Raw genomic sequence first — 72089 nt, forward strand, 5'->3', positions numbered from 1 at the left:
GTGGAGTATCACAACGCCTTGCATTAGGCATTGTGGGTGATGTCTCAGCATCACTCACAATGCCTCAAGCTACTCCCTAATAATGCTACTTCATGGTGCTGGTACGGTGTTGTTAGTTTTGAAAAGTTAACGCAAGGTTATAAATCATGAAGTTTGTGGCAATAAGCCGAATAGTTGGTCAACTTTGAGATTCCACAAGCTACCAACAAAACCAACTACTGTTGCAAATATCACTGTTCGCTTATGCAAATAAGCCAACACGCAGCGTGTATTTGTGGAAACAGAGAAAATGACCCATTAGACAACTAATAATTAACAACTAAAAACAAAAACGTTGGTTGTTAAAATCCGTCTGTAGGATATATTTTTTCACTGCTTATTTTTTCCCAAGGAGATACAGCAAATATACCATTAAAAGGTTCTCCGATTTGGCGAGCAGGAATGCTGGTGGAAAAGAAGCAAGATGCTTGGATAAGCCTGATGCTGTGTTTAATGTAACTGTCAGGAACAGATTTTTGAGCGCTTTGAGTTTATACACCGTAAGTAAGGGATTTCCAAACAGTTACTCATGCGCTACCAGTATCTCCTAAACACTTATCAAGTAGCCCTCCAAAGGTTTCATTCATTTATTATCTCCTATACTGACACAATTCGAAAATAGGGTTTAGCAGTACTCCAGAGTGCTTGGGAGTGTGACCAATCACAGCATAGTGGGCGTACCCTGAGGTGGGCCATGGGTGGAATAAATAAAAACAGAGCATTTTGGAAATTAAAGGAAATACAGCTTAAATAGGTGCAGATTCTGGAAGATGTTGAAAGCCTTTTTGTCCCTGTTAACTTTGTGAGTCGTGCGGCCTATTCTTGTACTGAAAATCACTAAAGAAGTCTATTGCATAGATATTCCATCCTCAACTGACATGGGCTTGAAATGAACTGCATTACATCAAGGGAAGTTTCCGTGCTTATTCCCAGTGCAGTGGTGCCCATTACAAGGTCATTTGGGATCTAATACAGGCAAACAGTGAGCATATAATTACTGTAAACATCCTCTGCAAAATACAATCGAACTATTAAATGTCCAATATTTACCTAATTATCTACTTCACTAAACTCAGTCCCATTGTTATTCCCTTTGGTGCAGTCTTGATATGTTCTTTAGCAGGTCAAATATTCTACCACTTTGTATTGTTTATATTTCAAATATAAAGAAACAGAAGAACATTAGATAATTGGAATTAGTTACAACGATGACTGTCTCGCATACAGTGGAGCAAACTACTTTTAATTAGGGCTGTCAAAAATTAAGCGTTAACTGTGGTAATTAATTTATTTCACTTACATGTTTTTTTTTTTTTGTGTAATTAACACCTGCACACCAGGGCAAGCCCGCCTATCTGTTATGACGGCAGATTGAGTTCTCCACTGTGCTAGAAAGCAGAGAATGCTTTGAGGGACACTACGAACACCACAAAAACTGTTTTACATTGTGTTTGTGTGTGAGTGTGCATGTGTGTAATTATGTATGCTGGCAAATACGAGAAAACACATAAATATATATTTACCTTAAATAATGTGATGTATTTAAATGCAAGCCCTCATTGTTGATAATTCGTGATGAATATGCATCCACCAAAAGAATTGCAGCCATCTTCATCACATACACAACAATGGACAGCCAACAGCATGCATTAATATGTCAGAAAGTAAAGCTCAGCGATAAGCCAAACTACACTGCTGATTGGAGATCAACTTCATGTCAAAAACATTCAAACTATCCTTTTAAGAACTAAGTTATCCTATGAATGGGATATTTGAATGGGATATATTTTTTACGGTGTTGTGCCTTTGCCAATCAATTCCAATTTTGACAAGGGAGGGAAGATGTTCAGTGCCTGGGTGCAATTCAGGGCACTCACAAAATGTATGTACGTATGAAGTGGGCCGAAGCCAAGTATGAGTGTGCCCTACTCTGGCCACCAATCACCCCGCCTCTCGCCCGAATCAGCCGGGATAAGCTCCAGATGAGGATAAATGGTATAGAAAATGGATGGATGGATGGATGGATGGAGTGTGACCTTCTATAAATTACTGTATGTAGAAGCCTCACTCATGACTGATTATAATGTAACTAACCAGAAATCTAAATCTCTGTCATCAGTGATGGTGTAGTAGTGGATCAAGCAGACTTTGGCCGAGACGTGGGGACACCTTGGAGTGTCAATCACATCAATCACATTCACACCTATGGGCAAATTAGAGTCTGTAATTAACCTAACATGCTTGTGTTTGGAATGTCAAATCTGGAGCACCCAGGGAAAACCCTCACAAAAGCATGGGGTGAAGTGAATGCTATATAAACGAAAGAACTGTCGCATGTAGTAAGTTTGCTTCTAAAATAAAATACAGAATGCAAGATTCTGTGACTCTACCCTACTGTACGTAGAATCCTGTTTCCTTTTTCTGTGCATTTATAACACCAGAAAACGAGTTAATATGAGTTATATTAATATTATTTACAAAAAATAAACACAGTCCTAACACGGTGAAATATTCCACAAGTGTTCAGCAGAGCCAGAAGGAGGCAGGCGTACCCTGGCATGCCTATATGAGGAAGGCTCACTGTGACATCACAGGGAACCAGTGTTAGAAAAAACAAAGTGTTCAAAGCCATCCCAAACCTCTTTCAGGGATCACCAAATGTGCAAAACTTGTAATTGAAACTTTGGTATCATTCAAAACTAGAAAAGTAGAAAATGCATTGTAGGTCCCCTTTAAACTAAACATAAAACTATTCTCAAATAAAGTGACTGTGCATAATGTGTTTCCATTATCAAAGGCTCTTAATCAAATGTGTGTACAACACTCTCTTCAACTCCCTGCTGTACACAGAATGCTGCCTGACCATTTATTTTTCCTGAATAATCAAACAAGCATTTTATTTTAACACCCAAGTGGAAAGGTTAAATCGTTGACCTTAAGTTTATCCGTTATTTTGAATGCTGATTTGACTTTGGAGTGGACACTAGAGGTGTGCCTCTATTTGTAGCAAAATGGCTAGTTTAAACAAGAAGCCATACTACTGTAGAATCGTGTTTTAATCCACTTGGCAACTAAACAGCAACGCTTCGCTGCTTCCACTACAAACAAATGCTGCTGTTGCAAGCTGTGTCACTTCCACTGCATAGCAATTGTCAAGTGGTGCTGCCGTTGCACTTCCACTGCAGCTTTAGTTCTGAGCGCAATTTGGGGAACAACTCATCCCAGGATATTCATTGTCTCCCTGGTGTTCCCTTTAATGGCAATTGATTTTGACACACATATTCATTGGAGCGGCCACATGGTGGACTCGTGGTTAGCATGTTGGTCACACAGTCAAGAGATATGGAAGATCTGGATTAAAGTCCACACTGGGCATCTCTGTGTGGAGATGTATGTTCTCCCCTCCACATTTTCTGCTTTCCCCTCCGCTCATATTGGGCTCATATCGACAAATGTCTGTATGTGTCCTTCAATTGGGTGGTGACCAGTTCAGGGTGTATCCCACCTCTCACCCTGGGTAGACCCCAGCATACCCCCGCAACCGTAGCTAGGAAAGCGGCATAAAAGATGGATGGATATTCACTGGAGCATCATGGGACACTCTCATAACTGCATTTATGACTATACAATATGGTGTCATTTTAAAATCAATCCACATTTTCAAAGCAAGTAGACTTCACCCTTTCTAGGGGTTTAGTTAATTTCTAGTTATTTGTAAATGGGGTCAGTCAACTAAAAAAACATGAACTTCAGTATATGGACTGTACACTGCAATGCATGGTAAATAGTCTTCTTGATTGAATTTGATCAAGCATGAAAATTTTGTGTGTGTGGCAGTGTGGTATTCCAGATGTTAGGCTCAGCAAGTGTTGCATTTATGATTACTTATCAACGGGTAAGGGTGTGTTAGGTAGTACATGTTTGGTTCATCTCAACAGTAAGTGCTGGGAAATCATTTGTAACGCTGTTAGACCAAAGTGATAACATTTTAGGCAATCCTTTGTTCTGTAGCCACATCTGGCTCTTTCATCCCTCTATTGTAGCGCCTGTGGATTTTGACAAAAAGGATGAATAAATTATACATGATTGTATTTTTGGTTATTTATTTTAGAGATTGAGGTGATGTAGCCAGGCGATTGAAGAAAGTAATGGACAATGGTAATGCATATTGAAATACACTGAAATACACATTGACTAAGTCATAACAATATAAAGGGAAATAAATATGTGTTAATTTTTTCACGTAAGGATTCCGAATGATGGGTAAAGTACAGTTCCACTTTAAACATTGCTTTTATTTAATCAACTGTTGTCAACAATATTTAAATAATAAATAAAACCAAAGTTTGAAAAACGTGCAACTGCTCACAATAGTTACATTTCATCACATTAATGTGATGTGAAAACATTATCATGCGTGGCGTATATTCATATTCTTCACAGTGGGTTTGCCGTGTCTCATGAAACAGCTGTTTCTTTATTTGATGACTGGCATGTGAGAATTGCATCTGCAGTTTCTTCTGTCAGATTTTTTCACAGCAGGATGCAAACTAAACCTGTTCTTAACAACCTAGATATAAGACGTTTCACACATACCCACTTTCCCTAAAAGTATCTACATAACTTTCCTGTTATGGCTGCAATTATTTTTTACTATGAGCATTACAGATGACTTTTACTGAAATAATATCTCACAAGATGCAAACACCTTCTTGAGAACCCAGGTTAATGTTTCTTACCACCATTAACTAATAAAGCATGGTGATAAAACGTCCAGTTTTCCCAGGACATCCTGTTTTCACGTCCCGTCCTGGTTGTCATGGGCTATTTTTTTTAATGGGACATTAAACTGAGCGGCATTAGAGCACTCTGCTGCATGCGCTGCAAGTTTTTCAAGAAAAGAGGTTACTTCAAGACATCTCTCAATGGTAAGTAGCTGTAGCATTTTAACGTTTTCTACAGCATCAGTAACGTCAAATATGGCTACTTATTGTGGTGGGAAACGGCTATGAGCAAGCACGCTCCCTGTATGCAAGCGTTCCATGTAAGGCCCATATAAGGAAGTCCCCCCTCTGTGACATCACAAAGGAGCGTTTTGAGCCATTCCAGATTCATTCAGTGTTCACTTCCAAATGCACAAACTTCATTATCTGAAACTTTGGCATAATTTAACACGATAATAAAACATTCTCACTCCATGTATAGGTCAGGAAAAAAAAGAAAAAAACATAATAGGTCCACTTTAATGTTGAATACACTATGTGAGTGTACAGCTGGAGGAATCACCCACTGCGGGAGGAGCCGGTGCCATAGCCGGGCAATGTACACAATGTACTTTTAAACTTGCGAGACACACAAGTATCATCCACTCCTCCTCTGTGTGCCCGTGCAACCTGGCTGGGTGCATGGTTTTCCTGTGTGCACGCTGGGAAAACCCCACAGGCTTAAATTCTGTCTGTGGGTTTGAAAATCCTTGCAGGCTCCATGCGTGTCTCTTGCCAATTTCCCAATTTTTGCACATAGCCAGCACATTGGAGTTCCGTTTTTTGGAATAATTGTTGTGCCGTTTTTTTAGCATTGTTCATCTGTAATTTGTGTCCTTGGTTACAAATAGTATTTTGTAAAGCAACAATTTTCTCTCCATACAGTGGTGGCATACCTTAATTGTATTGAAATTATAAGGCATCGGTACGTAAACATCGAGTATCATTTGAATATCTTATTGCCGGGTCTGTTTTCCTTGATCAAAATATTGTTAATATAATAAAGGAAAGGAAAATTACACCAATTAATACTAATCAAATAAAGGACAATGATTAAAGATTTATTTAGTCTGTATAAAGTTGTTTTGACATTTTCCACAATAATTCTGTGCTGTTAACTCACATCCTGTATATCTAAGTGCTTTTTAGCTCAACAAAATAAAGCTCATTCGCGGAGATAAACACATCCTGACAGTGAAAGGGAGGCATGCAGATCACAAAGACGTACAACCAACAAACACTACAGTGTCAAAGTACTGAGAAAGGCTGTCAGGGTTTTAGGCTAATTAAAACACTTAGCTTCACTGTGTTCCCTGATCACTCCTCACAGAGACCCATGAGTGGCATCAATGAGCACGCACAGACTTAAGTGAATGTTTACTTCCCCTAATGACTATCTGCCTCACTGCAGAGTAAATGCAACTGCCAACGTCCTCTCTGCCTCTCACTGAGGTTACACTCACTCACATCGAGATGAGACCTCAGCCCGGGGTCTGTGTACCAGCTGTTCGTCGGCATTAGACAATTTGCAAGGCTATTATTATTTTGCTGTGTGTAATGATTACTGGGTAGCATGGAGCCTCAGAGGCACACGGTTTTTCTCAACAGCAGGACAAACACAAGTCGCCTTCCACACCTTGTTTCTTTTTATTTGCAGCATTATTTTCTGACCGGATATTACCATACTATCCAGATAAGGTGGATGTATTGCTCATATATCCATATTTCTTTATACTTATACAGTATGTCAATATACAATCTATGCTGGATAGATTACCACTCAGTAGTGTTTCCTAAGCTACTACCCTTGTGCCTGTTAGAACTACTATAGTAGGAATGTACACTGATACACTGATACATGCATGTTCTCCCCGTGCATGCGTGGGTTTTCTCCGGGTACTCCGGTTTCCTCCCACATGCCAAAAACATGCTAGGTTAATTGGCGCCTCCAATACCCTCCCCATAGGTATGAATGTGAGTGTGAATGGTTGTTTGTCTATATGTGCCCTGTGATTGGCTGGCGACCAGTCCAGGGTGTACCCCGCCTCTCGCCCAAAGACAGCTGGGATAGGCTCCAGCACCCCCGCGACCCTCGTGAGGAAAAATGAATGAATGAATGATGTCATAATTCCTCAAATCGGTCGTTATCGTGCACCCCTACTAAATAGCTGTTAAAGGGGACCCATTATACAAATTTTTGGAGTTCTGGACTCCTATAGAGCAGCTACACACAATACTCACACAGAAAGTTTTCTAGATCTTCCAGAATTTGCACCTATTCCAATTGTATTTCCTTGGATTTCCAAAATGGTCTTAATTTAGTCCACCTACGTCCCACCTCCAGGTCCCACTCAGCCACTCAGATTGTAAAGCTAAAAGCTTGTACAGCTTGTACCAGGATACACATAAGGATGTCACTGGCTACATAGAGGCAGTGACAATGACCTGGTGGTAGGAAAAAAAAAACTCTGGGATGGCTCTGAATGCTTGGTTTCAAACGTTTTTCAGGGCTCACTTCCAAATATGCAAATGTAATCATCTGAAACTTTGGCAGGTTGATAACAACATGATAATACAACATTCTAACAACATTTATGGGTCCCCTTTAAAATGGCATTTCTCAGCTGAACTATTGTCTTGCTGTACAGTAGAAACTGACTTCATAATTAGTTGTCATGGTAACTACTCAGTTTCACCATTGATTAATTCCAATTAATTTGATTTCCACCAACGGGTTAGCCAGTTGAGGATCATGGGTGAGTTGGAGCCTATCCCAGTTGACTTTGGGAAAAGACACTGGGGTGGCATAGACTGTTCAGTTGGACAAATAATATAAAAAATATACTGAATTGGTTATTTCTATGAAATTGAAAATGAAAATATCACTCCTGAACTACTGGAGTTATGCAAGTATCTTCATAACTTTTGAAAATACAAAAGCAAAACCTGCTAACTCAAACAATTGAGTGAATAGATACTGGTTAGTGGAAAAGGGCATGGAGTAGGAACTTGTCCTTCAAAAGACATCATGGATCTGTGGGGGTCAAACGAAAAAACACCCAATCCCAAGACAGAGGATAAAACTGTGACAAATCAACTCCTTCTCACTCCACTCTCTGCAAGTCGCTGTGCCATAGGATTTCGTCTCTGAGTTTGGGAGGCAGTGAATCTCGTGGCTCAGTGGTGTTCATTTCTATAATCCAATCCCTGTATAAAACCTCCCTTTGAACATCTACAGAAAAGCTGAAAGACAGCACATCTCCCTTCTTTCTTTTGCCTGCTCTCTGCTGCTCTGATCCACGCACAGTGTCCGATGCACAAGCACCCGGATAGAGCAGGGATAAAGCAGATCTAATTAAGTTTGCTTATGGTGAGAGTGATGATTATTCTACTGGAAGAATGAAATCCTGGGACGAGAGCAAAAATGATAACAAGAATGACTGCAAGTTTCTATATACAGCCCCTTCATCATGATCATCAGCAAAATCAAAATTAAAGCTTGTATCCCCAACAAATTAAACATGGTCAGGATTCATTTACACTAATGATAATATCAGTTCTACATTTAGTAGATTAAGTCATTATCTCGCAGGAAAGAAAATGGATGGAAGTCATCATCCAGTGTGTGGGTTTGGAATTCTCGTTATCTCTCCAAGGATGCCGTGTTTTCATTAGTATACCTAGTTTGTTAGTTAGCAGACTTATGCAAAACCCCCTCATAGCAAAACTGTGTTCGAAGATGCACATAATGGAAACAGTGGGAGTTGTGTGACCTGGTGAATAACTATTAGTATATTTATAATGTTACTTCGATTGGGCACAGGGACAAAGAAAAACTTTTGCATGACAGTTGGGATTAGATTGCACAGGAATTGATTGTGAGATGGACCGTCAGAGGAAGACCTCAATCTACAAGTTGACAAGATGGCGGAGAGCGGGTACTGTGGATTAGCTGAATCACCAATCTAGGTGATTTAGAGAAAATCTAAATACCAACAAATTAGAGGTTTTTACTGGAGTTACCTGGGTACAATTACAACTTTTGACAATAGAAAAGCAAAATTTGCTGTTGTTCAGCAGCTCCACCTTCATTATTGCATTGATGACTATTGACTGTTTTCTGAAATTTCCCAATATTGTCAATAATAATACCCCAATGCTTCATTCTTTCTATGTTACCTTTGACAAACTGACTAATTGTCAATTTTAAATGATAGGTTGAATTACTATTTATTACAATTATTACTGACAAATAGTAGTTATGGATGGTTGGACATGCTCTCATCACTTGCGACACAATTAGGGTTTAAGCCTTAAATATGCATCTCACACTAATTAAACACATTTAAAATAGAAAATGCAAAGGTACTCAACACTAATAGCTGATGAAGATGATAGATGAACAGATGGAATCCAAGTCACTGTGTAGCCAGGCACAGCACACAACTATGGCGAGTTCAAGGTCGGCCAAACAACGTACAAAATCTTATATTTTGTATTCCTGTTCGGAAGTTCGATTTGAAAGAGGTAAGAGACATTGTTTTGAATGTGATCAGTCTTCTTCTACTACTGCTTCATTGCGATGCATACGCTTTGATGTTGCCCCCTGCAGAGCAGAGGAAGTCCTGCATAAACGAGCACTTCACTAGACTAAATGGTTGATATTATTTGGGTGAGCCAAAGGAAAAGCTTTGGTGGGCCACATCCCCCCCACGGGCCACCAACTGGGGGGCCCCCCAGGGAGCAATAATAAGTCTTTAACTGATTTACATGATACTGTATGAAGGGGTGGGTCATGTGCCAAAGCTCATTAAGATTTGGTGCAGATCCAGATAAAAGTGCTGCTCAGTGATCCCCCCACATCTTGTTAACCTTGCGATTTTTCTTTGACATTTTCCTTACTTTCGCACTGAATAATGCATGGATCTTAATGACACAATTCAGGCATGCAAAAGGTGTGCATCTGAGAAGATTCACAATTTGGTACAGATCCAAATATGGATTTTTCTAATGCTTTTATTCTATAACATTTTTGCTAAATACATTTTGAAATTAAACTCCAGAAACACAATATAAGCCAGGCTGACTGAGATAGTATTTTTGTCTTAGTTACTTGTTAATTTAATTTTACAACTACAGAAATAAGAAATAACCACGAAAGCACCCTTAGTAAATGCGCCTGCTCTTCTCTCACTCAATTCCCTCTGTTTTACGTTCGAACCAACCAGGAGTGTTCCCGCTGCTGGAATAAATTAAAGAATGTAGCTGTGTGTTAAAGGAGGGAGGGAGAGGGCTCCGTTAATGCCATTCACACACTCAGTGCGCGGACAGTGCGGTCAGTCTCAGCATCTCTCCGTGAGAGCCCTAAGGTGCTGAAATCCCACTTACAAGGTGGGGGTGCCGGTGGTGAACTGATTCCTGAAATTTAATGAATCCCATTTACAAGAAAAGCGTTTCGTTTTTAGATCTACCTTGATAGTGTGAATCTTATGCGCTTCTGGGTGATCGTATCCACCACTCCTTCTCTTCGCCGCACACCACCGGAACATTTCAGCTGGATGTAAAGAAGAAGAAAGAGAAGAAGAAAACACCGGGAAGCGGACGGGTATTGTTCAGTTGAACTATCCCAGCGGCGTGCTTCTTCTATATTTTGGTGACTAAAATGCGTTAAAAAAGTACTTTTATAATGTCGCAGTGACTGCGCTTCGAATCATCCACAACTTCACTTTCAATCAGAGGATTTTATGGAGACCAATTCCGTCAAGTCACGGACCACTGCGCTTCCACAATAAGGTAATAGACTTGTCTTTAATTCAAGAACTGAAATAAAAACATTAATACCGTACAATCACTTCTGATGTGAGACGACATTCTATATTGATTGTGATATACTGTATACGCTTATTGTTTTCTTACCTACTGTGTTAGTTATCGTTTTTTTCAATTTCATCTCGAATTTGTCTGAGCTTTTCCCCCCTTTTAGTAACACATAACACATATAAACACATGGACCACAATGAGTGAGGAAAATTCTGCTCAAGAGCAACTTAGAAGTACCATTAACCAGTCCTAATCTATACATCATGGTCCGCACAGCCTCAAACCTGTGATAACTACCTATACTTACAACAATACAATCAAATCTTGTACTTGTCCTGCAATATTTTCACTGCATTCCACATCAAATGGAGTTCAGCTCAGCCTCCCCCCCCCCCATTTACTTGTAAAATCTAAAAATGTATCTTTTATCTCTGACTCAACTCTTCTTATTTCCTTTAGGACTTGACTGCAGTGCAAGGAGAATGAGGAGTCACCGGGGAAGGTGGAAGCAGCATGAGTGGCCTCTGTATCACTGTTAGACTGACGGCCCTCATGTTTCTATGGAAGTGGTTAACATTAAGCCTGCTATTGAGCTTGTTGTTGGTATGGGCCACGGCTGCGGAGCCTGCTGTGGCTGGCTCGACTGGCTCTACAAGGACCCTGGGCTGGCTACTGACGGGCAAGGGCCCCTTTCACCACTCGCAGGACTTTATTGATTTTACAGAGCGCTACCAGCAAGGATACACCACCAAGTATAAGATATACAGGTAGGATTAATTTGACCTTTGAATTATGACTGACATTGGGTTTCTGAAAGAGACAGCTTGCACTGTAGACTTTAGTATGGGTTTGATTTAAAGCTCACTTATGGTTTTCCATGGTTTTCCATAATGGGCTTTTTTATTTCTATAAAAGATAACGCTTAAGTAGGTGGCAAATCAGGATGTACGGACCAGATTACTTTGTGATTTACTGGAAACAAATCAAATCCGTGTTTTGTCTTGATGTAAGCTTCTCTTAGAGGTAACAATCTTCCTCTTAATTTATGGGGCACCAAAATCATGTGGTTAGCATATAGACTACACTGCATCAGTCAGGAGTGGAGATACTACAGAAGGGTTTTGAGCAAAGCTTATATCTGACTGAGCCTGCTGATGTGTGACAGAGAATACAGGATGGCTTCAGATGCGTTTGTTGTCAAGCACAGTGGGTGTGTGTGCATAGAAGTAGCAAGGAATTGTTGGAAAGCTTCATTTTTTTTACATCTCTCTGCAGGTTGCAGAGTTATCATGGATAAAGTCAGTGTTTCAAAATTCTTCATTATAGGAACATACACAATGATACATGTGGATTTACAGCATGTATACCAGTTTATTTGTCAGAAATATTTGTACTTAATATTTTGGTCACATCAAGCTGGTAGGCGGGGCCGCACGTTGAAGGAGTGGTTAAGCATGTAGGCTACACAGTCAGGAGATCAGGAAGTCCTGTTCCCCGCTTGGGCATCTCTGTGGGGAGTTTGCAAGTTCTCTCTGTGCGTGTGTGGGTTTTCTCCTGGTACTCCTCCCACATCCAAAAGCATACATGTTAGGTTAATTGGCGACTCCAAATTTTCCATAGGTATGAATTTACAGTAAGTGTGAATGTTTGTTAGTCTATATGTGCCCTGTGATTGGCTGGTGACCAGTCCAGGGTGTACCCCGCCTCTCGCCCACATTTTGGGATAGGCTCCAGCATCCCCACTATGCCGAGTGAGGATAAGCAGCATAGAAATTGTATAACTGGAAGCTGGAAGGCATCCATTACTCACTGATTTTAGTTTTAAGCAAGAAAGTGCCAATAATGGTGTTGTTTATTCAGTATTTTCCTCATGGCTGGTGTATTCTGTAGAATAAATGTTGAAGGATTCTGGAGCGGTTGGTCCCCTGACCAATCACAACACAGTCGGTGTGTCAGTGACGAGGGAGTTCTCTTAATGGTTAAAATGACCAAAATACATCTAAATATTGTAAGTATTACATGTTGTCATAAATGTGCTGTTGCTACATGGTCACAGCATGTAGGTATATAAAACCATGAAACCTTATTGGAGGTGTTTTAAAGGAGACTTATTGTGCTTTTTCCCCCTTTTCTGACCTACAAATGTAGTTATAATGCTGTATACTTATGTTAAACGATGCCAACGTTTCAGATAATGAGGTTTGCACATTTGGAAGTGAGCCCTGAAAAAAGTATGCAATAGCTCAAAACGCTCAGTTTCAAAGGGCATGGTAAAACTGCCGCTTTGTTCATAAATGGGAAGCACGTTTTGGCGGGAAGCACACGAAAGGAAATATAGCTGGAATAGGTGCAGATTCTGCAAAATCTAAAAACGTTTTTTGTGCAGGTTATTGTGTGTAGCTGCTCTGTAGGAGCAACTCAATACAATGGGTTGAAAAAATGAACATAATAAGGTCCCCTTTTTAGGCAAAATTTTTGCTGTTTTTATATCTTGAGAATGCATGCAAATGTGTTCAGGTTCCACATAAGTGTGAATGATGAGCAAATAAAGTGCAGTTTTTTCTTTAAAAGCAGAGTCACATAATATGGCAAAAGGTGTATTTTTTTTAATGTTTTTTATGAAGTAAACTATAACAGCAAATGCATTTGCGCATATATATTTGTATGTCTTTCTTTAGAAGCATATTAATTTCTAAGACAGACTGAAAGCTGTCAGAGTGTTGCCTGGTAGGCATACCAATGTGTCTGTTTGTGACAGTGCGGGCATGGTTCCTGAATGCTTTGTGGAGAGAGCAGTGCCGTCACAGCACGCACACTTTTACATTAGTTGAAGCACTAACACCACCTGGACACAGGTTTGACTGACGGTGGCATTCAGCAGCTGACAGCGGTGACAATGTAAGGCAAAGAAAGAGAATGCCCCACCCTTGGCTACCCACTATCTTTGTTTCATTTGGAGACATATTTATTGTGTCCTTATCTTCTATTTAAATGAATTGCACGTCCTTTTAATATATGCAGTGTTTCCCTTACTATTATATTCAAAGGCTCAAGTTTATTTTATTCGTGATTTAAAACATACTTTTGTTAAGTCGTGCAACGGTGACGTGGTTCTGGGTTTGAATGTCTGCTTGAACCTCTCTCTGTGGGGTTTGCCTGTGCTTTTACAATGCGTACTGTACTTTTCAGAGTGTATAAACACCCATGCTGTAAGTGTGGATGTCAGTATGAATGGTTGACTTTATGTTTTGACTGCCAACCAATGCAGGATGTTAGCCTTAAGTGATTTATAATATGTTCCATTTCATATGTGACCCTGAACAGGATAAGTCTCAGAAAATGAAACAGAAAACTCAAACACAAATCACTACAAAGGTGTATATACATTTGGCCTTTCATTTATACTGTTTGTTGTTTGAGCAGTTGGAGAAGTGAGTTAGCTGAGAGCAAAAAAATGTCCAAAATATTGCAGTTGTTGCACAATCTTTCCCCTTTTCAGAACAACTCACAAATTTGTCAGACAACCCAGACTCCATGTCTATTAGGCATTTTTTTCCATATAAGCTCTTCAAACCCTGACTAGCCCTTGCCCCCTCTTTCCTACACTCCCTTGTCAAATCATCTCAAACCAATTGCTCTTCTTGGCTCATAAATATTCTCAAGAGATCAGTTGGCCTTTGCTGTCACTGGGGCAGAGGCGGGTGAGTTGGGAATGATATGAAGGCCGGGAACAGTTAGCTGGATAAGGGCACTTGGAGGGAAACACTTGATCTCCCCCTGCCGGTGGGTTGCTACTACCCACAAAACAGGTTGCAGTGAATTATTGCCATACATTATTAAATAATATGTATCTAGAGAAATTTCAAACCCAACCCAGTCATCACTTTCTACCAAAAGATGTTGTTTTGTTCATAGACTATGGAATATGTTTATGAAGAGAATGCATATTTTCAAAATGCAAAACAGATTTGTAAAGTGGCTTTTACTCTGTAAGTTGTGATCAACTGTGGTGATACATTAATGGACTCGTTGACAAACAAAGAGTGGGAAGCACTTACAGGAACCAATTTCATTGCTGTGCATGCAGAAAATGTCAGGCAAGGCAATTAACGTCATTTCTCCACTGACTGCTCGTCCTGTTCTCACTGACTGCATGAATTTTATAAAAAAAGATTTTCTGCATTTCAGGTGTGAATCAGTGGGAAAATGAGCAAAAAGCACATCTTTTTTCTATTTTTGTTCTGGCTGTGGTGTATGAATAGTTTCTACAAATTCCTGTGTTGCTGTGTGACATCCATGTACATCACCATATTAGTCAAAATGTCAGCTCCTCCTCCATTCCATGGGCCATAACTTTTATATCACGCCTCATCTGCCACGTTATATCCTTTAATTTCTATTGTTCCCCCACTGTATTTTAAATTTTGCTAGCCATAAATATTTCTTGTAAATGTGCCATAATTTATATATGGTTTTTTTTTTTTCATTTCATTTTTAATGACCACAGGAAGAAGAAGGTTTAAACACATCATTTGTGTGTTATTATTATTGTTGTTGTTGTTCTGGATAAGAATAAGATTAAATGATGAATAAAAAAAAAATCAACGCAGTCTATATTTTAAATACATGATTGAGGAGTGCACAGTTTTTTAATTGTAAATATAAAACCAATATCAAACTTACACATTTTTTTCAGTTACTGAATTGGCTCTGATATATCACGGCTGTTAATCGATGATTCAAATCAAATCGATATCAGTGATTCATTGTCGACAATGGATTTCTGTACTCTATTAATCGTTTTTTAAAATAAAACGATTAATGTGAATATGCTCTGACTTCAGACTCCCAAGTGTGAATATTTTCTTGGTCTTCCAAGAAAGCAGACCTATTATCTTTGTGTTTGAGGCAAAACAACATATTCACACACATCAGCTTTGACGTTAGAATGCAAAAATCTACATTTTTGCCTCTTTGCCTGATATGTACCGGACCAAGCCACTAGCTTTTTGTTTTGGTTCACATTAAGTTGGTCCGCTATAGCTAAATTAATTACTCAATTTATCAAAACAAGCTTCAGATTATTCAACAAAGAAAGTAATTGTATGGTGCAGCGATATATTAGTCTGCTCCATTCAACTCAAAGGTCGTATTTACAAATGATATCTATTTATTGCATTCATGTAGTTTTATTTTTTATAAGCATTGGCAAGGACGTTTTTGAAAAAAATTATTGTGTGAGAATGTGAATAGTTGTCTGTCTCTGTTTGTGGTCAGTAATTGACTGGCGACCAGCGCCTTTTGCCTAACGTCAGCTGAGATGGTTTCCAGCTCCCTGTGACCCTGAACAACTTAAGCAGCATAGAAAATGATGACTGTAACTGTAATAGTTTAGTTTGTTTTGAGTACGTGCAACAAATTTATAATAAGGCAGTCATCTAATGCCACATCTTTTTTCAATCCTTTACAATTATTTTTTTTTTCTCAAAAATGTACAGCAGCACCCCATATTGAACGGAAAACACAGAATTGCAGCCATTTTTGCAAATTCATTAAAGAAGAAACAGTGAAATGTATCACATGGACACATGTAAGCGTTGGTGCTAATATAGCCTACTTGGGAATGATGCAACAAGTTTGATTTGGGGGATCCTCTGACAATCTTTCTTGCTTGAATTGGGTTTAAGTCAGGGCTCTGGCTGAAACATTGAAGAACATTCACATAGTTCTTCCCTAGTCATTCCTTTCATATTTTAGCTTTGTGCTTAGTGGGCATGCAGTCTGCCTTGTTCGGGACAATCCACCTTATGAACCAGTGGTTCTTTTATGCATTTTACAGAGTGTGTGCTTGGGTGTGTTATTAGATATTACACTAGTTCGTCACCTGTAGTGAAAAGCGTATGTAGCGTATAGTATAATATACGGACCACAGTGGATTTGTTGTAGCATCTTTAAGGTACACATCAAAGTGACCCCCACATCCTTTATTTTTTCTGTATGCTATAGCAATATTTTGTTAATTGGAATTTCATTTCCATGCTCCTTTTAAACACAATTTAATGATAATAAATAATGGGAATTTTGGGAGAAAAAAAAAAGTTCTCCTCATGCACAAAAAAAAGTATACCATATATACCATAGCCCAAATACTAAAGTGCGGACCATATCGTGGATTACATGTGCCGTTGCATCGCTAGTGCCAAGGATCAGTGTCTTGTTGGAAGGTCAACCTTTGGCCCAGTTTGATTTCCTGAGTACTCTAGAAATGGTTTTCTTCCTGGACTTCTGTTATCTTTCCTTCTATTGCAACCAGTCGTCCTGACCCTGCAGCTGAAAAACACCCCCACAGCATGATGCTTTTGCCACCATAGTACTGTGAAGGGGACCTATTATGCTCATATTCCAATCCTTTGTATTGAGTTGTGGACTCCTACAGCGCACAGAAAACCTTTTAGATTTTGCAGAATCTGCACCTATTCCAGCTATATTTTCTTGCATTTCTGATTCCCGCCAAAACAATCTGTTTTAATTTATTTGGCCACTCCGCTGTGATTGGTCACATGCCCAAAGTGTTTCCTAACTATGAACAAACCCCACTTTCTACTCTAGTGTGTATAGGAGTTGATTATAATTGAATAAAGTCTTTGGAGAGTTAATTGAAAAGCATTTAGGAGCTACTGGCAGCTCATGATCTACTGGCAGACCCCTGACTTAGCGTGGATGAACTCAGAGTGGTAAGGTAGAGCTCAGGAGAAGCCGTACATGTGGCAACCTTGCCTGCCCAAGGGATAGTGCTTATTGTCAGACACGCTTTGTCAGAGCCACCTTTGGTGCGGTGGAGCTTAGACGTAAGGACGCCGCGTGGACGCACAGCGGTAGATGATCCACCCAGTTCAGGTCATCACAAATTTCTTCCGTCTAAGTATTATGGAGGCCAGTGTGCTCGTAGGAACCTTAAGTCCAGCAGAAATTACTCTTTCTGAACTCTTCAGGCAGTTCCTTCGACTGAATGATTCTCATTTGCTCTGACATGGACTGTGATCTGTAAGGTCTTGGATAGACAGCCTTTCCTAATCAAGTGCAATCAATTTAATTAAATATAGTTGGACTCCAATGAATATGTGGAATCATCTCAAGGATGATCAGAAGAAATGGATGCCAGCTGAGTTAAATATGCAAGGGCCAGAATACTTACAGCTGTGTGATATTTCAGTTTTTCTCTTGCAAAAATGTCTACAATTCTGTGTTTACCAAAATGCTGTGTGGACGTTGAGGGTAAAAAACAGGTTCAGCAGATGGCTACATTTTAACAATGACTGAAAAATGTAAGGGGGTCTGAATACCGTGGATACCCATTGTATCTCATATAACATTTATTCCTGGGAGTATTCAATGTACTGGGACTCTTCTGTGACATTTTGTTTTGGTTGCTCTTTGATTTGTTGTAAGTTAGCCTGTTTTTTTTTTTTTTGCGGCTAGTTGTAGCAATACCAATTCCCAAATTATTTATTTCCAACATATCAATTTTTTTTTTAGGTTTGGGCGTCAACAAGCAAACTTTTAATAGTGATAAAATAATTCACATCTTCAATAATAGCGTAGAGCACAGGCAGGACACGTCCATTTTCTCTTAATTTTAACAAACCTAAATATGGATGTCTCATATTCTAACACATAACAAGTGTCTTTTGTGCAAGGTTCCTCATAAAATACTCCTTTACTGCTTTACTAAGCTTCTAAAAATTGCCCCCAAGTGATTTTATGATTCTCAAGTTTATTAGTCTGTCTGGGCAAGTATTGCACATAAAGGTGATTTCGAGGAAGCTTTATTTGGAGTTACATAGCTTTGGTTTTATTTCGATTCTAAACACATCTGTGAAAAACTCCCCCGACATATGTGTATTTTCTAACCAATTTGACAAGGTCCCACATGGTGACTTTCACCAGCATGAGCACAAGTGTAGTGAGAGATGATACTTCTTAGTCCGGTGCTTTTGTACGTCTGAATGCCCATGTGACTTGTCAAACCAGACAGTTGCGGTTGAGGAATAAGCCGGTCTTCTGTCCTTCAGTCAGAGGTTGAACGTGTGTCTCGAGGACAAAAACGGAGCAAAGTCGTTCCCTGATCACCAGCAGCAATGACAATTTCACGTGGACTTCATCCAGCAGATAGCTTATTACTTGTGACAAGTGTGTGATGGAGGAATGATCCGAGCCAGAGGTTCATGGAAGCAGAAATTTTTTTTTCAAAGATTTGGTTGTGTATTGAAGACATGATATAACGTTTCAGAAGCTTCATAGAAATAATTGTTTAAAAATGTGTGAATATTTTAACAATGTTATTGCTGAGGTTGTTTGTCAACCAAACTATATTGATATTAGGTTAAAAATTCGATGCAAATGTACATATGGTATTTGTACACTGCAACATGATATGTTTTTAGTGTTAAATCTATAAGGCATCCTCAAGAGGAAGCAGTGTTCTCATCAAGAGTACTGTTATGGTTGTTGACTGCTCCTCCGTTATTTTGTTTGTGTCTTTGAACTTTGCAGATGTTTGCAGAAAATATATTAACACCAAGTTCATGCTTCATTAGGTATTGTCTAATTTGCTGTATTTTTTGTTTGTGTTTGAAGACACATCACTTGTCAGCATTATTATGACAAATTGCAGTACAAAAGGGATCAGTAGGTTTGCTGTCAGCACACCTCCTTTATACCATGCTCTCTCCTTCTCCCTGACTCGTGTCATTTTCCATTGTGGAAGGTGTAGTAGTGGCACTCATGGAAATAACAAATCAATACTGCAATTTCCTTTTTAATAAAACTCAGCTTGTAGTTTAGTGGTTTTGTCACACTATGTGGGATTTCACTGTGTTATACAAAATTGGATTGTTTTTAAAATCGGCAAATAGATAAAACAAGGTAAATATGTCATCCTGCTTTAAATTAAACATTGTGATGCTGCTCTGTGCTGTTATAGAAACATGCATCACACAGCATACTTATGGACAAAGCAAACGGTTATAAAGACACATTTTTTTCTGGCATTTCTCAAAATTCTTGGCATGAGCAATTCTGTTTTATATTAGCTTCCTTACCAATAATATTGTCCAAAAATGCATTACTGATTCTGATAGCAGCAGCTTCTTTTACTCTAATACCATTTCATAAATAAACACTTTTTGTGCGAAATAAGACAAATACAGTTGTGGCTTTGCGGCTTCACTCTATCGCGTTTCTTTTCAAATACAAAATAATCACAATTACAAAAAAAAGTCTCTAATAGAACAGTGGCTACTGTTAGGATTTTTTTTCATTATAACACAAAAATTAATATAATGTGGTTGGGTCTATTATGGTGTGCACCCTTCAAACACAGTCAAGTCATTAAAATAGCACAGAGCTCAGACACGGAGATGACGCTTCTTGCTGGCCTAAACTAAACACTTCTCCAATAGCCATATAAGTATGGACGAAATGTACAATAAAAGCAAAGTCAATGTTAACTAGGGACCTATTATGCCTTTTCCACTTTTCTAACTTATAAAAGTAGCTAGAATGTTGTATTCTCTTCTTAAACGATGCCAAAGTTTCAGAAAATGAGATTTGCACATTTGGAAGTGAGCCCTGTAAGAATTTTGGGATGGCTCAAAACGCTCATTTTCAAAAGGCGTGGTAAAACTTCCTCTTCGTAATGTGACAGTGGAGTGGACTTCCTTATATGATTCATGGTTAGGAAGCTCTTTCGGTGGAGTGGGGCCGTGGGTGGAAGCACAAATCAAAGAATACATCTGGAATAGGTGCAGATGCTGCAAAATCTAAATAGTTTTCTGTGCGGGTTGTTAGCTGCTCTTTAGGAGACCACAACTCAATACAAAGGGTCGAAAAATGAGCATAATAGGTCCCATTGAAGTTTTTAGTTTTTGATCAGTTCAATCAATCAGTTTCTATTGCAAGTGTGTGCACGATGATGATGTGCTTTCAGCATGCATGCACAATGACATCGGCCAACATAAGCTTTGCACTATGTCGCTGAAGAGAGGCCAGATCTCTTCCTGAATACTCTTGAGGATCCCTTGAGCAAGACAGTGAACCCCAACTGGTTTGGAGCTCAACTCGGTCACCATGCTCAATCCAAGCATCTCTCCTTTGTCATCATGACAGAATGTTTGATTCCTTTCTGTGACATTGTAGTGAACCATTTTAGGAGTACATTGTCGGCCACCACACATTAGTTAGGTAAGTGGCTGTTAGGAAGTTGTGAATTGATAGCTTGTGTTAACCTTGGACTCTCATGAGTTCCCTTTGGGCGGTCTGACTTACATGCATGTTAGGTCAATTTGAGGTGTGAATGCAAATTATCTGGTGTGTTTCTAAGCATCCAGCCCTGTCGACTGGAAATTGCCTCTGACAAATAATTAGGTACGTTCACTCAGATGTCCTTGGCAGTCAGATGTACAGTGGGAATTCTTCTAAAGAGACATGTCGTTTTGTGTTTTTATGTTATACCTGTGTGTGATCTTGATACGTGTGGGATTTCCCTGTTTAAAGCATGACTTGGGTTTGTTGTTTGTTGTTTGTTTTTTTTAACACAAGAGACTTTTGGAACTGATTTTTTACTATTTTACTATTTAAGTGTACAAGTGTAGAGTACGGTGTCAGACTGGTTCTACATCTCTTGTAACTGTGTACAGCCAAAGTGGGCAAACTTTTTGACTCCTGAGCCGTGTTGAGTTAACAAAATTGTACGGCCCCCCGCCCCCACACACACTATTTTATGCTTACAATTGTAGCAGTCCGCTTTGAATTATTAGTCTAATTTTAAGTCTAATATCAGCTATGTATGCTCATTTCCTTTTTTTCAGGAGCGCTTTAAACATTAGACCACATCAAACATTGAAATTTAATTTTATAGTTTTTTTTTTTTTGTTTGTTTGTTTTTTTACTGAATAAGACATCCAACTTGAAAGTAATGTTGCCAGCTGGTATGCTAAAAGTTGAAATACTTAAAAGCAACTGGCGAGCTGAATTCAAACGCTTGGTGGGCCGCAGGCCGTAATTTGCCCACCCCTGGCGTACCGTGTTGTTAATAAATTATATTTGAAAGTTGTGATGACTGATTTTGCCTAGATACAAATGAATTGTGGATGTTTTTTTATTAACCAAGGGTAAAGATTTCACACCGTGATAGGCCTGAGTTTTTTTTCCCTGAAGCAGTTTGCACAAGGAGTAATGACATTGACACTGATCCAAACAATGATGTATGTTGACCACATCACATATAAATACACATCATAGATGTGACAGTATGTGCAGTCATGGTAGGCACATCTATTTTTTGCATGGCTTGTTGGAGATGTACAGTATCTCATATTTACCAAGCACAAGAGCATGTGATGCTTGTTTGAAACATAAACCCTTTTATCTTAATAAACTTGAAATATTGAACATAATTGATTCATTTTATAGTAATTCTGGGTCAGAAATGTATATTTTGCATGGTCACATTTTGATGCAGATTCACATGAACACTGAGAAATAGTTAAGTAATCATCCGACATAACTTTTATTCCACTTGGATGTTTGCATTCTTCCATTTGAATGGGTTGAATATGAGCTTCACTTTTGTCAAGTCTACATGTTAATTTAATACCAAATTGGAGTAGAAAGTTCAACAATCATGATGATGCAGCATTCAAAGTATAAAAATACAACTAGCGAATGCCCACTCACGTTGACAAATTTTCACTGCTGTGCCATGCAGGGTTTGGAACACCATTATAGAACACTAATATAAACGGAGCAGAGCAATGACAAATTGCTCTGTGAGCAAGCACTTCAGGTTTTTGACTTGGTGTATTATTTTATTAAGAAAGCCCCTTGTCAACTGTCCTTGTGAGACCTCCCATAAAAAAATGGCAAAAAGACCATCTGAGGTATGTGTGTGTATTTAAGTGTATATGTGCACGTCTTTGTAAAAAGAATCATCTCAGAGAATTACAATCTCATGTCTAAGCAAGAAAATAGTGTTTTTTGTTTTTGTTCTACAAGGCGTTCTTTTTAGCAGGACACAGATCTCTGTTTCTGTGTTACTGTGTGAGTTTACCTTTAATGTATTCATTCCCAGCTACTGCTGGGTTCTCTTCAAAAGGTCTCATGGCTGATTGCGGAAACTGCTGCTTGCAAGAATGTGGTCAAACAAAATGACAATAAAAGTTTTTTCACTTTTCTTAACCATGGTTGTCAGTACTCAACTGAATGCTGTTCAAGTTTACAATTCCATTGCAAATACCACACAAGTGTATTGTTATGGTTGGTGACTAACATCCCATCAGCTATTCCTCGGGTTGCCCCCATGATTTGTTTTATTCAGCACAAGGCTGCACCCTCAGGCTGCTTCAACGCTGTGATGGATCTGAAACACCTAGTTTCTGATGGACAGGTAGCAGTTACTACTCCCCCTTCTATGATCACAGCCCATGTAGCTACCTCCTGCAGATACACAATGCTCAAGCGCCCTTGAAAGGGTAGCTGACGGCTAGAAGTGTATTGAGCCCCCTGCTGCATCCAGCTTCAGCTCAAATAAAGATGTATGCTCTTGTGGGGTTGTGATTAGGTATTACAGTCACTCAGCATCTATCTGATAAATAAAACCCAAGTCTTTGAGAAACATATTGTGAATGTGTGCATATGCTGTATATTTAAATTAAATTTGAGGTCTTCAACTAAATATTTAGTGTTCATTGTTCAGCTGAGGTATCACTCCTATGTCCAAGAGTGAGGGGCATATCTCGGCTATTTTTTTATCCCTTACTTGCAATTAAGGGATCCTGTTTTCAGCAGACCACACGGATGACATTCCCCACCCAAAAAAATTATATATATATATATATATATATATATATTTATATTATATATAATGTCTCATTATATGGTAGGACAGGCATGAAACAGGACTTAATTAGCTGTTTTCTGTGTTGACTTTTTCTCAGGGGGTCATTGTTATTGGTGGGGAATTGATTGGCAGCAGGCCTACACCCATGGGGCTGTGTGATATTCCGGGCGATGGAAAATTAGTTGCAGCAAGGCTAGCTTTTCTTCACTCTTTTCTGCTGCGGGATGTGCGAATGCTTGTTTCTTTTTATGGCAGAGCTGGTGTCCCTTCAGGGTTTTGTAGGTTTTATGTACAGAAAGACTCAGCGATACTGCTCCCATTTGTTTCTGTGAAGAAAAAAAATGCTGTCAATCCTTATTTTAGATATTACTAAACGTCTACTTCTGTATTTCCCTCCCTAATGTATTACGTTAGGGAGTAGCGTATGCCCACTCTTTTAGAAATTATTATAGAGATGATATATTGTACGTATGTTTTGTAATTTTCAGATACGGTGACTATTTCATGGGGTCATGTAATGATCATGTCATGTAATGAAATACACACATATTGTAAAGCACATTTATTTATTGGTAACAAACTGGCTAACTTTTACAATGGATGTCAGCCTCTGTATACATTGCGACAAAATCTTCAACAATGCCTGTGCTTGTGATTAAGGAAGATGTAGTCACCCCTGCAATTCCAACTGCATATGTAAGATATATATATCGTATATATCGTATTTTTTCCACTTAGAAACTGCACGCCCTTACATTAAAGCTGTAAAACACAGAATGTGGTGAAAATATACTCATCGAGCCCGAGTCGCGCGTACACACACAACCACACAAGCTAACCCCTGCTAGCGTCCGTTCACGCTCTTGAAGAGGAGATTCAGTAAACTTTCGCCTGCATTTATCACCATTTCAACCTGTGTAGGTCGGGAAGGGATTGTTCGATGTTTATAATGATGTTGTGCCACGATCGAGCGGTCCTCCGAGTAAATACTTAGACACACGAACATTCCTTCTCCTCATGATGACAGTTTTTCATTCATCATTCATCTATCCAACGCTGCACACAGTCAACTCGTTGTTTATGTTTATCATTTCAAACAGTCATTGTCTTATCGTTGGAAGAATCTATACCGGTAGATAAAATATATATCGCCCAGCCTTCCTATTTTGTAAGGAAACCAAAAGAAAAACTGAAAACATGCCCTATGCAGCATTAGGCAGGTGTCAACATTTCTAACCATTTGCTTTTCAATGTTGAAGACGCCTGGGTTCAGTTATATATTAATTGAAAAGTGACAGTACAAGAACAAAACTAAAATACAAATGTTAGCAGGTAAAATAGGAGGGCTGCTAGCATTAATCTGTGGTACCCGAATAAGCATGGGTTGCTTCATGTTCTTGTCGTATGTCCACCCATCCATCCGAAGTTATACTTACATTTTATTTTGTGTACAAGTTTTCATTTGATCACATTTGAATAACTGATAATGAGACTTTAACAGAAATGAATAGAAAGATTGACCATAATCCATCAAATGAAAAACATGGCACACTTCAAAAGTCAACAATACATTCATGCATGTAATAAAGAGAAAAGTCAATTAAAAGGCAAAGGAAAAGTGGATTAATGAATGCGGTAACTCCTACCGGCAGCTTATGAATGATGCCACCAGCGAGGCTTGCTGGGGGTGTTTGGCTGTCAGCGGGTAAAACCAGGGCAGGGGAGCCAACTGTCCCTGGCTGGTGAGGCTGGCTGAGGAAGATGGGGAGAGCGAGGATAAAGTGTCAGTAGCCATGCCAATGACAGTGCAGCGTGAGTCCTTGAGTACAATGACAGTGTTTGTTTGCTGTGTAACGTGTTATGTAAAATAGATAAAGTCGGTATCATTACAAATTAGATTGCAATGGAGAGATAGAAATATATTTTTGTAAATTATTTTGTGCATCCCTACACCCTGACCTGTTGACCAATCAATCATGTGTCTTATAATGAGAGACAGAGATTAAAACAAAATAGTGCATTTATTGGATAAGTTTATGCATGTATGCACACACACTTCTCTCAAAAGGTCCAGTACCATTTTGCTGTAAGGCAGACATTTGACGCACACCTTCACCAGCTGGCCACACAAATGCATGTAACCTTTTTTCAGATATATGTAGTTTATATAACCTACTGAAGAGTGTTTGAAAAGTTATGTTTTTCCTTTTTTGTCAGAATAAAACCTTCCTGATAATAACCAGTATTTGAGTAATGGTAATCTGTGCATCAAGCATCTTTGCGTCTGCACTCGGCAGATAAAGACAGCTTGGCACGGTCCAAGGCCAGGCTGAATATCAAATGGCGTCAGATGAATTCTGCACCAAAAGAGGTGCTTAAAGCAGAAAGGGTCTGTCCAAGAGGAGAAAAATCATACAGTAACTCCAGATGGGAAAAGATTTAGCAATTATTTAAAATCCCCAGACACACACAATGTTTCACTATAGTGCATAGCCTCTCCCAGATGAAACGAAATGGGACTGTAAATCTAAAGATTCGCTTTGAGGTCATGGAAATGTCATTTTTACAGCTGTAAAGTACTAGTGACACATATTATACTGTAAAGCTTGCTCACATGAGAAAAAAAAAGAAATTAAGATCATTTTGCTCTTTTTTCCTAGAAGACAAACAATGTCAAATTGACATAGTTATGCAAAAAAACAAAACATCTTAGAGTCTCAACGCCCTCATAATAATTGACCTTGAATTGCATCATTTGTGTGACTTGTTAGTCATTCTTTGACTGTTCTTGCACAGAGCGTTAATGTGCCATTTGCTTTCTAACTCTGTGTTTTCGTGACCTTTCAGGGAGTTTGGACGATGGAAGGTGAACAGCCTGGCCTTGGAAAGGCAAGTGAACAATGGCTTTCCTTTTCCACTGGACCCAGAGTTCCTCCAGACCATTAGGCAGCTTGGAAGAAGGCCCAGTCTCAGTGCCATCACTGACAACATTATTAGGAAATACGGAACCCACTTCCTCCTCTCTGCCACGCTGGGAGGTAAATAAGTGGGAATAATTGGATCGGGTTCTATTAGTACACTCTATCATCCTGCTTGGAATCTGGTAGCTACTATGGGTGTAACGCTACGCCACTAATGTATCTCGGTTTTAAGGTCATGCTTTGTTTCATTTTCAGTGCAGTAAGCTGAGCACAATGCTAAACCTAACAGAGCTTAGGTTTTACAGAGGTAATGATTTTTAAAATGAAACAAAGTGCAAACTGCCAGCAGGTAATTGTCCAATAAATACAATTCTCAAATTAAAAAAAACAAAACAGTTTATAAAACTCAATAGGAAATAGTGTGTAGTAGTTTTTAAAGTATCTTTTAAATGTCGTGTTTTATAGTTGCTTTTTATGAAAGTACAATGATGCAGAGTGCAAAGTGCAACAGTAACAGTTTTAATAGTTGTAATTATTTTATTTCAAAAAGTTATTGCCTGAAGTGCAGAATTAATAGTTCCAGCTTGTATCCTCGTTTCCAACCTCTACTGAACAAAGCTAACACACTGCTTTCATCTCAGCCAGTTGTTTTTGTTCGTTTACGTATTAAACAGACTGGAATGAGAGAGGCTCACACACTACCGCAACTCATGAGACCCACTAGCCCCGGGGGTTGTCAACCCACGGCTCTGGAGCCACATGCAGCCTTCAACCTCCTTATTGTGGCTCTCTTTGCCGTGCCTGAATGAAGCCGGTGTTTGCTTGCCTGCGTTTTTTGAGACATGGCAGAGATATCCCACTCACACATATCAGCATATATGGCTTACATATATGCTTGGTATGTGGTTAGAAACAACCTACATGTGTAACAGTGGTCAATGGTGCATCTTTAATATGCACCCCGTTGGAATTTGGTACTCCTTAATGTTTGTTTCTTTCGTCTTTTTCCTGGTTACGGATTTGCCACAATGGATCTTTTTGATCCCAAACAAAAAACATCAGATTGCCGATGTGTATCTTTACATCCCTAATAGCTATAACAGTTAGATTTTTTTAGTCATTGGTGGAAAAAAAATGAAAAATTCTTTCAATGTTCAAACAACATGATACACATCACATGTTCTGTGCCTGCATGTGTGAACATTGATTTTGTTTTGGTTCCTGTTGTAATGATTCATTCTGTGCAAAATAGTGTTTATGAGAAGTGAATTCCCAGTAATGGTAATAAAATGATGATAAATAAAACTGCAAGATTGAATAAGAACAACTGAATGCATAACATATAAAGGATACACTGTTTTCCTAAGACAATTACAAACCAATTGTCATGAGGTTCTATTTTAGCGTGTAGCACCACCCCGGTATTCAATGATATTGAGCAGGTGCAATTGATATTTAATTCTGGGGGAAAGAGAGAAGCCCAGACAAACCACATAAACATAAGAGTCACAAAATCCAAAAATGCAAGAATGCAAAAGCTGATTATAGAGCCCAGCTAAATGCTCACCAAACTACAATAAGCAAGCAGGTAGGAAGGAAGGAAAAGTCCATGACAAATGCAGTCAATCCACACAATAGCAAACAATAATGAGGCGACTAGCAGAGAGCCCCATTTAAAATAAATAGTAGCCTGATTACCAATTACCAACAGGTGCTTCTGCCAGCCCTCACCAGCAGAAGCATTGTTGCTGCACATGATCCCATAATAGGAAACAACAAAAAAACTAATTCAGAGCACCAAACAGGAAAACAATATAAAAAAAAACAAAGGAAAACCAAAACCTGTCCAACCTGTCATGTGGGAAATTACACCAATGACAAAAAATAGCAGATGACAATGCATACCATTGTTGCATTGTTGTTTTGCCATGTTGGTTAAATATATGTCTACATTTGTGTCAAAGTGACAGTTATGCTTGAAATGCTATGCTTTTCACAAAAATCATTTTTCTCCCTTTTTTGTTTAGAACTGATATTTGGCTGAAATGTACATATGTACTACTGCTGATTACTAAAGAACGGAAAAAGGTGGAAACAAAGTTTTTTTGGCATATACATTGTCAATGTAGCCCAAGAACACAATATTCTTTGAGTCTTGGAAAATCTTGTCAAAATCATTAAAAATGGTATTTGAAGGGACGGCGTCTGAAAAAATGGCTGGGATTGAATGAGTTAAGTGAAATAAGTATATTGATCCCTTTCCAAGCAGCAATAATTCCTTACCTTCATGTAAAATCTCACCTCAAAGGATTCTGAGAAAGCTTTTTAATGAGATTAAGGAAGTTAAGACTACAGTCACCACGGAAACCATTGGTACCGCACTTTGCTGTAATGGATGATCCTACAATACCGGTAAGGTCCCCCAGCTCAAGAAGGCACATGTAAAGGACCATCAGAAATTTGCTGATGAATACTTCCTTTATTTAGAGAAGGCTTGTGAGGACGTCATGTGTTCAGATGTGAGCAAAATTGAGCTTTTGCTGCATTTATAGGCAGAAAAGTGTTGACCGTGACCACAAGGAACACCGTCCGTTACAAATAGAGTTAGATATCATATACATACTTTGCGATATCAGTTTCAAATTGGTACTTTTGCTTATAGGGGACCTATTATGCTTTCTTTGTGGGTGGACTAAATTAAAATAGACCGTTTTGGGAGGAAGCACAAATGAAAGGAAATACAGCTGGAATTGGTCCAGGTTCTGCCAAATCCAAAAAGTTTTCTGTGTGGGTTATTGTGTATAGCTGCTCTATAGGAGACCACCACTCAATACAAAGGGTCAAGAATGAGCATAATAGTTCCCCTTTGCCTGACTGCCTGTATGTACTTCAAAAAGGAATAACCTACAAATATCCAAAAACAATGCCTTTTTATTTTGATAAAATTGTGTGAAATGCAAGTTGAACAGAATACCAGTTGAAAAACTTCATTAATATAAAATGAGTCAGTAATACATTCACCAATAGGAAGTAAAGTTCGCAAGAAATTGTCACAATTATCACAGCAAAAACCAGCAGCAATACAGAACAAAGGGAATCAGTAAAAAAATAAATAAAAATAAGTAATGGGCTTTTGTTCAGAATAACGCTGTTTCTGAATGTGCCTCACTTGCCTTGACCGTGATTGGTGGATAATAAAGTGTTATTTTGCTGTTGTGGAAATCGACAGAGAAATGTGTGTGCGGTGTAAGGACTGAGCACTGCTGTTGGCTTGTTAAGGTCGGCGATAAAGTTTATATAAGACGTCAGACTGTGTATCTATCAGGATGTTATATTAGCTACAAGATGTTACTTACAATATCACCATTAAGCACTCACTACAGGTGGCAGAGTCAGCATTCATTTAGCACTGCAATGATAGACCTACTGTATAGCTACTTTTTTTCTCCGTCCAATTCCTACTACTTACATCGGCATTGTTGCCATTGTAATATGCCGTTTTGGTGCGCAAACAAATACAAATTAATTCAGAACCTTTATTTAAATGTATGTTTTTCTCTGGATTTTTTGTTGATATTCTGCCTCTCTAAAATAAACCTACCAAAAAAATCATATCTTTGTAAGGTGGTAAAATGTAAAATCTTTACAACTTCAAGTCATCATTTTTCTCACTGTATCTATGTCTACAATTCATAGGGGAAGAGTCTTTAATGATCTTTGTGGACAAGCGGAAGTTGAGTCGGTCATCTGAATTGAGTGACACCAATGGCACAGCAGTGCCTCTGGAGGCTCTCCACCAGCTTGCTGCCTCCTACTTCATCGACAGGGAGAGCACCCTGCACAAGCTGCACCACATCCAGATTGCCTCTACTGCCATCAAGGTAAAACTAACTGCAAATTACAGCCAATGTTGCAATTATGTATTTGTGGGATTGAACAAGTAATACAAACATACGTATCTCTGTTTTGGCATAATCCTGCCCAAAACCAGCATGGTGGTGGTGTTGCTTTTCGCTGATACAGTTATGCTTTTTTGTGGGTGCTTGTGATTGACTGACTGACTGTACTGAGAGCTAAGACGTGTCAAGACGGTGATACATTATGGTGCTCTGGTGCCGATCGCTCACTTATATTCATTAGTTGTCAAATTAATGCGCAGTCTGTGCTGTGACACAGTGGAATTAAAAGTGGTGGTTTTAATCTTCACAGTAAGTCTCCCATGTAATTTCACTTCTGCAAATTAAGAACATTTTGTGATGAGTGTGCAGCATTTGCAATTTAAGTAACATTTCAAAGCAAAACCGATTTGTATTGATGGGTTTTTTTAGCTCTCATTTTGTTTGACTGACTTGGTGACAGCTAGGATAGGCTGTAGCTTCCTTTGACCTTGCAGAGGATGCACAGTATGGTATCCAGTACATCATGGATTAATGGATTTTGCAGCACTTACAGACTGAAGTAGTGTTAATTGAGGTACTGTAACTGCTCGCAATGAAACAAAACAAATCTTAAATTTGATGCACATTATCAGTGCATTTAGCTCTTCAAAACATCTTGCTGCTTTGAGAGAACGAGGAGCATAATTTCTCTTGCTCATTTTACACTCTGATATACTGACGTGTCATTGGGATTAGACATCCACAAAAGCAGAGAGACCTACCAAGAAAGAGATGAAGAGAGCAGTATTGTTTGCTCATCGCTTGTGTGTATTCACAGGCATGGAAGGCAAACAGCTAACTTTGCATATGAAGATATGCTTGTGTATGTAAATATCACTGTGCGTCTTTTACTGCTTAATACCTTCAGGGTGTGTTCATTCATCACTCTGTCAGTTCTTATCAAGCAGAATGAATTAAATTGGCTGAGTTTGCCCTTTGCACTGCAGACTGAATTCTCATTGTGTTTCCTCACATTTATTTAATGCGCTTTACCTTATTTTAGTAAACAACAAATCAGCGTCACAGAAAAATATCTGCACTTTCTTTGAGCATACCGTATTGTGCAGTTGTCGGATAATTAACTGCATTATTGGAGAGGACAATTTAGTTTTTTGATAAAGCAAACATATTCACCCAAAGGTATCAACGCTTCAAAACACAATAAATCACAATAAGGGACTACATTATTCCCCATGATTCCCATCTCTCTGTTTCTAAGAGAGAAATGAATAACCACATTTCAGTGAAATGCAATTTAGGAGACAGTGGTAGGGTTTTGGACGCATTCTCTAATGAGAAAATACAGGATTACATCAGTGCTGCATCGTGGTAATTCATGTTTTTTGAATAATAAATTCCATCAAAAGATGTAATTTCAAAGAAACACTTTTTGGGGCTGCACAGTGGGTAGCGTGCAGGCCACACAGCCAGGAGACTCAGGTTTGATTCCCCCCTCGGGCATCTCTGTGTGGAGTTTAATTGTTCTCCTGGTGCGTGGGTTTTCTCCAGGTACTCAGGTTTCCTCCCACAATGGACACACTTGATTTGATTGCTGAAACAACAGATTTTTCTGGCATCTCACATCAGGCACAATAATCCCGAATAATCCCTACTGTTGCATCCATAGCACATGCCAACCTAAAAGTCAACACTTGACTTCCTGTCCCTTCCCTAGGTACCACATTTATAGTAACAAGAACAAACATGGATCTTATTTATGTATTAAACGGCTTATTTTCTGTTATGTCTACTATATCAAGTAATACAAGTGTAAAGGTGACTATAGGGGTATTGTTTCATTTTATTACGTTGAACAGCAGTCAGCCCAGCAATCAAAGAAATAAAAAAATGAGGCACATAGGAGTCCAAACATAGCACCTTTGCTGTCACATCATATGATTAATCAGAAGTTCAATTTCTGTAATTTCCTTTTAGGATCCCCTTTCATTTGTCAAACATTTTGTACTGATAGTTAAGGTGTCACGTAAATCTGATCTGATGTGATGAGACAGCAACAAACGTGTCCTATTTAGCAGGCCTTTCGCAAGGGATGGAGAACATCAGGTACACAGGAAAATAAGCATCAATCACTGCTATTTCCTTTGATTTCCAGCCCATGTTCGGCCGCATTGAAGAGTCATTAAATTAAAGTTGGGAGGGGAATTTCATTGATGGGGAGGAGAAGTGCCAAGAAATGTTTGACCCAATTTGCTGTACGTGTCTTGAGTGTTCATGCGGCGTTACACTTCGTTTGTCAAAGCAGAAAATGACAAGTTAAAGACCGAGCTTCAGAAAACAGAAGCTCAGGGTTATGAACGATAAACCGATGCGCCCGGTTATCCAGTTTTTACAGGCGAACAATTCGGCTGTGCCGGATACATCCTCCTGTATCGTTACTAATGGTAACAGGTATAAAAATAAATATTGATCCCATCAAACAAAAAAAGTTTTTAATTCAGCAAGTTGTTTTTTTTGGTCTGTGTCCAAACAATAAATACTTTTGACATGATATTCTGTTGACTTTATTTTTGCCAGTGCCTTACCGCTTGCTTGGGGTTATGACGTGCTCTTTTACAAACATTTGAAAATACGGAAAAGAAAGAACAATGTACAAAAAGATAACTTGTCTAAATGTTCATCACTAAAATATAGCTGTGTATATAATGTAGCTGGTTTCATAGTATTGGATTCTTTATTTTTAAATAATGGATGTGCCTCAGAGCTGTCTGTCTCAGTGGACCATGTTAAAAGGTTAAATACTGTAGAGGCAGTGCTGAGCACTCACACTAGTGACTCAGAGGCTACCCTCCACCTTTGTATGGCATCATCTTAGTCAGATTTATTATTTTTTGTAGATGTGTACTGCTACACGATGTGAGCAGTTATCTTAAGATATATATATATATCTATATATATATATATATAGATATATACTCAGTTGGTAGAGTGGTCGTTTCCCACCCTGAAGGTCGGGGGTTCAATCTTCCGTCCTCTCATGATCACGTTGAAGTATCCTTTGGCAAAATACTGAACCCCTAGTTGCTCCTGATTTATTTATAAATGTATCTTGGGAAAAAAAATGTGAGAGTGAAGGCATGCAATTGGAAGCGCAATGTAGCGACGGGCGGCTGTATTCAAAACTGTGGTTTATTTTATCAGGAAAAATATAGATGTAACTTTTTGCCTTTGGTTTGTTTTCTAAAAGCAGACAGGATATGAATGAGGGATTTTGCATTGGCGCAGATATATATATATATATATATATTTATTATTAATACATGGACATCACATGCTTCAATCATAAAGAGCATGCTCAAAAATGGCCTTGAGGTGTCATTAAGTATCCCATTAAATAGAGCTGTTTTCAATAGAGCACAAGTATGCTCTACTCAATTTTGGCATACAAATACATGTCATTTACATATTCAATTTTAGAATTCATTAATTCATTCATTCATTCATTTTCTACTGCTTATCCTCACGAGGGTTGCAGGGGGGTGCTGGAGCCTATTCCAGCTGTCTTCGAGTACACCCCGGACTGGTCGCCAGCCAGTCACAGGGCACATATAGACAAACAACCATTCACACTCACATTCATACTTATGGACAATTTGGAGTCACCAATTAACCTAGCATGTTTTTGGAATGTGGGAGGAAACCGGAGTACCCGGAGAAAACCCATGCATGCACGGGGATAACATGCAAACTCCACACAGAGATGGCCGAGGGTGGAATTGAACTCGGGTCTACTTGCTGTGAGGCCTGCGTGCTAACTCGTATGCCGTGCAGCCCCAATTTCAGAATTACTTTATATAATATTTCTTGCCATTTCCTAGGGGGGGAACTCAAGACATTAAAGATAATGAAATACACTGATTGCAAAGAGTGTCAGAGTACACCTGCCCAGAAAGCTTGTTGGTTTTGCAATTGGTCACATTACTATGCATAGTTAATAATCTTTAAATCAGCATTTTGGACCAAAAAGCTATGGCCAAATTTCATATTCAACTCTTCATAGTAACAATTAATTTTAGTCAAGAGAGAGACTTCTCTGCCTATTTTTCATTGGGGTTGTGCCTTTGTTCTGCCACAGAAGCAATGCAAACACATCATACAAATATTCCTTGGCCACCAAAATAATCTGTTACAGTTCATGTTTTGTGTCATTTTGATGTACGTACTCGGCACTGTTGCAGCTGTGTACTTAACTATTTATGGCACAGTAGTTGGTTTCTATTGAGTTTAAGCATAACCTAGCAAGACTGTGGCAGCTTTCACTCAATTGATTTTGTTTTTGTGTCAACTATCTATGAAAAAAAAGAACAATTGCTGCACCTCCACTGTCACCTCCTTCTCGCTCTGTCTCTGTGTCTCCTTGTCTCCCTCTCTGGTCACCTGTCACTCACTCTCTCCTTGGTCATTTCCCTGTTGTTGGTCACCTGTTTGGCAATCACATTCTTGAACCTGATATTAAGAACAAAAAAAGCTTATTTAATGTTGAAATGGTAACAGCAACTTGCATGATCACAGCATGTTTATCAAACGAAAAAACGCTTAAAGTTTTTTTTTCGTAATTAAAGTAGGTGTGTCCCATTGACGTGCATTTTTAGCTAGCTCATATTAAAGTGTTTGTTGGCGTTATGATGTACAGAAAAGGGAAAGAAATATGTATTCATGTTTCACATAAGGATTGTGAATGATGGGCAAAAGTCCCCCAAAAGTGCAGTTCCCCTTTAACAATGCGGCTATTTACCTCTTTTTGGACAGGATTTTTGTCTTTTTACGCATTTCTGCTGTCTCCATCCATGCCCAACATACAGCAAATTGAGGGGCGAGAAAGCGGGATGGGTAATACTAAGTATTCGGCAGGGCGAGGGAGGTCACATTACCGGATGATTGAACATGCTGCTGTTTTGCTGGGAAATTATATAAATAAAGAAAATCAACAAGATGTTAATGCAAGATAATGTATATTGGGTGGTTATATTGCCTGGATCTGATTATTTCGGGGGTAACGATCCCCTGTCCCCCGTGCAAATTACACGCTTGGCAGTGATAACCCAATGTCAAGGAAACTATGGTTTGTCAGTGTACTTGTAAAAGCTTTATGGCCATTATTACATTTGATTTTACAAATATTAGTTATAATTCTGCACTAAGACACATATGTGTTTCATCTATCATATACACTAATGGCACACAGTTGCATAGACTTGCTATGATTATGGCTATGATTAGGCTAGATGCCTCTTGTCTCCAAAACATGTCCTTCACATGCTCAGAAACAACAGCAATGGACGTTTAGGCCTTTTACGATAGCTTTAGCCACTCATTTAAATGACCACTCCCTTTGCATATGCACATATAGAAACATATTTCCCTGTAGAAGTTCGACATTTTCTCTAGAAGCTGTCTATTCATGTTGTATTGATTTGGCTCCTTGCACACAAGTTTTGTTGTCGCTTGGAAAATTTTCCCTTGATGCCCAACTAATTACCTTCTTGCAGACAAGATATATATTTGTAACACCGGTTTATTTGTTTCAAACATGCTTAACACGTTAAATTAAGGAACATCATGTGGTTGCATGTGCACAATTCAGCGTGTTTAAAAAAAGAAGCACAGATTTAATCGTATTTCCTCTCCATGTCTATTACTAATCATTCATTCACACCATAACCTTTACATGCCGACACCTAATACTTTACATGCTTATAGCGGTGAAAGAAATCCCTTGGGAAAAGAAGACCTCTTGCTAACCAAATGTGTGATATTTCCTGAAGACAAAGTATTTCAATATCCTCAGCCCATTTTCGTTTACTTGGAGGGCCAAGTTCTGTCTTGGAGATTTTATACCTCCCACATAGGCACATTGGTTTCCACAGGGAGAAACTATTGTAGTGAAGGTGAAACCTTCCCTCGCACCAGGAGACTACCATTGTGTGCGGTTTTAAGAGAATGAAAAGAGCATCTCAAATAACTGTCATTGAAGTAATCACTTAACGATATAATGACATCATAGGTTTCTTTTCAACTGTGCAGCAAATGGTTCAAAATGGTCTTTGTGTTGCGTGTGACTGCTGTGAAAATAACTGTGGGTAGAAAAAGACTAACTAGTGTTCAGAAATATTTTCTGGTTGTTCCGAGTAGTCCCAAGTTTATCGCGGTTAATTGGTTTCATTCCCTGCCATGATAAGTGAATCTCTGCGAAAAAGGATTGCTTATTTATAAACAAAATATGAAATGTCTGTCATAGTAATCATGCACCAACAATGTGTTGGTGAAAGTGAAATGAAGAAAGTCAAAAATGCAGTCAGAAACGTATTGATCTCCCTCCGCTCACACACACACCCGCTCCGTGATGTCATCATAGTAGAAGATTATTCCAATAACAACCAGCTGAAATCCATTAAGGAAGTACTAGATAATAATGGTGCACACACAAATTATTGACACCGTGGACACAATTTGGACATGTTCATTGATGTGTACTCACTTGGATTACCAGTTATTTAGACAGCAATGGCTTTTGAGTTATTTTCAGAGGACAGTAAATCTATGCTAGTTTTTGAAACATTGTCACCCGTTTGTCAGTGTTAATTTTGACAGCACTTTTTCAGGTTTTAGTCTTTTTTTAAACTAAAATCTATTTTGGTTTTAGTCATATTTTAATTTTCAGATTTCAGTCAACTAAAATGTTGACTGTATGCAATTTAGTCAACTAAAATACAAATGAAAAGGCATCTTTAAAGTTGAACAAATATATCAATAGGTCAATCATTTCACACAAACAGTAGCTGGAAGAGATAACATTATCAACATTGTCAACATTATAAAAAAGTTAAAAATTTGTTTTTTGCTTGATTCATTAATTCATACATAATCTTGAATTACAAACGTGAGTAAACACTGAATCTTGATTTTACAATGGACAAACATAAAACATTTCCATACACATTTTCTTGCAGTGTATCCTAGATTATGTTGTGATGTGTTGTAACCTCTGCAGTCGTTAAAGCCAGTCAATCATGTTAGTCATGAGGTGTTTGTGGTGCTTGTTTTTTTTTTTTTTGCACATTTCTAATGGTCGGTTTGAATAGCAATGAATAAATATGATGTGGGGTTTGAAAGACAGCATCCCAAGTGCGAGATTTGTAGCCGACAAACTTACAAAATCATTATCCTTAATTTGATTATGACATGATTTGCACAAGTACTACTTCTTCCAAAATGGTGGTTTGGGAGTGTGGAATGAAATGTTTCCAGTATCATTATTTTTTTTACATGTTGTTGGTGGGTTTTAAGTCCGATTGGATCTAATTGTTATGTGTTTCTGTTTTCCTCCCTTAAGGTGACTGAAACAAGGACAGGCCCTCTTGGATGCAGTAACTATGACAACCTCGACTCTGTCAGCTCCGTTTTGGTTCAGAGCCCCGAAAACAAGATTCATTTGCAAGGTTGACCATCCATAATTGAACTCACACTGTTTCTGATGGAATTGTCACACTGTCTCTTTTCTGGCAAACTCATAACTGCAGCACAAGAGTGTCAGAATGAATTTAGCTTCAGTCACTGTCTTTTTTTTCTACAATCCTCACTTGGCGGTCTTTGAAGTGTATACCAGGCTGTAATGAGTGAGAACAAAAGCAGCAGAATTGTGCAGCAAAAATAAAACTTTCAGTGGGCATATTGCACATTATCCTGAGCATATGTCAAGAGGCAAAACACAAGAAACTAGTTCCTGGTCTCAAGGATGGAGCCTACTATTGCAATCACATTTTTCAGACATTTCTCTATCTTAAGTATGTGAATCTACTTGGTGAATCATCTATGTGACATAATTATTGTTTTTCCATGACTCAGGGCTCCATGCCATACTGCCAGAATATCTGAGGGCCAGGTTTGTGCAGGCAGCTCTCAACTACATTGGCTGTAATGAGGAGGGCCAATTCGTGTGCCGAGACAATGACTGCTGGTGTCAGTGTGCTGCGGACTACCCACAGTGTAATTGCCCCAAGTTGGATTTGAAGTCTTTGGAGGCCAGTTTGCTGCAAATTCGAGATTCTTGGAACATAGCCAACCAAGACTTTGAGGAGTCAGGTCAGTGTTTTTAATTTTAACATTCTGTGTCTTCCACAGTGTCTGTGACCCTCAGCAGAAATGATGCCAGTGGCTGAGGATGATTATTCCATACATAACTTTTCCGAGAGTATGTAAAAGTTATTAAAACAAGAAAGAACATAGCATTACTGTATTTACTAGGGCTGTGAACGATGATGTGACAGGATAGCCGGTTTGACAGGTGAGGATACGGCTGCGTCGGTAAAAGCCTCCCTGATCAATAAGAATCAGCCATAAATTATTTGATTAATCGTTTGTAGTGACATGCACCGGGTATTGCGACACAAGCAATTGGTTGACAGTGTGTCCTCTTCAACAACACGAGAGCCTGGGCTGCCAGCGAAAATTTGTTACACATGCTATTCCTAGTTTACCATGGCTGACGACCAGAATGGATGTAAACAATAACAGCGCACTAGCTAGTCACTGAACAAGACATCAGCAAAATAAAAAAATTTAAAGTTTGAAACGTCTTTAAATTTGAAAAAGGACAGAAAACTTGCCACAAGCCACGCCATTTGTAAGAGCAATTCTGAAGTCCACTGGTTGCACAACAATTCTTGACTAGTGACGCCAACACAGACGAGTATGCCACCATTACATTGGTGCTTTTAAGCATACTGAATTTTTGTGTGTATAAGAGTAGGCTACTTTTGCTTTACATTGGCGAACAAAGGCACCATTGTGGGCTTTGGTGGAAGCTACAGCTGCTGTTTTGCTCTCTAAAACGGCTCCTATGCTCCTGCCAGTGACCTCAATTTGGGGCAAGATCCAATTGGACTTCTAGCTGATGTGACAACTTTCACAAGCATGTCTTTTTTGTAAGAATGGCATGGGAATGTTTGCATGGCAAGGACTGAGCTGCTACACTGAAAGCTGTACATTGAACGCTTCCCTGTTATGTATGTTTGTCTTGTGCTGCATATCTACTGTCGTGGAGGCAATCAAACAAGGACAATTTGCCAGAAAAAACAATTATTTCAGCAATAATAGCGTCACAGCCGATGGAGTTCTTTCTTGACCGAAAAAAACTTCACACTACACAGCATTGTAGTGATAATCAACATCTGCTGCATTTCAATAAAGAACATATTCCATCCAGTTCAGTTTTTTATTCAAAACTTTCATTCATTCATTCATTTTCTACCACTTATCCTCACTAGGGTTGCGGGAGGAGCTGGAGCCTATCCCAGCTGTTTTCGGGTGCGAGGGAAGGGTACACCCCGGACTGGTCATTGGACCAGCCAATCACAGGGCACATATAGACAAACAACCATTCACACTCACATTCATACCTATGGACAATTTGGAGTCACCAATTAACCTAGCATGTTTTTGGAATGTGGGAGGAAACAGGAATACCCGGAGAAAACTCACGCATGCACGGGGAGAACATGCAAACTCCACACAGAGATGGCCGAGGGTGGAATTGAACTAAGGTCTCCTAGCTGTGAGGCCTGCATTCTAATAACTCGTCCACCGTGCAAAGCTTTTTGCTGACATTCAAATAAAACTACTGAAAAGTAAATCGACTTCTGTAGCACGTGTCTTCTGCAACGAATCGAATATTTGCTATGTTGCAGTCTACGGAAATTACGTCAGATATTTCTGATTGGTTAACATTGCCTTACGAGTCCATGGCTGCAGTGCTTCCATTACTTTGGTGTGCAGATGACAGCATGTAAATGTGTATTGCTGTGGACAGACATCGTTGTAAGGGGCAAATGTATGTATTTTTTATTGTGTTTGTGTGGACATGGCCTTATATTGTGTTCTACGTTGATGTTATTGTCTCATAAAAAAACTAATTATGTTTAGGTCTGTTTGTACTATGCTATGTCTGCTGCATTGGTTTTGGTTGCTATAATAGCCACAATATTTTCCAGTAAAAGGTATTACAAATACTTCACACAAATATTTATACAATTAAATCCCATCTGCATTTTGGATTTACACCCTTCACTCTGTGCTTGGTTAGTAGCAATTACATCCTGAAGTAGTTTTAAGTTTGATGCCAGTTTTTCTATCGGTCTGTGCAGATCCTCTTAAGCTCCATCTGGTTGGAGTGTTGTTTATTGCCATTTTTAGATCTCTAAACAGATGTCCATAATGATATGGGTTGGAGAAGGAAGGGCATGACCATATTTGTCTCTCAGCCCCTCCTTTGTTGTTTTGACCGAGTACTAAAAATTGTTGTCCTGTTGAAAGTTGGACCACTTCCTCATGACAAGGTCCACAATGCTTGAGTTGTCATTTGGGATTTGTCTGTACATTGCTCTATATTCTTGATCATTATTAGTCTTAAATTTCTGCCACTAAAAAACATCCCGACATTTTATTGTTGCCACCCCCAAGCCCTGTGCTCTGTCATGCACTGTCAACTGCGGAACCTCTTATGTTGCACCTTGTCAGATCTTGTTGAAGCAACTGACTTTAAATGTAGGGGATTCTTCCGGCGGCCTAGAGGGCGCCAGCATTCAAACCTACTGCTGTCACGTAACACACACGAGCACCAGCTACCAGTTTGTTGTCAGCTCATGATAGCAACTGCAACTAACATTAGCTATCATTGAATACATAGCTTGAATGTGTACCGTAACTAGACTGCAAAAAAATTAACCACTCTGAGACGGCTTTATTGCATGAATATCAATATATACAACCTAAAATGTTTGCCTAAATTAAGCATTTTCAGGCATAAAAATGGCAAAATGAACTAAAATACAAATATAAGTCATTCAAAAGGCGACGATGATGATAGAATGTAGTATTCCACACTGGTCGCTAGTTATCAGTAGTGTTACCGTAATATTCGTTGAGACACACAAGGATCAGACTTGATCGCCGGGACAACAGGCGTTTATTGCAGGTTTGAATAATCTCACAACAGGCACAATAATCTCTAATAAAAACACTGATTAATTATTGTGGCCATTCCACACGCAAAGCTGAAACTCACCTCTGAACCCCCAACATCTACTTCCTGTCCACTTTTCTTTCAGGTCCTCTACAGAGTACATAGATCCATGTCTTAGGTAGATATTTACGAGGAGAATGTTGACTATGGGGTGGTATTTCATGTCTAGATGGCTCTCATAATGTTAAAAAACGTAGAAGGCCGTAAACAGGTTGTCTGTGCTCTACAAAAACTCCTACTTCATGGTAATTCACTTATCACGATTGGATCTGGAAAACAATCTCAATATATATATATATATTTGTTTCATTATTTTTTTTTTTAGTTGCACATCTGACAGTGAGACAGGGGCGGAGATGAATGCTAGAAAATGTCTCGTCACCAAAGATGGGCTCGAACAGATATCAAGCAGTGCCGGTAATTTTTCCAGAAATCATCTCACAGTGTGCTTCTCGGTGCTGCTATGACAACCAATGAAAAACAACATCACACCATGAACTGATGTGAATATCACTGAATCCGCATAGTCACAGCTGCTGACAGAATACGGATATCAAGAAGAAAACTGAAGCGGATCATCTTTATGTGCTACTTAAAAGGGAGGTGTGCTTTGGTCATGGTAGCTTGCCAGAGAGAACGCACACAGGAACTGCACAGCCTTTACACTAATGTCACTGCTTTCCTGTTCATCCTTTTTATTTATTGTCTTTTCAACGCACATGGACACGAAGATGACAAGCGCTAAATTATGGCTTTCATATACCATGACACCAACATGATGACTAAATGATGTGTTAATAACCTGAAAATAGCACCATTGTATTGTGTGTTCCATCACACTGTGTGAATATTTAGTGAGGCAATGATTTATTAATGGACTGTTTGACTTGTATTGATCTTAAAATCACACAGTGTAGAACAAGAATAAGAGAGTCATGCATCCTAAAAATGCAAATCTAAATATATTAGTATATTTACCGTACATAATGTAGAAATTGCAGTACTTACAATTGATCATCAAAAGCAATCAACATGGTGAGGACACACATGGATTCATTAAGGTTATTTTTATTGCAATAATTGCAGTGGTCGCTGCACAGCGAATGAGTGGTTAGCACGCAGGCCTCACAGCTAGGAGACCCGAGTTCAATTTCCACCCTCGGCCATCTCTGTGTGGAGTTTACATGTTCTCCCCTGGAGAATCTGGTGCGCCTTATGTGGTTACCAAGTTCCAAAATCTGTGACATTATTGTTGTGCTACCCTGGTACCACAACATTTCCCGCTGACACAGGGACGTAATACTACACTGGCTGATAAACCAATAAGAGAACAATGCACAATACCATCATTCCAGGAGGATTAACAAAAGAACCCCAACCGCTGCACATCGGTGTAAACAGGGCGTTCAAAGTGATGTTGCAAGTGGCATGAAAGCGACGGAATAAAGCGAGTGTGAGTTCATGTTCATCGGGAAAATAAAGTTTGCTCCTGACTCACGTTCTTTGTCGCTTCAATCATATGCTTGAGCATGCACCTTATAATATGGCACACCTTATGTATGTGTACAGAAATAGATTAATGGAAACTGGGCCTTATGATACAGAAAATACGGTAGACTTTGTAATGTGTTATATTTATTGCAGAAGGTACTGAAGTTAGTGTGGTGAAAAGTAAAAATAAATGTGAGGAAATTATATGTCACAGTAGTCCCTGGTTGATTTTTAAATCCAGTCAAGCATAGTACTTAGACCACTGTGGCACCCCCTCATGAGACATTTCATGAATGCAAGTTGAATGGGCACGTCTGCATATATTTCCTTTTTTCTACAAATCCCTATTCAAGTTCCTAAACCCTTAAAGTATTTTAGCATTTTAGCATGTAAGTTGTGGCATGCTTTCTTCAAGGCTGAATGATCTTTTTGGGGTGGAATCAATTGTCACTCTCCGCTATGTGTAGGTTGCGTTTAATAGACTAGCACACAAAATATTCACAAAGTGATTTGGATTCAGATTTATTATAATATATCCATGTCTGCCGCGTTCTTTCTTATACAGTTGCAGTCCCTCTTTGGCTCCAAATTGCATTTTTTAAGAACAGCCCCACTAGCATTAAATGTGTCATAATTTGAAGTTTAACTTCGTAAAAATGTCATTCAAGCCAAAGAATTTCCGTGCATGACTTTCTCTCTTGGCTATCAGTTGCACGTGCACGTAAACATGAGCAACCACTAACGATGTGGAGTCGTTTTGTGGTTATGATAGGCCAGGACTCTGCAACCTTTACCACCAAGTGACATTTTGCCTCCTCTTTCACAGGAAAAAAACTGTCTGGACCTGCAAAACATTACACAGCTTATAAACTTGTAAAAAGTTGTAATCTTTTTAAAATGGGACATTACAACAAAAAAAAGCAACAAACAGAAGTGCAGCGTGCATGTGTGGACCTTGTCTGAAATAAATACTGAACTCTGTAAACCTTTTTCAGTCGTTCCTGTATTTTTGTAAAATTAAAAGAAAATATTGCCAGCTTACCATAAAAAAGCCCATCAGAGTTCAAATTGCTGCATATCAGTGTCGTTTGCTCAGTACCGTTTACGCCTGCACTGAATTGTCATCAATAACATTCTTTTCATTATTTCCTGTTTATTTTTTTTAATTCAGAGACTAGATGTTCTGCTATTTTTATGAATGATTTTTTCATGGATTCCTCCATCTGTGAACGGCTTCTCGCTCCTTCCCAATCTAATGTGCAGCCTACTCCAGCCCAATTTATAGATTTTCTTGCTAAATTTGGCATCTTTCCAAACCCAAGTAGTGACTTATTTTCTCAAACGCGACTAGTGATAAATGTAGGTACTTTTCCTGGTATCTTTAGGAGACTTCTGGTATTTGAAGACTTAAAAATGAAAACGTAAAGCACTGGTTCCAATATTACGTTGTTCACTGCCACTTCCATAGTATGCATATTATCATTCATACTAATGATGCCATAGTTCACCATATGATTGGCTTTGGCTCTCCTGCTCTCACGAGACAGTTTTTCTCCAAATGACAAATCTTGTCACGTTTTAATCTCTGAAAATCTGTCTTTGAATGTGTCTTCCAAATGTCCTGTATATGTATTTTAGTTTGTTTTTCAATTTTTGGGATTTTAAATGCTTAATTCAGGCTAAAAATATGCATATTGTTTGACTAATAATTCAACCACAAAACAGAATGGTTTATAAATTAATATATCGAAGCTGCAAAATTCCAACTGTGAATTGGTGAGGGACAGCTGTATAGTCCAAAATCAATTAAAGGTGACGATGCAACCAAAGTAACAAAAACAGGTACCGTGAAAGGAACAGGATAGACATTGTTAAAAAGATTTAAATGTAGAATAGGACAAACATTTGCACACAATTAGTATAAATGTGCTAATCACGAAAACTGTAAAAGTATTTGGATAATGGCCAAAAATACTGGAGGCAGACAAAGAAGGAAAGCAGCACACACAGTTCTTGGTAGTTGACAATGAGGTATAATCCGACGTCTTCCTGCCACAGCAGCGGTGCTTAAAAGCACAGCTAATTGCCAAGTGGCTGCCGGTGTGCCTCATTGCGCCGCCAAGTAATGGAGTCTGGAAATACAAGAGTAGGGGGAACAAAAAAAGCAGAGCAGGAAAAGGTAATGGACCACGATGCATGATGTACATTTTTAATTTGAATTGGAAAACTTTGAAGAAACATTGGTCTGTTTTATAATTTAATTTCTGAAACACAACAAAACCTATCCATTGCACTGAGCAATTACTACATAATGTTTTAAGAACATGTGTGTCTCTCTTAGATCAGCAGCTCCTCTCCACATTTTTATTAAAACAAGAGCATCTGCACTGTTGACAATTGTTATAAAAGTGTTGTTGATTATGCATTATTAGTGAGATGAAACAGAAGTCAGACAAATGAGTGGAAATCACGCAATTTGCTACCAATTCAATAGTCAGATCAGCAAACTCCAGTGTTGAAAGACAGAAGTACGATGCAGGCAAGCTCAAGCTGAGTGTTCTGATAATTAAAAAATATATATTTTTAGAATATGATGGAGTGGGACAGTTAAAAATTAGCTGCAGTTCCCAAATGGCCCACGGGCCAGACTTTGTGCACCGCTATTCTTGTTGATAGCTGTTGAAATTGTCTCGAAGATATTATCCCTTGAGCTCACTGTCCATCCCTTTTTCTCTCAAAAATGAAATAAGCTCTGAAAAAGCTTTTGGCTGTTCATTAAAAAAAAAAAAAAATACCCGAAGCCCTTATTTAGCGCTGCCGTTTTTCATTATCATATGCATCAGACAGTATCACTTCCAGTTAGACCTAGAGCTGGCCGTGTGGCCTGAGTAAAGGGATTCTCTCATTTAGCCTGATTAAATTAGCCAAATAGAGTTAGAGGGACGTCAAAAGTACTTCTGTGTGGAAATATTACAAAAAAAATGTGTTCACACTTATCTCCTTGCCTTTCAGAGGAGTTCCAGAACTTCGTTCAAAGGCTTCCCACAGTGTATGCTTTGAACACATCAGCCATTGAGTACTTCTGGAAAATGGAACCAGCTATTAATCAACGCTACAAACAGCTGGAGCTCAACACCCAGCAGTTTCTGAGCAAATCTGGACGCATCATCAACAAGCTCTTCACCCTCAGCAAGAGGTGTCGCACCAAGCCCAAAATCATTAGGCTGATGGAGAGGTGAGATACCCTGGTATTATTGAAGTATTTCTGCTGTCAGGAAAGTGTGTGTGGGGGCGGGGGGGCAGGGGGTGCACATCACACATCACGTCCTTTCAAGTTATCTGAAAATGACACAGATCTTTTTTTTTTCAATGCACTGCACTTTTGCAATCCCCTGAACTAGGCAATATGTTAATAATCCAGACAATATATTAGGCCTTTGATATTCAGCCGAGGTGCTAGTGATGTTGGCTATAGTCTGACACCTGATGATTTGGATGCGCTCTCAGACAAGCTTCCTTACATCAGGGAAATCAAACTGTCCCTCTGTGAAATTAAAGTTTGCTTTATTTTTTATTAAATATGCATAAGTAGTTATGTTATTAAAACAAAAACATGGGTTAACAAATGCAATTTAAACCTCTGAATTGTTCTTTTTTTATTTTAGATGTTTTTTGGTTAGATGAGACACCAAATAATCATGCAGTGTGAATATTAACAGGTACAGATGCTGCCGCAGGCTTTTTTCCACCCACCGCCTTCATTTATTTTCTTCTAAAATGGTGTTAATGGAATTATAACCATTTGCTACAAGAATTTAATGATCATTGAACATGTTGAGACATGCAACTGAAGAGATAGTTCAGATTTATTTATTTTTTTTATAAAGTTATGTGACATCCCCAGCAGCAGTGTAGTCCATCAACGGTGACTTTTCCCCGACTGTACCCTGTGAGCAGAGCTCTGCTCAGATGTAGCTGTTGAAGAAAGTATTTCTGGCGAGTTGGTGGAGTCACAGAAGTAAAGCATTTTACTTAAAACAATATGCGTTTAGGAGTATAATACAATTGTATCACAAACTGTGTTCATCTATGAAGTCTTTGTGCTATTTTCGCTCTCTTCGTATCACTGCGGGCTGCCACCTATCAACTGTGATTCACCTTTCCATCACCTGTTTTGACGCAAGAGAGCTAATGTGAGAGCTCAAGTGGAAATGATATTGTTGCAAAAGGAAATAATAGCACACTGTATCAAAAGCAAGTTTAATTTTTCAAGAGTATTTAACATATAAATAATAATTGAAAAGTCAAGTGCTTTAAAAAAAAATTAAACCACATAAAAAATTAAGGCTGCACGGCAAACGAGTGGTTAGCACGCAGGCCACGCAGCTAGGAGACTCAAGTTCGATTCCACCCTCGGTCATCTCTGTGTAGAGTTTGCATTCGTGGGTTTTCTCCGGGTACTCCGGTTTGCTCCCACATTCCAAAAACATGCTAGGTTAAATGGCGACTCCAAATTGTCCATAGGTATGAATGTGAGTGTGAATGGTTGTTTGATTATATATGCCCTGTGATTGGCTGGCGACCAATCCAGTGGTCCAGTGCAGTCCAAAGACAGCTGGGATAGGCTCCAGCACACCCGCGACCCTCGTGAGGATAAGCGGTAGAAAATGAATGATAAATTAAACAAATGCCAGTACACGTCCTTGATTGACTTATCACAACAATGTAATGTTTATGGTTTTATTTTATATTTGACCTTGTATCACGCTACAATGGAATACATCATATAATTCAATTCACAGTTCCACATGTCCAAAAGGAGTAGGAGGCCTTCTACCCATTGGACGTGCCCTGAGCACCTCCCCAGGGAGGCGTCCGGGGCGCATCCTAACCAGATACCCTCATCTGGCTCATCTCAATATGGAGCAGTAGCGGTTCCACTCTTCCACTTTTGGATTCAGCAAAATGCCTTGAGTGCACAGTGAGTTGGTATACTTCAGGAATTAGCTGGAACGTAATCTCCACCATTTTGTATTATTTGTTTAATTGTCGCAAAAATGTCACAAAATAACAATGTGCAAAACAGGCCGCACTACAAAAATATGTGATTGTGTAGCACACGACACACACAGCTAGCCAGTGAACACAGAGTGCTGCTGCTGTGTGTGACATCACTTGCAGGCCTGCCTTGTAATTGAGACAAATAGACGAAGTAACTGACAGGAGGGTTCACTCACTTTGCTCATTACGCTACAGAACTAATGTGCTGTGCTGTTGAGACAGATGTACAGAGTTTGGGAGAGAAAGGAGGAAAACAAACATGCTTGCACATGCCAATTTATTAAGGCCAAGAAAATTATCGAATTTGTTTTTATTTATAGTGCGATTAATTGATGCATTTATTGTTGTGACAGGCCTACTGTGAGGCATAACGTGTCTTTATTATGTGTGGGACTATACTTGCAGGTAAGTGTGGATTATTTTGCCGTGGTTGACATGTACAGTGGGGGAAATCAGTATTTGATCCCTTGCTAATTTTTCGGTTTACCGGCCAAGGAAGATATGTGTCAGGATTTGCATGCCTGTCAAATAATGGACCCCTGTATGCAGAGACAGACGCATCATATAATAAAAAGTCCTTTTGTTAGCACGAGAAGGTGAAGGTACTCATGGTTTTGCAGGATACATGCAATAAAAAGCGACAAGGGAAAGGCTCTGTGGAAAAAAACTCAACTGGCAGTGGCAACAGATAAAGAAAGCGTTTTGGCGGCTGCACAGGCGAGGACAACAGAGGCGATGAACCACCACCGTTCATGGAACAATGCTGGTCTTATGAATCCAACTAATTGCAATTGCAAACAGCTGTGCTCAATTCCATTGGGGTAAAGTGGTTGCATCCTACCCCCAGCAGGAAGTGCAGCATTAGAAAATAAGAGCGCAGGACAAGTGACAATTCCTGTTGAATCATGACAAGATGAAGAGGCCATTTTAATGGTAAGCTTATTGTAATAAATTAACACAATGTCAAAATAAAATTTTTGTAAAATCTAAAAAAAAAACTAAAAAACATTAAAGGTTATGAATAAATTTATATTTGACTGACAGAAAACAGCACACTCCCACATTCCAAAAACATGCTAGGTTAATTGGCGACTCCAAATTGTCCATAGGTATGAATGTGAGTGTGAATGGTTGTTTGTCTATATGTGCCCTGTGATTGGCTGGCCAATTAAGATTAAGTCCAGGGTGTACCCTGCCTCTCGCCTGAAGACAGCTGGGATAGGCTCCAGCATGCCCGCAACCCTTGTGAGGAAAAGCGGTAGAAAATAAATGTATGAATTAATGAATTGAAGCCATCAGATTAAATCCTATTAGCCTCTACTTTCATCCATCCACCCATTTTTTATACCGCTTATCCTCACTTGGGTTGTGGGCATGCCGGAGGCTATCCCAGCTGTCTTTGGGCAAGAGGCGGGGTACACCCTGGACATATAGAGTTTAATTTCTAAATCAAATATTCCAGACATTTTCCTATGCATTTGAAGAGGACCATAACAACAAGCGCTAAAGCGGTCCTTCATCCACACATTAAAATATTGCAGACAGCTCGTCAGAGAAGTAGAAAGCGATATATTTTGACCAGAATAACAGGTTAGCTACTAGCATGTTGAGTCTTTTCCATGTTAAGAAATAAACAAACTGAAGTGACCAAAATTGCCCCGAAGCATTTTGGAGGCAAACAGAGTTTGGATAACGATCAAATCAGAGAAGTATAACAACATGAAGAGAGCTGAATCAGTCATCCGACTAATGTGTGCATGTAAACATATTGAATATTTCACCTGCTTTCTACTTTTGGAGTTTTCTGCCGTAGTCTACCCACTCTTTAGTATTACTTTTTTTGTTGATCATTTATTCTTTCTTCATATCATTTACCTTGACTCCTCTTGCATCGTTTGAATCTTGTGGATATGTGGACCATCATGGGGTTATGGTTATCGAAATGTCAGGTCTGCTCATCCCTGGTAAAGTGTCACTGAACAGAATAATGAACTGATGCTATGTCATCACTGCTTGAGTGAATTTAATATTTACCTCTTATGGCAAAGTTAAGATGGATTTTCAGGTTATGACCGTAGGGAAGTCAAATAAGTGCAGCTCATTTGTCATTACCAAGTTTTGGGGGGGGTTCTTTATAATCATCTCCCTCTGAGATTTCATTGCCCTGCCGTTACACACACACACACACACACACAAGCAAAACCTATTTCAGGACATACACATTTTTAAATGTGAAAGTCACATCAACAGATCCCTTTTTCGGTTCAATTTTATGATATACCTTTTGAAATAGCCCCCCAAAAATCCCCAACAGTGACCATACTTATTCTCAGGTTAAAGATGAATGCGTTTTGTAGTAATTTTGTGTTTTATCTGTGACATTTCCATCGTTTTTTATTCTAAAAGCTAGTGTCTGTGAAAAGAGCTCTAAGAGAAAATGAATGGCTCGCACAGCATGAACACACCGCTTCTTCCATGCCTGTAGTGCAGGCTGTGTCACCATGACAGTTTACATGTCCCGCTGACACAGTGTGCATCTAGATGGCGGTGCAGCTTCCTCTCACCTGCTGTGCAGTCTCGACTGATGAGAGGTGCACTACAGACAGATGTGTTTCATGCAGTCGGCACTTTTAGTGAATGGTCTGGCTTTTCAGAAAACATAATCAGGTAAAATTTGCATTTGTGGGTGTGTGTTCATGGTTGGTGAGACACACTCCTTTGGAGGTTTTTTTAATGTTAATACAGGTTGCTCTTTAGAAGGACAACTCGAAAAAGAAAAAATAATTCACCTTTCTAATAATACGTTTTTTGTTGTTAATTGAAAAACATTTGTATTCTTACCTATTTGGATGAAGTACTGTACATGCACCCTATCCTTCTCCAGAAAAAGTTCTGATACTTTGTTGTAAACATTTGATAACCATTTGATCAGCTTGTGTATATATTCGTTCATCTTGGTCGCCAAATTAATTTGTTCATTCAGCAGAGCATCAAAATATTTGTCATGCATTTGACTTAGTGCTGCTCTGCTATCAAAATAATAAAAGAGTCGAAAAGAATTGTGTCACATGACTGTATCACAGTCATCGCAAATAAACATGCAAAAAACATTGAAACAAAACTCCAGTTGAGAAAGACGGTTTAATTCAGGGGTCATAAAGTACTGAGGCAAGAATTTATCTTGGCAACCACTTTGTGAGGGCCAGATGCTATCGTAAAATAAAATGAAATTAATATTGCAACTGAAGTAATATACAATTGTGCCTCACTCTATCATGGTCTTTCAAAACTATATTAATAAATGATGTTTTGTCGTTTAGTACGGCCTATTATCAGTAATAAAATATGCATATTTCACTCATTCAATCCTTGCAATTTTTCCCTTTATCATCATTGTCGGAGTCAGTCTCGTCAGTTGGCTGTTCGTCATTGATGCCGGCTTTCGCCAAAGCTCGGACAACAGTTAAAGCAGATACCTTAGCCCGAGCATCCACAATCATTTCACATACGGTGGAGTGAAGTTACAGGAAATCATTGCTATTGGGATTGGGTGTTTCCTTGCCAGTACGTATGATATTATAAAAGCATTGTTTAACCCTTTATAGCCAACAAACATGGGACCCACGGATATCTGTGGAAATCCATTGCAGGACTCATCTTGACTTCAGTAATGTTTTTCCTGGGAGCCCGGAGGGAAGCTCTGGCAAGCAGGATGTGGCCTGAGGGCTGCTAGTTTACAAATACAAAAATCTATAAATGTATATTCTTAGCTGTATTTAAGATGAGCTAGGTGGATAATAAAGGGGCCTGATATATTATGCCACTGTAATTCTGCTGATAAACTGTGTCATGTTGAAATGAATTATTTCATTGATTTTGCATATTCTGTTGAAATGTTTCATATTTGATGATGGTTTAAATTATGTTTTGGATCCTAACTGGTTTGTTTGTGTTTCAGACCTTTCAGCTACTGGCTGAACTACATCCTCTCCATCATGTACTGCAGTGAAAACAACCATATTGGCTCATACTTGGAGGCGACCCGAAGTTGTTCCTGTCCGTACGAGCATACCCCCTGCCAGGGTGTAATACCCTGCACAGTGGGTGCAGGGACCTTCTGTGCATCCTGTTCCTATGAAAATCGCACCCGCTGTGCCTCATGCAATCAGGGTTACATGCTGAGCCAGGGTGTATGTCGGAATGAAGTTCCAGACTCCATTGACCATTACATCGGCTTCGAGACAGACCTGCAGGACTTGGAGTTACGCTATCTTCTGCAAAAATGTGATAACCGGATCAATATCCACAGTATCTTCGTCAGCAATGATGTCAGGCTAAATAACTGGTTTGACCCATCATGGAGAAAGCGGATGCTGCTGACTCTGAAAAGTAACAAATACAAGTCAAACCATGTCCACATGCTACTGGGGATTTCTGTTCAAATTTGCCTTACCAAGAACATCACATTGGACCCAATGTTGTCTATCTATATCAATCCATTTGGAGGAAGTCACTCAGAGAGTTGGATCATGCCCACAGACCAGAACAACTACCCAGCCTGGCAGAGGACTAAATTAGACCTTCCCCATGATTGTTATAACTGGACTTTGACTTTAGGCAACAAGTGGAAAACCTTTTTTGAGACAGTTCACTTTTATTTGCGGAGTCGCATCAGGGGCCCTTCAGGTATTGGAAATGAAACAGTGTATTATGAACCCTTGGAGTATTTAGAACCTGGGCAAAATCTAGGCCACATGAAGATAAACAACATACAGGTGTATGGTTACAGTATGCACTTTGACCCAGAAGCGATCCAGGACTTAATTTTACAACTAGACTACCCATACACTCAAGGATCACAGGACTCAGCCCTGCTGCAGCTGTTGGAGATCCGGGATCGGGTAAACAGGCTTTCGCCACCCGGAGCTCAGCCTTTGGATCTCTTCTCTTGTTTGTTACGGCATCGGCTCAAACTTTCAACGACAGACGTTGCCAGGATCCAGGCTGCGCTGCAGAATTTCAGTGCCAAGCAACCCAAGCCGTTGGAATATGAAACAACCAAATTATGTAGCTAATAAGCGGGCAGGAAGCCACGTGCCCAGATGGCAGAAATATTGTTGCACACACTCTTGATGATGGTTAAGCGCAATTCTGGATTTGTGCAAAGGACGTTTGAGGGACATGATGTTTGAGGGACAAAATTCACTTTTTCAAAAAAAATCTAAAAACTGACTGCTATTTGACAGATGCTTACAATATTATCTAACGTTGTCATCACTCATAGGTTGGCAAAATGTAAAGTGCAAAAACTGCAAAACTCATAAAGAAACCATGAGTTCCACAAGTATTAAACAATGTAGTGATCTCACATATATATATAAACGTTTCAACACCAGCTTTTTTTTAGTACTTTTCATTATTTGATCATATTTTGATGTTAGGACAGTTAATATCTTGACGTTTTATTTTAACTTAGAATTTGATTGTTAGATAATTTTCAGATTTTCCTGTCATAATATAAGAATACATTGGAAACTCTTACAATACATGTTTTGTATGAACAGAACCCATAAATTAAGAAATGTATTCCACCAGATTTACTCAGACAAAAATACACTATGATCATAAAATTTTAGATGTGTGTTTATTTTTATAATGTTTACTGTTTGTGAAAAAATACAGCCTACAAAAATGTATTATAAAATTTGTTAATACACTAAATAAAAATCTTTTTACGTGTGGTCTGTAGATAGTGTACATGTATGTGAAACTAAATGTATGCTTTTTGGTATACACCCCTGCTAAAATGTTAAAGAAGACCTATTATGTTCATTTTAGAGCAGCGACACACAATAACCAGTACAGAAAGCTTTCTAGTTCTTCCAGAATCTGCACCTATTCCAGCTGTATTTCTTTGGATTCTGTGCTTACTGCGGAAACAGTCTTTTTTAATGTATTCCATCCATGGCCACTCCCTCTGAAACCGAAAGTACTATTGAGCCATCCCAAACTTCTTTCAGGGTTCACTTCCAAATGTGCAAACCTCATTATCTGATACTTTGGCATCTTAACACAAGATTCTAACTACATTTAGAAAGGTGGAAAAAGCATTGTAGGTCCCCTTTAAGACACTTTTAAATATTGTTACATTCACCACACATACTGTAGCATATTTTAGTTTATATGACACATTATCCGAACCAGTATAGATGTTTACAAGAATATATATAAATTGTTGGTAGTAAATTAAATGGAAATTTCATGGGTGTAATGATTACATTAGTGAGATATAGTAATGATGAAATTAATCATGGAATAACCTTTGGTCTTTTCGTGATTGATAATTTAATTCTGGATATTGGAGGGAAAATAGGACCCAAAAACCTAGCAGGATAATGGTTTTATTGAGTGGCTCTGATATTAACTGTAATTGTATACTGCAAAATTATTTGCTGTGGAAGTCATTATTGATTTGCTGTTTGCAAAATACGTACATACACAATTTCTGCTACACAGATAATATTGATGAAGTACAGAAACTTTGGATCGTTACCTGTCTGCCGCCGTCACCCCTTCTAAGCAAAGCAAGAATCCCGAGTGTTGGCCCCTGGCACATACACATATGTATACACACGTATAAGAGATCGAGCTGGGGGTTTTTAGCCATTCAGACTTCTGGTTGATCAAGGGAATGGCAGGTCCCAGTCCTGATTGGTTGGAGGGTTGGAAGAGGAAATTGACATCTCTGGTGAGTAGATGGTGGGTTTACTTAAAAGGTTTTATATTTTATATATATCCAGTTATTGGAAAATTATTGATTGATTGAACTGCATGAGATTTTTGTAGTATAAATGTTTGTAGTCATCTGAACCTATAATCACAGAGCCATTCTATTTATTCTCATCACATTTGGCTAAGCGTCAAGAACTTTACAACTGGTGTATTTCTGATCACCACTGGAAATTACTCACAAATTACTGCAAACTTCAGGAGGGTTAAACAGCCTCTCTTTATTCAAAAGTAACTTTAAAACTCCCTTTTCTGCTGAAGCTTATATTAGGGTTGATTCATAATGTGTGTTAGTAACCCCTCTTGAGGATGCGGCCAACCAAACCCCTTCACCCTTCAGTTTCATTATTGGTGGTTGTGAGGCAGCATTAGAAGCGGACCATTACCATTGTTACGGTCACTTTACAAGACTTTTACTATACTTGATACAGCAATTGTTGTGTTCATTGTTCTCTCGTCCCTCCTCTGGTCGCAAAAACCCCTGTGTCCTATTCTCTCAATCTGTCTATCTTTGTTTGTCTGTCTGTTTCTGTGCCCGGAATATGTCACTCTATCTCAACCCAACTGTTCGAGGCAGGCGGCCACGACGCAGTGACTGCATTCTGTTAAAGGTTTCTTCCCGAGAGAGAGATTTTCCTTGCGTCCACCGCCCAGTGCTTGCTGACATGGGATTCAATTGGTTCCCTTTAATGTTCAAGGAGCATGGCTCCATGTGTAAAGTGCCTTGAGACTAAATTGCCATAAATTCCAGAATAAGCCACTAGTTTTTTACATGCTTTGAACCCTGTGCTTTAAACGATGTGGCTAAATTATATCTAAAATGACTCCACCCCCCATGATGCTTAGCGTGGAGATTCAGGAAGTTGTGAAGTGGAGGCTAATATCACGTTTTGAAGTCGTATGCATTTGATCTGACAAATGTTGATTAATCATATATTAATCACATGTAAAATTACTACAGCTTTTGCTTGGACCACTACAGCTTTGGAACTCCAGTGAAAATAAAGATCTAATTTCACAGGCATCTGAGCTGGGAAGACCGACTGTAGGTAGGATTGCAAGGTTTATGGCATGTCTTTCTGTGTAAATATAACATGATATTGGATAATTTTCAACTCATCCTGTTTAACAGTGAGCATCATTTGGTACATTCGAAGTGTGAACACATGCATACATAATACATATATTTTATAATTCTTTGGTCTGGAGCAGAGTAATGGATTACAAGTGTGAACATATGCTTAGTATTGTTAGCATGAGGAATAAGTTATATTCAATACACGGCAGCCTCATTTAATTGTTTTTATGCTGTTCAAGATATACACGAGTGCATGAACCAATTTTCTTATGACAGGCATGGTGTTATTGAAATTTACATTATTTCTGTCAAAATAAATTACATTTGAGTGCTGGTATTTACTGCACTTTGTCCATTTATACTGTAGTCTCCAAATTGTACAAATGCAATGATGTTGCTTGCTGGACTAATTATCACTACCATGTCTTCATCTACAATTCATGTAATGCCACGTCAATGCTGCTCTTTTAATATCATGGTAGCACAGAATTTCTCTCACAGTATTACAAAATAACAAAAATTACCATCAATGTACTTGAGCTGAATATTTAGACAACAAAAGCATATAATGTCGCTTAAGAGGGAGTAAGTGCATCTAATTTAACCGTAATAAAAATGAAATGAATGGAGTACAAGCATCACAGCACATAAAGAACTAATTTAATCTGAAAGTTCCATTAACTTGGGGAATGCGTAATTGCTAAGAGGGCCTATAAAAATAGTGATTTGGTTGGCCAAATGCAAATGTGTCCCTCAATCAACTCCGTCAAGTTCTACTTGGATGTGTTGTGCAAAGCTCCTTTTTCTCAATCATTATAGTGCCAATGTTTTTAGAATGCAGGATACAGACTTTCTCGAACTCAATGCACGTCAATGTATGTCCATTTTGTACACACGTGCAGCTTGTTTTTACATTCACCACACTTAAACAAGGAGATCGATAACTCACTCCATTATCAGGGAGTTTTATGTAACTTTCACTTAAAGGGGACCTACTATGCTTTTTCCAATTTTCTGACATAAATGCAGTTAGAATGTTTCACAGTTTAGAGCAGACATGTCCAAAGTCCGGCCCCCGGGCCAATTGCGGCCCGTGGACAAATTTTTACCGGCCCGCGGCCTCTATCATGAAATCAATAATATGCGGCCCGCCAGCACTGTTGACCACAGTATAAAATACATGTGTACAAAAAGCTATTTTTCATTTCACCAGAAGATGGCAGTAGCCCTGTGGCCGCACTCTGTAACAAAGTCAGCGAAGAAGGAGGCAGCGCTATTAAACTCCACTGTATTATTCATCAAGAAGTTCTCTGTGCCAAATATATGAAATATGATAATGTTATGAAACCGGTGATAAAGACTATTAATTATATTCGCTCCAAAGCGCTGTGCCACTGCCAGTTTCAACAGTTTCTTCTCGACATCCAGGCTGAATACGGAGATGTTTTGTATCACACCGACGTAAGGTGGCTCAGTCGGGGGTCTGCGCTGCAGCGCTTCTTCTCTCTCAGGGAGGGAATTGGACAATTCTTGACTAAAAAGGGACAACCCATGCCACAATTAAATGATCCTGTTTGGCTGGCTGATTTGGGATTTTTAGTTGACATAACGCGACATCTGAATGCGCTGAACACAAGCCTTCAAGGGCAAAATGCAGTGGTAAGCCAACTGTATTCACACATCAAAGCCTTTCGGACCAAGCTGCTACTTTTCCAAAGACACCTGTCACAGGCGCAGCCCAATACCGCACATTTCCCGTCGCTGCAGGAAATTGTGACCAGTTTCCCACAGATCAATATCAGTGCGCAAATGACAAAGTATGCAGCAGACATCTCATCTCTGGTTGAGGAGTTTCAGCAGCGCTTTCGGGACTTTGCAGCTATTGAAAAGGAGATCACGCTTTTTTCCTCTCCTTTCTCCGTGGACCCTGATGACGCTCCAGACCACCTGCAACTGGAGCTCATTGAGCTGCAGTGTGATGCCGAGCATCGCAGTCGGCACCAACAGCTCCCTCTTGTCAACTTCTACCGCCAGCTGGATGAAGGCAGGTTCCAAGCAATTCGGACATTTGCTAAGAAAATGCTGAGCTTGTTTGGCTCCACATACATGTGCGAGAAGACATTCTCCGTTATGAACATTAACAAGAGCCGCATGAGGACGAGACTGAGTGACTCTCACCTGCGTGACGTCTTGCGCATCAAAACCACTGCTCTTGAGCCAGACATGGACTACATACTGCAGTCAAGATCCCAGTATCACCCTTCACATTAGTGCAGGCAAGACCTTTGTTAAGTCCTCTGAGTTGAATAAATTCTTAAATCTCAGTTAATTAATTTTTTTGTGATGGTCAAAATCACAGTTTGAATATGCAGTGATCATTGTTTTGTTTTCAGCACTTTTCCTACAGTGAGCATATAATAGTGAATAATATGTAATGTTTCACATGAACTTAGATATCCTTTATAGTTTTCTTAATTTTTTGTGGTTTGTGATTTCGGTAAAAACCTAAATGTAAAAAAAAATGTAAAAGTAAAAGTATGCCATTTGTAATTTAAAAAAAATCCCAAAAAGTTAATTTGTATTTAATGTTAATGGTTCAAAGAATGTCAGGCTAAATAGTCGGCCCCCACACATTTTCACCTTACCAAATCTGGCCCTCTTTGCAAAAAGTTTGGACACCCCTGGTTTAGAGTGTTTTCACAGTTTCAGATAATAAGGCTTGCTCATTTGAAAGTGAGCCCTGTAAGAAGTTTGTGATGGCTCTGAACGCTTGGTTTCAGAGGATGCCCCAACACTGGCGGTTTGGGATGTCCCTTATATGGGCGTGTCCTGTAGCCCAGATACGTTCTGTGCCCTCTCTCAAACACAGCTTCTCTGTTTACAATGTTAGAAATGTCTCCAAGGGAAAAGCTACATTTGTTCACAAACCTTACGAGGAAAACATCACACACAAGTGGTTGGAGTTCCTGATTCCCTACCAGCAAAATTAAAATGTGTTAATCTGTCAATAGCATATGTGTGAAATAAATTAAAACACACCGTTTTCGCAGGTAGCACAAAATCCAAAGAAATGCAGCTGGAATACATGTGCAGATTCTGGAAGATCTAGAAAGCTTTATGAAGTGGTTATTGTGTGTAGCTACTCAATAGGACTCCACAACTCAAGACAAAGGGCCAAAAAATGAGGAACATATGTTTGAAATTAATTGTGACTAATAGCTACATTAATAAGAATAACCACAATTACCAATTAAGTGAAGGTGAAGGAGTTGTTGAGGTCTTTTCTCTTGTGGAACACAAATAAGACGTGTCCACCCATTCATTTTCTATACCACTTCTCCAAATTCTGGTCATGAGCGAGCTAGCACCTTTCTCAGCAGGCTTAAGATGCTTAACAATGCATGTTGCACTAATGTGCACAGTAATCGACAGTGTCTGTTGTGCAGAGAGCTCTCACACATAGACAATTAATCTGCTTTTCCATGCTGGCCAGTACTTGTGCACAACTGCACTATAGTGCCTCATTTTTTATTTGGGTTTCCGTGTATTATACAGGGTCAGGCAAAATGATCTGACACATTTGTACTTTAAATAAAAGGCAAATAAAGTAAAGAACCAAAAATGTGTTTTTATTTTCGACATAAGTACATATAGTGTCATTTTTTTCAGATAATGCCAGCTTTGATTCTTTACACTACCATTGTTTTTCATTTCTTTGGACTGGTGAGCATCACGCTTTCATTGTGAAAACGCTTATCAAAGAAAACGAATCTGTAAAAGCAACACAACGAGCGTTCCGTTTGCACTTCAATCTTGGTAGACATGATTCCATACCAGCTCGTAACACGATCTTGTTATGGGTTACAAATTTGCTACTGGATCTGCATTGAAACGAAAATCAATCGGCTGACCTCGCACCACCAGAACTGATTTAATTTTTAAAACATAATGAAACAGAATGGCATTATATGTACTTTTTGTTTCTTTACTTTATTTTCCTTTTGTTTAGCCTACAAATATGTCAGATCATTTTGCCTGACCCTGTACACGTAGGCACTTATCATTGATAACTGACCAGAGAAATAATCACATTAATTATATTAAATGTCCACATTGCTCGTATGTGTGCTCATGTTTCAAGGTATGTTTTGAACCAGCCTCTGCTGACAAATTTAAAGCAAGCAAACTCACTCGATGCAGGATTTTTCAGCTCCGACTGGCTACCTCTGGCCATTGATCCACATCGGCAACAACTTCTGAACACCTTCCATTGTGGACTCTGTTTTGTTAACACTGTTAGTCTTTTTGCAACATTAGCTCACTTGATGATGTTGTTATTCTTCAGGATGGTACTCATTGTTAATGAGGGCTCCGCATCCTGCCAAGCAGGGGCGCCGCCAAGAATTGTTGCCCCCATCAGAGCGCTGTGTGCCTAAATAAAATGTTTTTGTGTCCATTATGTGCTAATTGCTATTGGTAGCAAAACTGCCCGTGTTTTCCTTAAGGAGTGAAAGAAATGTGTGGTTGAAAAAACAACCGCATAGGTATGGCTGTGGTCAACCCAAATCTTTGATGTAGTATATTTTTGTGTGACTCTTCTTCTGGAATCACAGTCTGGCGCACGGACCGGCTCAGTGACCCTCGCCATCCAATTAACAGGCCCTTTCCCTGTACCTGCTCACTGAAGCACTGTGTGAAGGTCTGCAGTTTCACTCCATGCCAGGAAGCAGTCAAAATTGATGCCCCGCTACTGCTCAACCCTGAGCCTAAAGAAGCCATGGTGGCATTTAATGAGAAGTTGTGTTTTAGAACTGTGGTGAAACATATTAGTCTGTGTAGTTACGATTGAGTGTGACTACAGCCTATAAAAACATCCAAAACTGCTTGCTTAGAATGATAATGAACAAGACAAGTTCTTAACTTGTTAACGTCGGTACTTCAAAGTTGTTGATTACGAATGTGCGTAATGCCCTGCAGTAAAAAAGGCTTCTGGTTCTGCCACCGCAACTACAGAAGAGAAGGACATAGAAGAGAACCGAGAAACAGGTACAAAATTGGCGATAATGGTGATGTTTAATGACATACGAAAAGGGAGCTCTGAAGTTTGCAAAGAATTTAATGACATGAACTCAGTAGCCTGCAAGGACATGAATGATATAGAGAAAGGAGAGCTTTGTAAATAGCAAAAAGCTAAACAAAGCAGCGCAATGCCATAAAAAAAGGAATTGAAGAACGACATATTGTCAATGCCATATTTTTCAATATTAAGAAAAACATTGAATTAACAACTATAAGGTAGTGCTTCATTTGTATACATAAATTACCTATAATTGTGCAATTCTGTCAAAAATTTACTATTTATTAATGTATTTATTTAATGTATTTCACATCAATGGACAATTAAGTTTTCAATTAACCTAGCATGCATGTTTTTGGAAAGTGGGAGAAGGTCGGAAACCAACCAATTTAAAATGACTTCAACCCATTCTGCTAAAAAAAAAACAAGTCAATATCCAGCCAGAAGGACTTAAAGCTTGTTAATGGCAACAAGGCGTGTCTGGTAGAGATCTAACTTGTCACATCTTGTTGAGCCTTTGTAGCAAAATTGAGAGCGAGGCATCCACTCTTCCAATTGTGGATGACGCTGACATGAGGTGTCGTGTTAGTCCGCCAGATATATTTTTTCATGTTAGCTTTACAATAATAATATCGCTGTAGCTTGGTTACTACACAAGTCAGTTAAATGGAACACTGTAGGTGTCAAAATAGATATTTCTCATGACGTCCATTGTTAACTAGCTCATATTAACTTGTTTTGTTCACTCTAGAATGCACAGAAATCACTTAAGGATTGTGAATGATTAGCACAATTCCAAAAAAGTGCAGTTTGTGAATGACATTTCTCAGAGTAGGTTCCTTTTTTTACTATTATTAGAGCCATATAAACATGAAATAACACCCTTACAGTCACCTTTATGGTTGTATCACCTAATATAGTAGACCTGTTAAAAGAAAATAAGACATGTCAGACAGAAAGAAAACTCACACATTAAAAGTGAGAGAAGTCCTTGTTGTTCTTTTTTTTTACTTTTTACTTTTACTTTTTTTAACAAGTTTCTGCACAGTACTACTTGCTTTGGTTATTGTCACCTGCTACATGTCATGACAATGACATATTTGAATGCTTGATATATATGTCACATTTCGGTGTGTCGGCATTGTGATGCGACCCCAGGATGCAGTGAGCAGGACCAAGTGCAGGTAAAAAGTTTATTCTTTTAATAAAGATCTTGCTATGTAGCGGCAGGAAACAGCAACTGAGCAGCACAAACCAAACCAACAAATGACAGTTATCCCACGAAAGGGAGACGCACACACCTGAAATCAATAGGCACAACAGAAATTATGAACAGGTGTGGCTGATAATTGGGCTGAAAATAGGAAAAAAGAAAAGGGCAAAGCAGGAAGTAAGTACAAAACAAAAACTGAAGCCCCAAAAGGGAACATAAATAAACTGTGATGCAGGAACCTAGACAGGGCGTGACAATATGTTTTTTTGTGCATTTAACTTACTTAATTTAGGCCAAAAATATAAAATTTCCCTAATTTGTGGCTAATATGCCCTATTGAATCAGAAAACCACAAGTTTTTTTTTTATTTATTTACTAGAAACTGCAAAATTCGAAATGTGAATTGGAGAAGGATTAATGTACACTAATTTAACCACACACACGAATGCTGGCTTTCTGCAAAATATGAGAAATGCTAAAGTGATTACAATCATCTCCGAAAGCACCTCCTCAAGGTAAAAATATTGTGTTGGTATCACAATAACACAATGAAACTGTTTGTAACCATCCCCCCAAGCAAATAAATGGGGACTGTTCAACATCTGAGCACAGGTTTCTCAACCCCTCCTTGCATTCTCTCCTTTCCTCTCTCTGCTGTCTCCCCTGTTATTACCACTACTTTAATATATGTCCTGACTTGCGGGCAATTCCTCATTATTCCTATCTTGATATCTGCCATGGTTAATGAGTGGAGGGACTCTGGTTGCAGAGTTTGAGTGTTTGGATTAATGTGGGCGCTGCAGCAGTGAAGTTTGGGGATTCAGTTCATTACTGTGGATTTATGAAATTTCAAGGCTGTGAGATGTCCAGACTAATGATGCTACTGAGTAAACATTGGAGACTGCCAGCCATTGCACCTGAGAATGTTCCTTGAAATAGCAGGGATGTTAACACTATGGAAAATATAGTATTTCCATAGCAACAGCCGAGTTGTTGTTTTTTTTTGTTTTTTTTTCAAATCAGGAAATACATTCCTGATGAAACCAAGACCAGTTGAACAATTGCAATAATTTACATTTTGCACTGTTGGATCTGAAGGAGGTTCTAAGTCAGGGGTGCTCACACTTTTTCAGCATGCGAGCTACTTTTAAAATGACCGAGTCAAAATGATCTACCCACTACAAAAATGCAAAACATCTATTTATTTTCAAATGTATTGAGGATTATTTGTACGTACAATGTATGTTGATGTACCTTACATAACCAAATGAGCCAATATTGCAAAACACACATAATTAACTATTAACATTTTTTGTAATTACCTGAGTTTACTTTGATGACTTGCACTGAATTGAATCAGCCAGGGATGCATAGTCCGGACAGTAGCTGCTGATAGCCAGGTTAGCCAGGCAAACGCACTTCGAAAAAGACATTGTGAAAAAAAAGTCCACCTCCCATTCCGTATGGAAGTGATATGTTTTTGCCTTTTTACTTGGTCCAGCTACTTCACTCATTTTAGTGACCTAGCTAGGTCACTTTAGCCCTAGCTAAAGTAAACTTTAGCGAGGGCTTAAAATCTGACGCAATTCGCCGACTAGCTTAGCACTTTGCATCGTTGTTTACGCATGAGCGGTGACCTAAAGGTCAAAATTCAGTTGTCATCTGACTGGTTGTCCTGTATGTCAATCAAGTAACGGGGATGGATGATAGGCTGACATCGTAAGTTCTGCTGCACTTAGAGACGTTGTTTGATTTGATTGGTCGCCCGAAGGGCAACATTCAGCTGTCATCTGAATGGCTGCCCTGTATATCAAATCAAGTGACGGCATTGATGCTAGGATGATATTTTTTTTAATGTCACGCCGCGATTGACCAATACCACCTCCGCGATCGACCGGTAGATCGCGATCGACTTAATGAGCACCCCTGTTCTAAGTAGAGCTTCAAATTGCAAAATGAAGAAGTGGAGTGAAGCAAAAAAAAAAAAATGGAGTAAGACATTTATTGCAAACAACCATTAAACTGAAATAGGCTGTTCATCAGCTGATCAAAAACCATAGCGGAAAAAAAGAACCGAAACCCCCACTAAAGGAAGTAATTTTTCAGAAAAGGACTCAGTTATGAGAAGCTGCACCATTGTTGTTAATCACCTGTAAAATTGGTTTGGGCATGCTTGATCCCAGTGTTTCCAAGAGGCGAGTGGAAATGTTGCTGCAGTTAGTGAAGATGGCTTCAGGGAAGGCATCCGCCGATTGATGAGGGATTGATGTACATTTTTGTAAACTTCCCTTGCCATTCTTCCCCAAATGTTCTCAGTTAGGATGGGCCAAAAGAGTGATTTCCTCTGGAAGTTCCCTGTCAAGCGGGCATTGTGAACTAAAAAACCCAGTCATTACCACACAGACGAGGGCCTTCATGTGAAACGAGGATTGTCCTATTGGATTCTCTGGCTCAGGGACAGTTAAAATATTTGGGTTCTATCACTTTTTTTTTCCTCATACCCCTCAAGATTGTTTAAGAAGTTTAAAATGACTACTGAGAGGCCATGCTAATACACATCAACAATCCGACCACGTTCAAAGAGAGAAAGTTTTTTTTTTTTCAAGAGATCATGATAGTGTGAATATCTGACAGAAATGGCACTGATTTGGTCTTAAACCTTTCACAACATTTCAGTTTAATGCTTTTTTACAATAAGTTGCTTAAACAGTTTTTGTTTCTCGCTCCCATTTCTTCTTTCTGCATTCTGAAGCTCTACTTAGAACGTCCTGAAGACACAACAGTGCTAAATTTGAACTCTTGGACATTTTCAACTGCTCTTACATTTTTTTCCTCATAATTTTATGAAGATAGCACCAGTGTTCATGACAAATGTTTTCATAATGTGTTTCATATCATAATCCCACCATTATGGTCCACTCAGACTCGCATTTGATTGATGTTTTAGTCACAGCAATGCCATGACGAGATCCGCAGGTTCTTTGAGCATTAAGCATGTTAACGCTACACACATACAGCAGACCCAAAGAGACTCTTCTTTTGATATGAAACTCTTTCCTGGTCTAACTAGTTTCCTAATGAATTCACCCCTCACCATGGTACCCTCTACCCCCTTATTGCCTTGCTAATAATGACCAGGAATCTAACAGCCAGCTACTGCGCTGCCTGGTTGCCTGAGTGATTAACCAGAGTCGGGGGCTGACAGTCTAGCTACTCCTAATGTAGGTGGGAGAACTATAACTGGAGCGTGGTTTCTGAAAAAAAAGGAAGAAGCAGAAGATTGGGAGGCAGAGATGATAGAGAGAAGAAGAAATGGACACGCTATGGAAAAAGAAAGAAAGGAGAAGAATGCTGAGGAAGACAAAATTAGTGCAATAGAGAGAGTTTCCGTAATGTGAAGATGATGTACAACATAGGGTGTAGATGAAGACGACGTTACTTGAAGTAAAAAGTGGTAGGGAATCCCAGGGAAAGGGAAATTGAAACATGAAGTGGACACATCAAGGATTGGAGGTTGGAGTGCGATAGTGGTACAGGCTCAGCAAAACTACTCATCTTAAACAAAAGAGAATAGGCCATCAGAGACTGATATGATCTGATATTAGATGAGATGTGTGCAGGTGTTTCACAGTCTAAAACAGTGGCCCCTGAGGGGCCCACGTGAGACTCCTTCACTGTCAGAGCTTGCATTAGCCGGCAAATGCCAGATTTTGACAATTTTATTTGCATGTTATATTATTATATTGCTATAATTTGTGGAACATTTCAATACAAACCGAAAACTCAGCATTAATCATGCACTTACGACAACTCGCGAAATTTTATTATTCCTTTCGGTCTACACTTATCAGATGACTGAATGTATTCTTGTTCGTTCTGTGCACTAGATTCATGGAAATTAGCCTCTCCTAAAACAACCAAGGCCCCTAAAGATGTGCCCAGACTAGAATATACTCTAAGTGGAGTGGATTCTTTACGAAATGTCCACAGTCATCATAGTCGAACACATTATCGTTCTTTCTGTGAAACACTACATTTCCCCACAGTCTTTCAGCGTTACTTCATTTTTTTTTCCTGTCCTGCATTGGTTGCTGACTTTGCAAAGCAATGGAATAAAAGGAAATAATAATGGTTTGTACCGCCATTACATGCCAAAAGAGTCGGAAAAGGAGTATGCTATGCTAGTGAAGAAAATGAGCTGCATTGAGTCTGAAAAACATTGTCGATACGAAATGTCCCCAGTAAAGTTCACAGACCTAGTTCGGTCCCAAGCCCCACTACTTCTACTCTAGGATAGTCACTATTCACCGGTCAATGCTGCAAAGAGGACGGCTGCAAATTGGTGTCACATTAAAAACCTATTGATGTGAAAAGTACATACTGATTTGCCAAAAAATCTGAGCCTTGTGTGCACAGCGCCTGCCGACATCCGCTTCATCCGGTCCATGCAGACCTCTGTGGACATGGATGTTTGGGTCTTTAGGTTTTTTATATCTATTTTTAGCATATCGCCACATATTGAAGTGTTTTATTTTGGAGAGCAGAATGTTTCAGTGCAGTAATGGAACGCTGCTGCCATGTTTGCCACTTGAGACAAGCACTACAATCTCTTACTATGATACATTTGCTTAAATAGTACAAGTAATATTAGCTGTAAGTTGCTTATAATATGAAGTTTGGGCCAATAAAGCACAGATTGATTTTTTTGTGGCCTGTAACCAGTGTGGTGCCCTTTAATTATTAATTCTTATGAATAATTGTTCAATATTTAATTATCATTTTTGATGATCATTAATCATTTTCAGACACGAGACCTTTCCCTTTCAATGCCCTACAAATTTTTTTTGTTAGTTTTTTGTTAATTAATCATGCAAATTACTTAATCCGGATAAACCTGTTAATTTGGACATACTGAGGCCATCATCAAAAAAAAAATGGCAGCACAATGTCTATTCAAGGCACAGAGACTATTTGAGGAGTATTTGAACAAAAGCTATTTTTCACCATCAAAAATGTGAACACTACTCAAAATAATTGATTCACACAGCCTGAAAACAGCTTGTTTGTAGAGCTCTAAGATGTGTACACATAAACTAATTGTTTAAAGACTTGCTATTTATAAGCTTGTACCCATGCCATGTCAGTCTTACGCAGCTTGCCGTATTTGTACTGTACAGTCAATTATTTCCATCTCCAGTATTGACACAGCAATAACTGAATGATGTGTCTTCAGAATCAGATGAGTTAAGTCATACGTTGTACTTGGATACAGTGCAATTCATTCGTTCAATATTTCAATATGTACTGGTTTAGTTTCATTCATGCATGCATACTGTATGTATTGAAACCCAGTCCCACATTTTGTTCTGTTCCTCCTTAAAATTCATTTGAAGTCCTGTATGAACTCATCACCAGATAACCTCAAAACAAGATGAATGCTTTTCGTTTCTCTTTCTTCTTCAACAACACTGCCCAAGGGGAAATGTCTTGTTTCTGTCATTGCAAATTTTGCTGCCTTTTACATTTGTTTTAACACCTACTATCTGCCCCATTAATCATGAGAAAGATGACAACTTCAAAAAAATTTGATTACACAGCAAGTTTTCTTTTTTTGCTTGAGGGGGACATTGAATGTTGCAAGAAAAAAAATGACACAGACCAAAACGTTAACCCAAATTGTCCTCACAAATACGTACATGTAAACACGTGCAGCACCATACATTCACCATATAAATATTTACTGAGTCTGAGCTTCTGTGCTTTAATAGTGCGTTATCTGGTTATTCTAGTTTCAGCTTGTCCCATTAGGGGTTACAACTGCAGATAACGTGTCTTCATCTTGTCCCGTCCCTTACTTTTCCATTGATCAGTCCTACCACCTGCATGTCATCTCATCTAGAAGCCCCCTCTTTGGTATTCCCATTCTTTTCCTACCTGGCAGTCTTATCTCCAGCAGCCTTCTACCAATATAGTCACAAGAGCAAACCATCTCAGTCTGGCTCCTCTGACCTTGTTTTTCAACAAAAATGTAAGCATCTTCAAGCGCTGCCACCTCCAGCTCTGCCTCCTGTCTGTTGGTCAGAGCTGCCGTCTCCAGGTAATACATGAAGAATGGTCTCACTATCATTCTGAACATGTTTTCCTTCACTTTTGCTGATATTTATTTGTCACAAAGGACTTTTGATTCTCTTTTACAACCAATTCACCCTGCGTGTAGTTGCTTCTTCACCTGTGTTCCACATTCTCCATTGCTATTAAGTTGACAAGTACATAAAGACAGGAAAAACTGGAAGAACGTTCCAGATTTTGGCAGCATAGAACTGAAACTCAGCCTCACTATGTTTTGTCCTGGCTCTGTGCACACATCAGAGACCCATCCTTAAGCTTCTCTGAGGCCAAGATGGTTCATGTGGAGCCAACATGTCAGAGATGTACTTTGACTTTACACCATGAAAAGACGTGTACACAAGCAGAGCTGTTTTAAAGTTTACATTTCTGAGCGACAGGTAGCCAGTGCAGGGACCTGAGTACTGGACTAATTGTCATATTTCCTGGTTCTATTCAGGACTTGAGCAACAGCATTCTGGATGAATTGCAGCTGTTTTGCCGCTTTTTTAGAGAGCCCGTTGAGAAGGCACTTGGATTAGTCTCTCAGCCTTAGACACTAGTCCGTTGATTTTGGCAATGTTTGTTACGTGGTAAAACTCTGCTGGTATTGAATGTGACTGTTATAGTTCAGATCTGAGTCCATTATTCCCCTCGATTTCTAACCTAATGATTAGGTTTTAGAGCAAGAGTCTCAAAGTGACCAAGAACACTTTCTCTTTGTTTCATTTGGTGTAATCTAAAACACATTTGCAAAGCGATTGGAAGAGGAAAAGTATACCATACTCACCTGTTGTAAAGCAAACTGCTCTAGCAAAACAATCATAGAGTTAAAAAAAAAAAGAATGGTATTATTAATTGGCTGCACAATCTCAGTTTCACTCTCCACTGTGGCCATTATCGTGATTATTAAATCCACTGAGGTGGAATGCAGATGACCCAAATCTAGAGCTGGGACAAAGCAGCCCTCATAAGAGACTTTATGGCTGAGTTACGACAATATCTCTTCTGTAGCAGTATTGTTCCTGGCTCCTGAAGAAAGGCAGAGTAGCTGACAAATTTCACTTTGATTCCAATGGAGGCCAAAAGAACATGTCAAAAGCCTTGCTAAGTTCAGTACAATTGAAAAAAAATCCCTGATAGCCTGGTTTAGAGCTATCCACAAAGCTCGTCTCACATGCAAATTCAAACACTGAACAAACTAGCACGGATTCCCACCAAGAATACTTTGGTGATGGTTGACATGGTGGTTGTGGATCCTAGGGGGAGTCAGTAATGCACATAAGCAGGGTTTCAATCAAACCTCTAGCTGGGTCTCCAATGTGAAGTTATCTGATGATTAAAGACCTGAAACATCTTATCACACTGGGTTAATCATTGATGAATTACGTATGACGGTGGTGCCAGTAGATATATCTAAGCAGTAGTAAGAAAATATAAGATACTCCAGTATAGCTTTGCTGTGTTGCATTATGTATTGTTACTTTTGGGATAATTTCATGTCAAGGGTTAGAACATTCAACAAAAAGAATTAGACAGTTTAAGGGGTTATAGTTCCACTTAATTAGTATGCATGTTTTATTCCTTTTATGCATGTTGTATTTCATCTATTACAGACAAGTAAGACAAGTGATTGGCATAATCTTCATAATATGTATATTTTGTTTGACAGATAATAAATAAGTCCACAAAGAAGAACATCAACATCAAAACCTCCTTAAAAGTATGCTTGAGTGAACAAGGTCAATTTATAATTAGAGCAACTTCAGTCGTCCTTGAATGAACTAAAATGAAAAATTGCAGGCAGCTTGTGTTTTACAATGGCAGCAATAACTCGAGAAGTACTCGGAGGGCCCAGACTCCCCAAGCCTTTCCACATATTGTGATTCACACCAAAATAATAACTCTTAATTTTTGGGGGGATCGGTCTTTGGATTTTGTTGTTTTCACTCTTTTTAATATCTATATTTTTGGACAAAAAAATTGGGTAGAGAGAAAAGAAAAGAAAAAAGTACAAAAAGGAAAAACAACAGGAATCATAATAAATAAAGCAAATAAGTAAGAGAGGGGAGAGATCAAAAACAACAATTACATCAGAACCGTAGGGCTAGTAGGACTAGGAGGATCACTGTTAGAGCCCAATACAATGACCTCCAGTCATTGTAATGCAAATGCATGCCGCTGCTCCAAGTGTCAGAAACAGACTCCATGATGGCGCATGAGGGCCCGACTTCAACAGGCGGGGCCTGTGCTCACATCCCAACACCTTGCAGACCGATTGGCATTTTCCAGAAAACAGCAGGATAGGCAGATTTGCCATTAGTGCCCTGTGGCAGACTCTGGAGACTCATTTCATGTTCCATCCACTGCTACCACATCGCACCAGACTGTCCAGAAGTTGACTGATGCCCTGATTCAGATTTGTGACAAGATCCCTCAAGAGAATATCTGTTGCGTCATAAGGAACATGCCCAGATGTTGTAAGAAGTGTGATTTTTGCAGTTTTATTTTGATTTATATATGATTTATATACATATATATTTATATTTGATTTATACAAATATATACAATTTTCAAATGTAATATTTTGGATATGTTTTTTTTTTTGTATTCCATTTACTTTTTCAGTGTTGGATCCCGAATCTGATCGGGAAGTAGAGACTGGACAGTCCAAAGTTTCTCAAGAAAAGAGATTACTTCGGGAAGTCTCTCGATGGTAAGTAGCTGTAGCATTTTAGTGATTTGTTTTCTACAGCATGTATAACGTCTGTGACCACTAATTGTGGTGGGAAATGGCTATTAGCATCCCTGCTCCCTGTGTGCAAGCGCTTTTGCTCCATGACTTACACAAAAATAAACACAGTTAGAACACTGATAAATTGTGACTTACTGCTTGCTCAGTCCACACGACCAAGTAACGATGTAAAGGCGTGGGCTCGTCCAGCTGCATAGTGGCACATGTTCACAAAACAGTCCAGTATGAAATGTCGTTGACAGATTAAAATGCATTTATTTTGCTGGTAGTGAATCAGGAACTCCGACTACTTGTGCCTGATGGTGGCGCTGTTACGAATTGTAAAGAAATGTGGCTATGCTAGCAAATTAACAAAGGAGCAGAGCACTTTTCTGGCTTACAGACACGCCCATATAAGGAAGTCTGCTCCTCCTTGACATAAAAAAAGGGCAGTTTTACGACGCTTTTTGAGTGTTTTGAGCTATCCCAATCGTCTTTCCAAATGCGCAAACCTCATTATCTGAAACTTTGGTGTCATTTAAAATGAGAATACAACATTCTAACTACATTTATAAGTCAGAAAATTGGAAAAAGGCATAATAGGTCCCTTTGTAAAATCTTGTGTAAAAGTGGTTAGCACTGCAACCTCGCAACAATAATTTCTACGGTTCAATTGTGTGTGGGGTTTGCATGTAATCTCTCCTTTATAATGTCACATGAACAACAAAACATCCAATGTTCCAGTCGGTTTCATCGACCAAGGTGCTGACACCTCCAAATAACTTGTTCTTACATATTGAAAGGAATCTTTGGTTGCTTAGAAATGGCTAGAAAAGATTTTCTCAACTTGTGTAACTACATAATTATTTTTCTTAGTGTCATTTCCCACATATAAATAATTGTATCCTTTCAAAGAGAAACTATTAACTGCAGTCCATTATGCTCACCGATGAGATGTTAATAGAGCTTGGTCTTGTCAGCTTGACATTCTGGAAACTTCAGCACCACTTAGAAGATGCATGTGATTCTATGTGTGTATTTCAGCTTGTATGTATTATAAATTATACTGAACAAATAAATCCAACCTTGTGCACCCAAAGAATGATGGTACCTTGTCAATGGTA

At 39.0% G+C, this 72089-nt stretch overlaps 1 protein-coding gene across 2 annotated transcripts; it reads left to right on the forward strand.

Moving 5' to 3' along the window:
• Positions 1-10130: 10130 nt before the first annotated feature.
• On the forward strand, positions 10131-53710 carry LOC131129925 (BMP/retinoic acid-inducible neural-specific protein 3-like). Of its 2 annotated transcripts, XM_058073875.1 has the most exons (8): positions 10131-10595; positions 11082-11389; positions 26368-26558; positions 30138-30322; positions 37731-37836; positions 38243-38479; positions 45921-46143; positions 51928-53710. In XM_058073875.1, the coding sequence occupies exons 2-8, from the start codon at positions 11136-11138 to the stop codon at positions 53042-53044; spliced, it is 2313 nt and encodes a 770-aa protein (XP_057929858.1). In that variant the 5' UTR covers positions 10131-10595; positions 11082-11135; the 3' UTR covers positions 53045-53710. The 2 variants fall into 2 exon arrangements, with proteins under 2 accessions (XP_057929858.1, XP_057929859.1); XM_058073876.1 differs by lacking the exon at positions 10131-10595 and having other exon boundaries at positions 11295-11389; positions 26368-26409.
• Positions 53711-72089: the final 18379 nt, after the last annotated feature.

The sequence above is a fragment of the Doryrhamphus excisus genome, chromosome 5 (genome assembly GCF_030265055.1).
Source record: "Doryrhamphus excisus isolate RoL2022-K1 chromosome 5, RoL_Dexc_1.0, whole genome shotgun sequence".
In the NCBI taxonomy this organism is placed as follows: Eukaryota; Metazoa; Chordata; class Actinopteri; order Syngnathiformes; family Syngnathidae; genus Doryrhamphus; species Doryrhamphus excisus.

Excerpts from the sequence above, each read along its gene's own strand:
- LOC131129925 (XM_058073875.1), top strand. The coding sequence starts at position 11,136 with ATGAGTGGCCTCTGTATCACTGTTAGACTGACGGCCCTCATGTTTCTA. Across the intron at positions 26,559-30,137 it reads CCTCTCTGCCACGCTGGGAG|GGGAAGAGTCTTTAATGATC; the intron begins GTAAATAAGTGG and ends TACAATTCATAG. Across the intron at positions 38,480-45,920 it reads CCAAGACTTTGAGGAGTCAG|AGGAGTTCCAGAACTTCGTT; the intron begins GTCAGTGTTTTT and ends CTTGCCTTTCAG.